Source organism: Tenrec ecaudatus, chromosome 12, assembly GCF_050624435.1.
Source record: "Tenrec ecaudatus isolate mTenEca1 chromosome 12, mTenEca1.hap1, whole genome shotgun sequence".
NCBI classification, from domain to species: Eukaryota; Metazoa; Chordata; class Mammalia; order Afrosoricida; family Tenrecidae; genus Tenrec; species Tenrec ecaudatus.
In genome coordinates, this window is record NC_134541.1 from 55,279,887 (window position 1) to 55,351,975 (window position 72,089).

Sequence of the window (72,089 nt, forward strand, 5' to 3'; positions counted from 1 at the left end):
CTGCAATATACAGATGACACAGTCTTGTTTGCTGAAATTGAGGAGGACTTGAAAAACTTTCTGAGAAAGATCAAGTATTGCAGCCTTCAGTGTGTATTACAGCTCAATATAAATACAAATGCTCACAATTGGACCAACGGGCAACATCATGATAAATGGAGACAAGTTTTAAGTTGTCAAGTAATTTATCTTGCTAGGATCCACAATGAATGTTTATGACAGCAGCAGTCAAGAGATCACATGATGCATTGCACTGGGTGAACATGCCACACAAGACTTCACTAAAATATTGAATATCAAAGAAGTTACTTGGAGAAATAAGATGAGCCTGATCTAAATCCTGGTATTTTCCATTGCCTCATAAGCATGACTTAAGAATCGATGCACTTGAATATTGGTGCTGGCAAAGAACATTGAAAGCACCATGGGCTGACAAAAGAACCAGAAAATCTCTCTTGGAAGAAGTACAGCCAGAATGTACAGAAAGCACAGCAAGAACAGTGAGAGGTCATCTCCTATAAATTGGATTTGCTGTCATGAGAATCCCGTCCCTGGAGAAGGACATCGTGGCCAGTAAAGCAGAGGGGCAGTGGAAAAGAGGAAGGGCCTCAACAGGATGAATTGTTACAGTAACTGCCACCATGGGCTCCCACAGAAGAACAATTGGGAGGATGACCCAGGACTGGGCTGTACTTCATATGCTGAGCATTGGTTGGAAGTGAGTCCATGGCTAAGAACAAATCCTCTTGCCTACCATCTGTAATCATTTTATTATTGTTTTAATGCTTCTTTTAGTAAGGATACAGTGCGGTAGAGTAAATTCCGACTTTTAGCAAGTTTATAGGACATAGTAGAACTGCAGGGTTCCTGAGAAGATGTGTTAGGCCAGGTTATCTAAAGAAACAAATCCAGTGATACTCATATATGTGTAAGAAAGAGCTTAATATCTGGAAGCAATTGTATATCAAGAAAAGTTCCCAGTCCAATTCAAGTCCATAAATCTGATATTAGTCTATAAGTCCTTCATTCATGCAGCCACATGCAATGATGTAGAAGGAAGGAAGATCACAGACTGGCAGAGCCAAAGTCATGTGGATTCAATGGTAGTGGCAGCAACCAGGGTCAGTCAGCAGGAAGGTGAAGACAGAGAAATAGGCCAGCCTCCAGGGAGCTGGTCACACCTCCAAATGAGGTAATTATGCTGGGCCTGATTGACAGACTCCACTCCTATACTTTTGTATGTCTTCAAGTTTCCATGAAATTATGTAACTGTCACAGAAATCTTTATAGAAGCAGATTGCCTCCTATTTTTCCCAAAGAGTGGCTGCTAGGTTTGAAATTTGACCTGTCCTGAATGCACTGTGCTACCAATGTTCCTTATATATTCAATGGCTATCTGTGTCCTATGATCAAGTTTAAGTAAAAGAGTAAGACTATGAACCTTCAAGTTTCTGGTAGATTCTCTCCTAACCCTATTACTTTTATTACCCTGGAAAACATTATTATCCTGAAATGTGTGCTTATTATTCCATTAAAATATTTTATTTCATATACCTCTGTCCAAAAATAGCATTTCAAATTTGTGATTACCATCACTAGTCTCTCTTCAAAACTTGGCTTCTACTACAAAAAAGAGAAGACAAATATTTTCATTTTAGTTTTTATTTGCCAAATAGCAGATCCTGAGATAAGAATTTGAGTAGAAGTAATACATTTGAGAAATGATCCAAGGAAGCATGGTAAGAGACCAAGCACATGACACAGCACAAGAAGGGAAGTAGATTAAGCAAGGACACAAAGCAAAGTCAGAATAAAGGACACATTGCATTGGGCAAGTCTGCGGCCCAAACCTCTTCTGCATGTTGAAAGCAAGGGTGTTACTTTGAGGACTCAGGCCACCTGACCCAAACAATGGCATTTTCATTCATCTCAAATGCATGTGAAAGTTGGATGTTCACATGTGCTGGTGAAGAACATCCAAAGTGCCATAGACTGCCAAAAGAACAAACCAATCTGTCTTGGCAGAAGTATGGCAGGAATGCTTCTTAGAAGCAAGGACGGTGAGACCAGTTTCCTACTTTGGACCCATTGTCAGGAGAGCGAGGTCCCTGGAGAAGGACAGTAAATCAGAAGGGCAGCAAAAAGGAGGCAGGTCCTCAACAAGGTAGATGGACAGAATGGCTGCAAAAATGGAATCGGAAATGAAACCAATTGTGAAGATGGTGCAGGACCGGGGCATGTTTCGCTCTCAGGTACATAGGGTGGCTGTGAGTCAGAGCTCACTCTGTGGTACCTAACAATAAAACAAGTAGTCCACTGCATGTATGTATAACAGTGGGTTTATATATTTTTCCACTAATGGGGATTTGATTTCATTTTTTTCTATTGTGAATAGTGCCAATAGAACTCTTTTGGTGAAAGCTATCGAAGCACATGCTTCTCTAATTTTATGAAGTCCCAGTCATCTAGTTTATTTCCTGCTGTTTTTAGCTATATTTGATAGTGTAGTATACCGTTTATTACTGTATTTGATTTTATTCCTATTTTTTCATTGATGATATCTTGAGTTTATGTGACTGAATTTTATTGATCCACTTTGAATTTGTTTTTGTATGTGGTATGAAGTATGGGTCCTGTTTCATTGTTCAGTAAATGGATATCCAGTTTTGCCAGTCCAACTTGTGAAAGAGACTACCTGTTCTGTGCTCGTCTGGGTACTTTGGAGAAAGAAATCCACAGAAACTCATGTACAAGAGAGAGTTTTATATAAAGGTTAAGTGCCCATCAAGAAAACATCCCAACCCAGTTCTCCCCTTGCCCACAAAGAAATCCACAGAAACTCATGTACAAGAGAGAGTTTTATATAAAGGTTAAGTGCACATCAAGAAAACATCCCAACCCAGTTCTCCCCTTGCCCACAAATCCAACATTAGCCCATTAACCCATATGTCTGACACCAATCCACAATGTCCTCCTCCATCTCATAAAACACACACTATGGCACCGACTTGCGGAGGAAAGCCGTATTAGTGAGCGTGTAAGCATCTCAGCGCTGGCAGGGGTCTCCACACGGCCGCTCCAGCACCCAGGGCTGCATCGGGGTAGGTCCATGTGGTTTTTCCTTGGGGATGTCTTGCAGGAAGTGAGCCTTGCCAGCTGACACAAGGAACTGGCTAAGGCAGCTGCACTCTGGTCCGATCATCACAAAGCAAGACACCCGAGAACTACAAATGCGAGGCTCACTTAACCCCTTATGTGTTTGTAGGCCAGGTTGGTACAATAAACTAATTACCTTATGCACCTTCATTTAATGCCTTTCAGCCCTTTGTCCAAGTTCAACTGCCCATAGGTGTATAGATTAGTTTTGTATATTTGATATTGTCTCATTGGTCTATATGCCTATGTTGTAACAGTGCCAGGCTACTTTGATCACTCTGGCTGTGTAAATGGTTTTGAGATCAGGAAGTATGAGGCCGGTAATTTGCTCCTTTTAAATTGTGCTTTGCCTATCCAGGGTCTCCTTTTATTCGCTATACAGATGGTGATTATTTATATTTGATCTCTGTAAAGGATGATGGCATCTGGATGGAGGTTGCATATTGATCTCTTTGAATAGTATTGCTATTTTCACATTATTAAATCTTTCTGTTTGTGGCCATGGGATATTCTTCCACTTATGGAAGCCTTTTTTGATTTCTTGTAGTAGTGTTTTTCAGTTTCTCTGTACAAGTTTTTGTTTCTCTGATTACATTTATTCCAAATTGTTTCATCTTTGGGGGAGCTCTTGTGAATGTTCTTCTCCTATTTTCTTTTTAGAGTTCTCCTTATTATTACACATGTATTAAAATGATTTTGTATGCTGCTTTCGCACCCTACCAATTTTCTGCTGCTTTCCATTAGTTCTGGTCATTTTCTTATTACGTCCTTGGGATTTTCCTTCTACAGGGTACTACCATCTGCAAACAGAGAGGATTTGTTCTTGTTTTTGGCTCTTTGGATACCTTTAATTTTCTTTTTTTCCCTTATAACTTTGGCTAAATCTTCCAGCTCAATAATGTGCATAATTCACTTTCAAATGGAAACTTATCACTAGGTTCTTAGGTACCACCAGGTCGGTTTGACTCGTGCAGCTTCTCCATAAAATGACAGAATGAAACACTGCCCATCCCAGCACTCTTCTCATGACCACTGCCATGGTTGCGTCTTAGTGGAGTCACTTTGACAAATTATTTTGTTGAGGTTTCCCATCCTTTTATTTTGTCCCAGATCCTGTCCTTTACCAGGAATGATATCTTTTCCCAGAGATAGGCTCTTCTGGATAACATGTCCAAAATACGTGAGAAGACATTTCACCATGTGTGCTTCTAAGGATCCTTCAGGCTCATACTTCACCCCAGCCATATTTGGTTAATCTTCTGGCATCCATCGTATTTGCATGTGAGTATAAAATACAGTAATAAAATGCATCCATAAGTTAATAGTGTTACGTAGATGGAGATGTTATTAAAAGGTTCAAATACGTGTCCCCTGTGAACGAGGCACTGCAAGAGTCCTGAGCACGTGCGTGCAGGGGCTCAAGATCAGCAGCCACGTGGCAGATGCTGCGCTCCGGCTGCGTCCTGCACTCCCTGTGTATGTTCACAGGCAAACACGAATGATTAACAACAGAGAATGGTGTGGGCACAGTGGGGATCAACAATGTAGCACAGGAAGCTCTGGGAGATGTTGTGTACTGTAGTCTTCCCGAAGTTGGGACAAAACTGACCAAGATGAGTTCGGTGCTTTGGAAGTGTCAAAGCTACTAGTGAATGAACGCTCCTCTTCTTTGTCAGAAGATACAGAAACTGCCGATCCTCTTCCAGAAAACACAGGACTTGTGAACAAATCCTTGCATGGAGATGGTCGGCTGATCGAGATGACACTGACTAATCCTTCAGAACTCGATGAACTGAGCGAAGAGACTACAAGAAATGCATAAAATCCATCGCGGAGTGAAAACGGGACCCCTCAATAAACCAGTATGAAACAACTTACTCCAGCAGAGCTGTCTTCAGTTTGTGATGGAAAGAGTTACGTAGCTTTGAAAACAGAACGCTGGGAAACAGAAACCAGTGGTGGCAACGATATATTAGAAGAAAAGTATCCCTTAGCTTTCTAACCATCGTGGAGAAACACAATACACACCTTTCCCTGCGACTTTTAGGTTAGGACCTTGTTATAATATTCAGAAGTCATGAAATGATCTGTGGTGAGAATAGTTATGAAACTTATGTCACTCAAAATGGTACATTGTTATCTTAAGCCTCCTATAATATTGTAGCGACTGCTGATAACCAGACCTGGGTTTGGTTTAGGACACCTTATTCCCTTCTCACTGGAATGAACAATACTACTTTCAGTTTGCAGTACAGTTGCCTTTGTTTGCGCTCTTTTATACAATAAAGCAATAGCCTGGCAGCAACTAAGAAACCATTCAATAAAACCTGCAGCTTCTTCTTCAAAATAAGGTTCAAATAATTAAAATTTTGTTCATTCTTACTTCAATAAATTCATATATTGTGTTCTCCTTTGCTGGAATAACCTCTTATATTTCATTGCTGGGAAAGACCCAAGTTGAAAAGTCATTTTTCTTTAATGGGGAATTTCCCTATTACCTGAAGAATTAAGTTCTTATTTCCCTGTTTCAAATTTTCACCATGTCATAAGGATCATTCTTGTTTTGTCAAAATGAGAAAATACATCCCTAGCTAATTCCAAGTATGGAGATGTAAAAAAAATGAGACTGACAGTTACTTATAGTTCAAAACTGTCAACCAAAACAACCACTTCATTGTTGAAATGATAAAACTAGATGACATTTCCATTAATGTCAAGGTCTCATTAAAAAAAGTAATGATTTATGGTAAGACAAGTAAAGGTATGAGGATCTTAACTCTATCTTAATATATGTGTGAATTTTATAACTTCTATCAACTTACTTGATTATTTGCATTTGCTATACTTCAATGGGTGCAATACAGATTTTAAAAACTTACTTCATTTTTTTATATAAAGGTGGAATCAAAAAGTTCATTTAGAGAATTTAACACCGTATCCTGAGCACAACAGGTTTTTTCGAAATATATTATTTTTAACTCTTATTTTTCTCTTAAAAAATAAACTTTCAGGGGAGGGAGGAGAACATGAGGAACTTATGCCAAGGGCTCAAGTAGAAAGCAAATGTTTTGAGAATGATGATGACAACAAATGCACAATGTGCTTGACACAATGTATATATGTATGGATTGTGATAAGCATTGTACGAGCCCCCAATAAAATAATTTTTAAAAAAGAAAGAAACTTTCTTTAAGTAAAATAAAATGCAATAGAAAAGCTATGTTTAATTTACAATATTTTTCTTTGAAAGCAATAATCAAGAAAACTCATAGAATTGTATGGAAGAATGTGCTGAACTTAGTATTCAGACAAATCTGGGTTAAAATTCTACTCAGTCAGTTGTTGTTTGGGTGGCTCTGGGTAAGTTTTCTTAGTACAGTTTCTTCAAAAATATAACGAGAAGGATAAAAGTACCTAACTCAAGTGCTCAATGAGAAGGCCAAATAATGCTATTCCCATAGAAAACTTAGTGTGGAGTTTGGCATATAGTAAAAGCTTAATAAGTGTTACTAAGTATAGTATACACTAACACATTTTAACATATTCAAGTTATAAATGTACTGTATGTAAAATTAGGTAATACCCAAGTTAAAAAAAGTCATTTTTTTTCCAATGGAGCATTTCCTCATCACATGCAGAACTAAGTTCTTATTTTTCTGTTTCAAATTTTTATATGAGTACAGGGAAACAGATCTATGTGCATATATTTATAGGTTTAGTACTAAGACAGCAGATGGACATTGGGCCTCCACTCAAGCACTTACTCAATGCAAGAACTCTTTGTTCTTTTAAATTGGCATTTCAGGATGCACACCTTCCTGACACGATTGCTGAAGAAAAATGTGTGCATAAGCAAATGTGGTGAAGAAAGCTGATGGTGGCCGGCTATCAAAAGATATAGCATCTGGGGTCTTAAAGGCTTGAAGATAAACAAACAGCCATCTAGCTGAGAAACATAAAGCCCACATGGAAGAAGCACACCAGTCTGTTTCACCACAAGGTGCAGAAGGGACCAGTTATCAGACATCAAAAAACTAAAAAATCATATCAGTAGGTGCCCACCTCCCTGATACAATCCATGAAGCCAAACATGTGCATAAGCAAATGTGGTGAAGAAAGCTGATGCTGCCCAGCTATCAAAAGATATAGCGTCTGGGGTCTTAAAGGCTCTAAGATAAACAAGTGGCCACCTAGTTCAAAAGCAACAAAGCCCACATGGAAGAAACACACCAGCCTGTGTGACCACGAGCTGTCGAAGGAATCAGGTATCAAGCATCAAGGAACAAAACATCGGTGAGTGCAGAGTGGAGACTCAAAGCCCATTGGTAGCCAATCGGACACCCCTTACTGAAGGGTTGTGGGGAGGAGATGAGCCAGTCAGGGTGCAGGGTAGTAACAATGAAACATATAACTTTCCTCTAGTTCTTAAATGCTTCCCCCCCCCCCCAATCATGATCCCAATTCTACCTTTCAAATCTGGCTAGACCAGAGGATGTACATAGGTACAGGTAGCAACTGGAAACACAGGGAATCCAGGACAGATGACTCCTTCAGGACCAGTAAGTAGTGAGAGTGTTAATGCCTGGAGGGTGGAGAGAATGTGGGGTAGAAAGGGAGAACTGATTACAAGAATCTATGTATAGCCTCCTCCCTGGGGGAGAGACAGCAGAAAAAAAGGCAGGGGGAGACATCGGACAGTGTAATATATGACAAAATAATAATTTATGAATGATGAAGGGTTCATGAGGTAGAGGGGAGTGGGGAGGGAGGGGAAAATGAGCAGCAGATATTAAGGGCTCAAGTAGAAGGCAAATGTTTTGAGAATGATGATGGCAAAAAGTGTACATATGTTCCTGACACAATGGTTATATGTATGGATTGTGATAAGAATTGTATGAGCCCCCAATAAAATTATTTTAAAAAATTTCACCATGTTATTAAGTTATCATTCTTTTGTTGTCAAAATGAGAAAATACATCCCCAGCTAGTTCCAAGTATGGAGAAATAAAGAAAATGACACTGACTAATCCTTCAGAATTTGATGAACTAATAAGCAAAGAGGCTATGAGAAATGCATAAATACCATCACGGAGTGGACACGGGACCCTGACTAAACCAGGGTGAAGCAACTTACTCCAGCAGAGCTGTCTTCAGTTTGTGATGGAAAGGGTTACGTAGCTTTGAAAACAGAATGCTGGGAAACAGAAACTAGTGCCTTGTATTTCCTGTTCTAATGCTCACTGTTACTTTCCCTTCATGTTATAATACACACTTGGAAGCACTAAAAGGACACTCCTTGAACATATAATAGCAAAGAAGTGATAGGTATTAACGATATATTGGATTTGCACAAATTGCATTAATTAAAACACCTTTGACTTTATTTATAAATCATAGGCAGACATAAACAAAGGAATAATAAAAAAATAAAGCAGAAAAAAGGAGCACTTCTCCAATTCTCAGAAAATATCATAATCTACCGTGCCGTTGCTACTAATTACCAGCAGCTATTGAGGATTTGTTAAGGCAATGTATGGAAACACAACTACATAATTAAATGTTATGTTGGATTTCATGAAATTTATATTAAATGATAAGCTGATAGAATTAAAATTATCTCTCTCTCTCTGAAAAAAATATAAATAGAAGCTCCCAACAGGAAACGTTTGTGAGGCCAAAGCAAGTGGAAAATGTCATTGTGGTTTGTTAAGCTTTATCGAACATTTGCTGTGTGCTAAGTCCTTTACATGCCTATTTCACTTACTTAATAACCTTGTAAGGAGCCTGTTTATTATTACTGTATTTATTTAGTGTGTTAGAAATATCAGTTTAGGCAACTTGATTAAATTCACTTATGAACTGCATCATACAGCAAATATTCAGTCCCAAGTTTGTTTTATGGCCAGCCTCCAGCTCTGCCATGATGACTCTCATGTATAGCATAGTAATTGATAGCACTTTTTTCTGTGTTCATTACTTTGAACACCATTTGTTGGAGTCAGAAAATATTTTTGTTTCTTAAAGTGGGATTGGGAGACTCCAGATCAGAAACACTTACAGAAACTTTTCTCACCACTTACATCAAGCTACCCGAGGTCTCCCAGGGAGTCACCGAGAAGAGAACTTTTGCTTAATTAATCTCAAAGCGGGAAAAGAATTCCATGGGAATCATTGCGCAGAGAACTTTTTACTTAATTAATCTCTAAGGTACTCATTCATATGAGATGGTTCTCATACTCATTATGACTTTGGATTTCTCCTCTAATTTTTGATCCTCACTTGTGTGTTGTGTCATGGGACAAAGTGGGCTGATGAGACCGGTAATTAAGTTAGTCCATTCAGTGAGTCATTATCTTTGTCTTTCCCCTCGCAGCTGCTTTTCTAAGATAAGACTAGACACACACGCTGTCACACAGCCTCTTTGCATGCATCCTTATGCACACCTTTTTTCACATTCATTTCCTAGAGTTTGCAGGAACAAGTGGATTCCTCCATTGTTTAGTGGGTGTTAGTCTTTAAAAATATCATTAATCAGGTACATGGCAATGCAATAGCCTTATGGGAATTGACACGAGAAAACAATGAAAATAAGGATTTAAAAAAATTACAACCCACTTAGTTTTACTGAAGAATTTAAAAATAATTCATGGCATAAGGGGTGGGGAATACCAATGGTAGAGATTCACAGAAGAATTCACATGTAGCAAGGACACAGTATTATTATTATTATTATTTTGGTATGTAAAATATTTTATGGTCAAAAACTCAATCAAATAAACATTAAAATTACAGAAATATAAAAATATGTTAATATACATTCAGTATTCCAATAACTGATATAATTGACTCTATAATTAATTGAGAAAAATCAGACTCTAGTAAGTAGTGCTATAAAAAATTTAGGTCACTACCTAGATAAAAATAATACTAAACCCTGAATGGGAAAATAATAGCTTTAAAATATATAGGAGAAAGGTTTTAAAAATCATTTTATTGAGGGCTCAGCCAACTCATCAGAATCCATCCATCCATTGTGTCAAGCACATTTGTACAATTGTTTCCCTCATCATTCTCAAAACATTTGCTTTCTACTTGAGCTCCTCATTTCCCCACCCCCCTCTGTTTCCCCTCCCTCATGAACCCTTGATAATTTATAAATTATTATTATTTTGTCATATCTTACACCGTCCGATGTCTCCCTTAGCGCACTTTCTGTTGTCTGTCCCCCAGGGAGGGGGTTATACGTAGATCCTTGTGATCAGTTCCCACTTTCCACCCCACTTTATTTTTAAAGTGTGGGAAACACAATGCCCAACTGTTTGGCAATGCCAAATTTCAAAACCTGCAGTTCTTGACGTGAGGGCTCCAAATGAATAGATATTCTGAGCATGGACCCTTCTTGTGCCCAAGAGGCATCAGCTGGATCTGCCATGCACATCTCAGCCTGGCGAAGAGCAGACTAAGACAGGAACTAAAGTGTGCCGCAGGGTCAGCCGCAGGGTCAGCCGCAGGGTCAACCGCAGGGTCAGCCGCAGGGTCAGCCGCAGGGTCAGCCGCAGGGTCAGGGTGAGCAGTCTGAGAGCCAGCGTGGAGTTCATGAATGCAGGGGGTTCGCTCTATCGACATGACAGTTCTCACCATTTTAATTTTTTATTTTATTTACTGATTTTTTTCCCACAGGTGCATACATGAAGATTCATCATGGATCATGTGATCCTCGCCTTTTAAAACCAATTCTTAAAGAAGTATTTAATAGTACTAGTTATTCTGAGGACACTCAAGAATTTTAAACGACCGCAAAACAAGAAAATATGTATACATTTGTACATACTTGGCTTGTTCTTCGGTGTCAAAGAGTTGATTCAAATGTGTAGCAAACCTGTGTACAACAGAATAAAACACTGCCTACCCCTGCACCATCTTCACTGTCATTCATTCCTTTGTTTGAGCTTATTATTGTAGCCACTGCGTCAATCCATCTCATCGAATGGTTTCTTGTCTTTTGTTCACCTGTGCCTTTCACGTCACAAACGCCCATCTCAAGGGACTGACCCCTCCTGATTACATGTCCAAATTTGCGAGATTAAGTCTTGCTGTCTCACTTCGAAGGTGTGTTCTGGCTCTACTTACTCCAAACAGATTTGTTTGTTCTTCTGGTAACTCATGTTACACTTAATCTTCTTTGCCAGTACTATAATTCAAAAGCTTAAAGTTTTCTTTATTCTTCCTGATTCATTGTCTATCTTTCACACATGGATGAGGTGATTAAAAATATGACCCTTTGACCATGTGTACTTTAGTCTTCAGAAGGCCGTCTTTACAGACAGATATATCTCTTGCAGTAGATATCTCAATGCAGTACGTGGTTTTATTTTCTGACTACTGCTTCCATGTGTATTGATTTATGGAGTCAAGTAAAATGAAATCTTCGGTAACATCAATCTTTTATTCAAATATAATGATTTTTCTTATTTGTGAGAATTTTGGTTTTCTTGATGATATTCTGTAATCAAGCTGTACTGAAAGCTATATTAAGGGTTTCAATATTTTTTTTGTTTGCTTTTTGTAAGTGAAGTGTCAACTTTACTGCAGGTTACTAACGAGTCTTCCTTCATTCCTAATGCTGCATTTGTCTTCATAGTGTCCAGTGTCTTGAATTAATTGCTAAATATATTCAAATGCAATAAGCATAACAGCATAGCATCATCATATACTATCCTTCGTGGGAAAGGATAATTTTGATAAACACCAAGAGAATAAATGCTGGCATCTAATGCTTCCCGCAGCACAGCACACACAAGTCATCACAGTATCACAAACTCACAGACAGAAGACAACGACACAAATCAGAGGAAGACCTCCAACACGTTGGATTGACGCAGTGCCTTCTTCAGCGGGATAGCACAGCTGTGAGGATGACGCAGGACGGGGACCGTGGCGTCCTGTTACACAGATGGTTGCTATGAGTCTGAACCAACTCCGTGGCTCCTAACAACAGCATAAAGAAACCCAGCAGTGAGCTCATCTCAGTTAATATAAAGAGATACACGTCCCCTTACACGTATGAAGCTAGATTTGAGTGGAACCTTAAAAGTGATGTAAAACAATTACCTCATTTAATATGTGAGGAAACAAGACACCTATTGGCCAAATTACATATGCAAAATAACCCAAAGAATCAAGTAAGGCACCCTAACTTTACCCCAACTTACTTCATTCAGGTATCTAGGTGGTGAAACTGCTGCACCTGACTGCTAATCTACAGATTGGATATTCAAACCCACCCAAAGGAACCACAGAGAATAGACCTAGCAACTCCCTTCCCTTACATTTCCTGGCAAGAAACCCCCCCGGAACAAGTCAACAATAGAGCAGATGGAGTCAACAAGAGTCAGAAAGCACTGGATAGTAACTAACAATAGCACAAGTACTTCACTTAAGAGAATGGTCTAGAATATACTTCAAGATTAAACATTTCTATCGATATTCTCTATTTTCAAATAATGCTTTGTAATAGGTTTATATGAATAGTTTTCCATCTTTACAAATACCCTGCCATTGGTCTTGTATGTTCTATATGTCTTCTATCATTAATGTCATCTTTATATATCCTATAGTGTTTCAGCCCAGGACCTGGGAGGAGGTGAAAGTCTAACTATTTGTAACATCGGATTGGAAATATCCCTGCAAAGGAATAATATTCCTGTAAATATCCGCATGTAGCTTGGTCCTTTGTCCTCTGCCAATTTTACTCTGGATAGAGCTAAATCTAACCAACTGGATGTCATTGGTGGAAGCGCTAAACAGAAAAAGCTAATTTAAATGTACCATAATTTTATTCTATATTTATATAATGAAATATTTGGTTGGGTTATCTAGAGGAACAAACTAGTGACACTTATTTACGTACAAGATGAACAACAGAAATGTGGGTGAAGAGAGACAGTGATTGGTGTAAGAAATGAAAATAATAATAATTTGTAATTTATCAAGGGGTCATGAGGATGGGGGGGGGCAGAAAGTGGAAAAAGAGGAACTTATACCAAGTGCTCAAATAGAAAGTAAACGTTTAGAAAATGATGATGACAACATATGTCCAAATATACTTGATAAAATTGATGTATAGATTGTTATGAGTTGTAAGAGCCCATAATAAAAATATTTTTAAAAGAAGTAATTCATATTAAGAAGGTATCCCAGCCCAATCCGATTCAATTCTTTATGTCTAATGCTAGTTGGGGCCCTATTCAGACTCATGAAGATTCAGATATTTTTTGTAATGATGAAAAAAAAATAGTGTTGAAAGTAGGGCGATGGCATGCTGGTGAGTGCAATCATATGAACCCAAGGATGGCAGAAATGTGGCAGGGTGCCGACAGCTCTAGGCATCCATGGGGCCACCAATAGAGGCAGCCACGGAGTCCTAGCAAGGATGAATGTGAAAGGCAGGAGAAGGGCAGTTTCTAGTGTCTTTCAATCTTAAATAAAAAGCCACACCCAAAAGGAGGTAAAGAAGTGTTATGAGCCTAACACTTGACTGATGGGTTGGGCTCTGCCCCATCTCTACAACGGTACCACCAAGTTGACATAAATGTATGATCACAACTTATTTGAACTAGAAGGGAAGTTAGTTAATTAATATGAGTAACTCCTTTTAAATGAAAAAAAGGCCTACACGTCTAAATAAGTGCATGTGAATAATGCAATAAATTGGAAGACTGTTTTTTAACAAAGAATCTGTGGATTAAGTAGATTGAGAATTTACTAATCTGCTTAACTAAGTGTTATGAAGAACAAAAGGTGAATAAAGCAGATCTTTATGTAAGCAAATATAAAAATATGATTCAAATTGCTGTTATAAAAAGATACAATTAAAATATAATTTAAGGTGATTTCAAAGGTACCAAGATGATAGAACATTCAAAATTGACTAGGTGTATTTGAATGGAAAACGTTTACCTAGCAAATAAACTCTTTCAAAGACCTAAGATGCATCAACTATAACTTCTCATATTTTTTCTACAAATGAACTTTTCATCTTGGATTCCTATTTCTTCCAAACGGTGGAAAACAATAATCTAGTCACATTCAAGTAAACCTAGTCAATTTTGAGCTTCCAGTCTTCATCTTCCATCTTTCAGGAACTGATTTCAAACCCTGAGACCCATATAGCACTAGTGGTTCTCCCTCACTCACTGTGTATTCAAGTTCCACACAGCTACCGTACTTAGCACCTTTCTTTTGTGTGTGCGTGTGTGTGTGTGGGGGACGTTATATCTTATCTCTAGTATTGTGTCCTACATACAGTGTTGCAGCATGTAACTTGCTGATGTTATCATTCTCGTGCCAAAGAAAATGGAATCAGCCACTGTACCAAAAAGAACTAGTTGACAGCCCACTGTTAAAGGAGGGATCATATGAGTGAAAACAGAAGGTATGGAAGGAAGAAGTCCAGCTGGACTACTCTGAATACATTAGCCAAAAACAAAGCTCCAGGAATTGATGGAACACCTGTTGAAATGTTTTCACTAGCTGATGAAGCACTGAGAGCACTTATGCCAGGAAATCTGGACAACTACCTGGTCAACTGATGGAAGAAATCCATATTTGCCCTCATTCCAAAGAAAAGTGATCCAATAGAATGTTCAAGTTATAGAATAATATTCTTGATATCACATGCAAGTAAAATTTACTGATGGAGGATAAATAAAGAAACAAGAAATTCACATTTTGATTAATAGAAATTTCTATGAATTTATAACAATGTTTTTTTATGTACCCTGGTATATACTTTCACTTAAAGTTTTTATGTTTGCATGTTTCTTCTCCTCTGAATGCTCTAGGTGTGTTATATTTCTTTTTACCATTAATTTCTTGAAATTATCTAGTATTTTTATAGTTAAGTTCTTCACCTCTTATAGTTAGGAATGGTCATGTGCTAATTTTGGCCAAGGGACTGTAAGCATAAATTCTGTTTATTGTGTCAGAGCAGAAGAAATGGAGACTTCCTTAGTCTCATCTAATTGATTAAAATGATTAGAACCTCCTCCACTATGCTTACCATCACTGGATATGATTGTAAAAAGTGGTTGTAAAAAGTGGTGGAAAAAACTTAGAGTTTTAAGTCACTGAAATTTTAAGTCATAACATAACATAGTCCATTCTGATTCATATATAACATATCATAAAATTTTCAAAATTTTTCTTTGTATTCAGCAGCATTTGTAAATATGTTTTTAATTAAGAAAACATTAAATAAAATAATTATGTTAAACATTAAGTAAAAATTTATATTGATTGCCTCTAGCTAATTGAAAATGCTTCTGCATTTCTGCTTACAGTCCTGATGAAACTGGGTAGTGAGAAGTGGTTTTAAGTCCTGCCTGAAAGGTGGAGAAATTTTTCTAAGATTTCAAATAGAGAAAGTTGGTAGAGACAATTGTCATATTGTGTGTAAAATGTGCTCATCAAATTTAAAATAATTTTATCAGTAGTTATTCATGCTTAGATTTCATGAACATCTTGTCCATAATAACATTTAACATTTTTTAAGATTAGTAGTGTGCTTTAAAAGAGATATTATTTAATATTGTTATTTCTCTTCAATTTAATGAACTATTCAGCAAATACAAATATTGGTAACTTAAAATTAATTTTTAAACAAATAACGTTGTAAAATGATAAAAGATTATTCAAATGATGGGTGTTATATCTAGAATTAAGTAATCAAGTTGAGATGTAAAATATAGGATTTGGAAAGGTAGACCAATTTTTATGATTGCAGTTAATATTAGATCTTTGATTTAAAAAAAGTAATATAATCTATTAGATTACATTAATGGTATTTACCTGAAATTTATTGGTTTTACAGTTGATTGCTTTATTTACTTGTTTGTTCTTGGTTTTAGTTCATTTTTATCTGATTATTGTATCAAAACTGGAAACCAGACTTTACATCTGGCTTTATGTTGTCAGTTAAGGTAACATATAAGAAAAAATATGTAAATTTGCATGAATATTGCACCTAATTCAACTCAAAGTGTCAAGTCTAGATCCAGGAATTCTATTCTTACATAGACATTACAAAAAAATATATACACTCCAAAATAAATGCATGACTGTTTGTAGAAGCATTCGTCATAATGCAAAATTTTGAAAGAGCACAAATTGCCATAAACTAATAAAGGTAAAAACAAAATGTAATATTTCCATATGCTGTGTTCCATTGAGTTGATTCCAAATGAAGGCAAATCCACAGGAAAAAGTACAGCTGCCACATAGGATAGTCTAGGCTGCATTTTTAAAAATCATTTTATTGGGGACTCGGAAAACTCTTATCACCATCCATCCAACCATCCATCCATGCATGCATCCATCCATGCATGCATCCATGCATCCATCCATCCATCCATCCATCCATCCATCCATCCATCCATCCACCCATCCATCCATCCATCCATCCATCCATGCATCCATCCATGCATGCATGCATGCATCCATCCATCCATCCATCCATCCATGCATCCATCCATCCATCCATCCATCCATCCATCCATCCATCCATCCATGCATGCATCCATCCATCCATTGTGTCAAGAACATTTGTATATCTGTTGCCATCACCATTCTCAAAACATTTGCTTTCTACTTGAACCCTTAGTATCAGCTCCTCATTTTTTTCCCATTCATCCCCGCACCACACTCCCTCATGAGCCCTTGATAATTAATAAATTATTATAATCTTGTCATACCTTACACTGTCTGACGCCTCCCTTCACCCACTTTTCTGTTGTCTGTCCTCCCCAGGGAGAAGATTATATGTAGATCCTTGATCGGTTCCCCCTTTCTACCCCATCTTCCCTCCATCCTCCCGGTATTGCCATTCTCACCACTGGTCCTGAAGGGATCATTTGTCCTGGATTCCCTGTGTTTCTGGTTCCAACTGTAACCAGTGTTCATCCTCTGACCTAGCCAGATTTGTACAGTAGAATTGGGATCATGATAGTCGGGGCAGGGGGAGCATTTAGGAACTCGAGGAAAGTTGTATGTTTCATCATTGCTACACTTCATTGTTACACTGCACACTGACTGGCCCCTCTCCGCACCGAGACCCTTCTGTAAGGGAATGTCCAGTTGTCTACAGATGGGTCTTGGGTCTCCACTCTGCACTCCACCTTATTCACAATGATGCGATTTTTTGTTCTTTGATGTCTGATACCTGATTCTTTCGCCACCTCGTGATCACACAGGCTGGTGTGCTTCTTCCATGTGGGCTTTGTTGCTTCTGAGCTAGATGGCAACTTGTTTACCTTCAAATCTTTAAGACCCCAGAGGCTATATCTTTTGATAGCCAGACACTATCAGCTTTCTTCACTACATTTGCTTATGTGCTTATTTGTCTTCAGCGATCATGTCGGGAAAGTGAGCATCATGGAATGTCTAGGCTGACAGTTTTGTTAAATTACATCACTAGGTCAATTTTTCCTTTCAGAATGGTTGGTGGGTTCAAACTGCTGACCTTACATGTAGCAGCCAAATGCTTAACCATTGTACCATCTGGGCTTCTTGTATTCATATAGTAGATTAGTTAACCACAAAATTTATTGAATCACTATCTGGATAAACCTTGGAAAGAGTACACCAGGTAAAATTAGCCAGTCACAAAAGGACACAGGATATTGCTTTTACATAAAACCCAAACCAAATAGATTGCCATCCAATGATTGCTGAGTCATAGGGATTCTATAGGACAGGGTGGAACTGCCTTTATGAGTGTCTGAAACTCTTTACACAATAGAAAGCATATTTTTCTCCTATAGATCTTCTGGTGGTTTCAAACTGCTGACCTTTCAGATCACAGCCCAAAGTGTAACCACTATGCACCAGGGCTCCATAAATTGTACAGAAATTTCAAGTCAAACAAGAGAAAAAAAAGATGAGTGGATGCCTATGGCTAGTGTTAAGAATATGAAGTTACTGCAAATAGGCATGTGGGATCTTAATGAAGTGAGGACAATGCTTTAAAGTTACATTGTGGTAATTGTTGTACGACTTGATTCATTTTGAATAGCTGAATTGTACTCTTTAAAAGAGTACATATTGGACATCCCCTTACAGAAGGGTGACAAGGAAAAGACAAGCCAGGAAGGGTGCAGTATAGCACCGATGAAACATGCAACGTTCCTCTAGCTCTTTAATGCTTCCTCTCCCCCGCTATCATGGCCCCAATTCTACTTTACAAACCTTTCTAGACTAGAGCATGTACACTGGTACAGATAAGAGCTCGAAACTCAGGGGATCCAGGACAGATAAACCCCTCAGGACCAGTAATGAGAGTAGTGATACCAGGAGGGTAAGGAGAAGGTAGGGGAAGAAAGGGTTGGGGTGAGGGGACTGATCACAATGATCTCTATGTAAGTCCCTCCCAGGGGAACGTACAACAGAAAAGTGGGTCAAGGGAGGCATCAGTCAGGATAAGACATGAAAAAAAAATTATCAAGGATTTATGAGGAAGGGAGCATGAGGGAGTGGAAAAATGAGTTTATACTAAGGACTCAAGTAGAAAGAAAATGTTTTCAAAATGATGATGGCACCATATGTACAAATGTGCTTAACACAATGGGTGTTTGTATGGATTGTGATAAGAGTTGTATGAGGTCCCAATAAAATAATTTTTAAAAAAAATGATTAGGGCAAAGACTGTACAGATGTGCTTTATACAATTGATGTATGTATATGTATGAACTGTGAAAAGAATTGTATCAGCCCCAATAAAATGTTAAAAATACATAAATAAATTAAAAAAATTAAAAAATAATTTTTTTAAAGAGAAAATATTTTGGTAGGTTAACAATATGTTAGTAATTCTGTTACTAAAAACCTATAATCTAGATTTCCCCAAGACATTGTCAGTCATTAAAAAATAATACTTAAATATCAACTCTTCATATTTTCAGATAATTAACATTTCAAGAAATGAATTCCATATACAGAATTTTATTTAAACTCCTAAAAGAAGTGTGTAGGAGTTTATTCTTTAATACACTAGAAAAAGGAATTTGATGAAGTCCAGCAATTGCTCACTTTCATATATCAGAAGTTATATGCCCATGAGTTGACCCAAATATTTTGAATCAAAGTATGTACTGCTTCTCAGATAGTTACTCAGACACATTTAAAAAATAATATTTGTATTGGCATATCTTGCTTCTTCCAATATATCCTTTCCCTTCCCCTACAGTCTGTTTACCCAGACATCCTTTGACTAGGAAATAAAAATCTGAGGGGAATAAAATTTTTGTAAGCATTGTCTTTTTGAATTTCAGGTAAAATTGATTGTGTTGAGTCAATTGAATGTTCATCCAACTATCTTGTAGCTCTTGCATAATAAGTCTGAGCCACAGTTTCATCATCTTGTGTACAAGAACCAATTGGTTATCCTCCATTTTAAAAACCAATTATTAGTTTCTCCAAATAATTTGTAAGAAAATGATGTCACCTGTAAGCCTTAGGGAAAAAAGGTAGTCTTCAGAGGATATGGTCCCTTGGTGATGCTAGCTTGGTTTAAGTTTGTGGTACTCAGACTTGGGCAAGGCTTTCAAGCCTTCTGAAAAGAGCAGAGGGTCAATGAGGTCTGGTTTGGAAGCTTATTTACACAGAGCAGAGTGACTCAATCATAGAGACAGAGGAAAACCAGAAGTCTTAAAACTCCAGGATCAGTAGAGTCTGGTCTATAGAGTTCTTTCAAAAGGTGATCTATAAATTCATCCATATGTAATAGAAGAGAACAGAAGGGGTTACAACTATACTCTTGACTTGGACAAGAACATTGTACACGTGAAAACAGTAAGCATCGTTTGTTATTGCATACTTATTTTGCCCTTCCTGCATCTTTCTCCTTTTGTATTTTCCATCCCCTCACCTCCCTTTCCTTTCCTTATAGTTCTTTTTCCTTCCACATTATTTATTCTTAATAGTTATGATATTTTCACTGTCCCTTTATGAAAATGAAAGCAGGTTATTTTTAACAACAACCTGTTCAATAACAGAGTCCACATTTTACACTCCTAATTTAGTCTGTTACTATATCTAAGTATTTTGAGAGTTATGAACAAGAATACTACTAAATCTTTTCCCTTGAAAAATGTATGTGTGCATGTGTGTGCACATGCATGTGCATGTATACACTGCCATAAAATGCATAATATAATTCAAAATATGGGGAGAATAAATTCAGAATCACTACAAAGAAGTTTCTACTAACAGAATTTGTTGGACCTAAAGTTGAATCCTGAATCTATGACACTGGAAACGTTTCTTCTCTATTGGCCTCTTCAGCTAATATTTGATAAAGAAACAGAAATTATCATTTTATTTCCTTCCAAGCTTAATCATCTAAGATTGATTCTATATTAGTCTCATGATATAATCCTTCTCCATGCCTTACTTTATTTGGTGATGATCAAGGCACATCGAAAGTTAATTCTTCTGTCATAAGATTACTCATCAGAACTTAGATGTTGACTCCTGATACGGTATGCCCTGACACAATTATTCTTATAAATCTTGCTCTTTGCTGAAAAGAAGGGGTTTTAAGTCACCATCCTAACCCACTTACATAGTTGTCCATGGAAAAACATTCTCTCAGATTTCAAATGACTAGTTACCTCTAGGAGTTATTTTCTGAAATTAACTTCAATACTATCGTGAATCCTGATATTCTTCTCTAAATCCAGCTAAGTGTTTAACATATGCTATGAAAACCCAGTCACATAATTGAATAAGGTTTCTTTCTTTTCCAATATTAGGGGCATTTGGGACCTTGAGTAAGGTTGTAAGTCATTCATAAAGAATCATATCCTAAAATGAATCAGTTGTAGTAAAGTATTTTAGCTTACTCTAGATCAGTATTTCTATTTTTATTTGGTTCCATAAAGTATAGTCTGATAACCTTTACTCTGTGGCTCAATTTATTCATTCACAATTTGGAGGTAATGCTAGTACACATGATAGGTGGTTTTTAGCAAGAGTTACATAGATTAATACATATAGTTTAGAGTGAGTTCCAAAGAAACCAAAACCAAACTCACTGTGATTGAGTTGATCCCAAGTCATAAAGATCCAATAGGACAGAACATAACTGTCCCTGTGAGTTCCCAAGACTGTAAATCCTTATGGAAGGAGAAGACTCATCTTTCTCCTGTGGATTGACTGTTGGTTTTGAACAGCTGACCTTGTAGTTAGTATTAGTAGTCCAACTGGTATCCAACTAGATGACTAGGGGTACTCATAAGATATTTGTATTATGGGGCTTTGAAATATTTGTGGAAAAACTACATTATCTTTTAATACCAATTTTCCATGAACTTTCTGAAACCCCGACATATTATGTATGCATATCTAATAAAGGAGCCCGCTCTGTTACCTTGATAAACTGAAGTAACCTGTAGTTGAACTGGCAGAGCCAGGTCTGAGATGATCTCTGCTTTTCTTTCTAGCACCATGGTGTCCAACTAGCATAGCCACACACCTTGGAGAAATGAAGCAAACTAAGCATGACACCATTTAGTAGCCTTAATTCACTGGGGATTTCAGAATGACTGGTATTTCTGAACCTGTTTCCAAATTGAAGAGCTGTTTGTCATTAGATTCACAGAAGATGACCAGCAACACCTGAAATGCTCCCTTGAGTTCCTACCAAACATCTAGGAATGGAATAGCAGAGCTGGTGGAAGCCAGAGAAATAAAGGCAGCCTGTTGCAAGACAACTGGCATTTTAGATGAGGCTGGTGACAATTGTTCCCATCAGTAGTTTGGACGATCCTGGGGTAAAAATGACCAGCATTGCAGAGAAGAACCATATACAGAAGTTAGTAGCTTGTAAAACTACTTTGTTAACATGTCAAACATTTTATGTGTCTTCTTTTGGGTCATGGTTTTGAATCTGATTTTATGGAGTGAATTGTTAATTATTTAAAAATTTCAGACTTTAGTGAAAAATACATTTTATTATTTACATGTTATGGTAGCTAAGAATAAATGCTGTTCTTTCCAAATGCCTGTAAATTCATTTCAACACATAGTGATCCTAAGTACAGCAGAAAAACATACTGCCCCGTTCTGTACTACCTTCTCAATTCTTATGCTTCAGCCTATTGTGGGTTTTTTGTTTGTTTTTTAGGAGAAAATATATTTTTTAATAATTTTTTGTGTGGCTCATACAACTCTTATCACAATCCATACATAAGTCCATTGTGTCAAGCACATTTGTACAGTAATTTCCTTCATCATTCTCAAAATATTTGCTTTCCACTTAAGTCCTTGGTATCAGCTCATTTCCCCTCCCTTTCTGTCACCCCTCCCTCAAGAACACTTGATAATTTATAAATTATTTTGTCATGTCTTATACTTTCCAATGTCTCTCTCCCTACAACAACTTTTCTGTTGTCTGTCCCCCAGGGAGGAGGTTATTTGTAGATCCTTATAATCAGTGGTGTACCCTATCTCCCCCACCTTCCCTCCATCCTCCAATATCTCCACTCTCACCACTGGTCCTGAAGGGATCATCCACCCTGGATTCCCTGTGTTTCTGGTTGCTATCTGTACCAGTGTATATCCTTTGCTCTAGCCAGATTTGTAAGGTAGAATTGGGATCATGATAGTGGGGGGTGGGGTGGGGCAGGAAGCATTTGAAGTAGAGGAAAGTTGTATGTTTCATCGTTGCTACACTGCACGCTAACTGGCTCGTCTCCTCCCCACAACCCTTCAGTAAGGAGGTGTCCAGTTACCTACAGATGGGCTTTGAGTCTCCATTCTGCACTCCCCCTCATTTACAATGATATGATTTTTTTTGTTCTTTGATGCCTGATCCCTGATCCCTTCCTTTGACACCTCGTGGTCACACAGGCTGGTATGCTTCTTCCATGTGGGCTTTGCTGCTTCTGAGCTAGATGGCCACTTGTTTACCTTCAAGCATTTAAGACCCCAGATGCTATATCTTTTGATAGCCAGCCACCATCTGCTTTCTTCACCCCATTTGCTTATGCACCTGCTTTGTCTTCAGCAATCATGTCAGGAAGGTATGCATCATGGAATGCCAATTTAATAGAACAAAGTGTTCTTGCATTGAGTATATACGTGAGTGGAGGTCCAATGTCCATCTGCTGCCTTAATACTAAACTTGTAAATATATGCACAGAGATCTATTTTCCCATCATCCTACATAAATATATGTACACGCTTCTATAGACCACTATAAATGCCCTTTGCCTCCTATTTCTTTCCTCTGTTTCCTTTTACTTTTCTCCTGTCCCACTATCTTGCTCTGGGTTTCAGTAATTTCTCTCATTTGCATTGCTCTTGATGAATCCCTACCAGGCCTCTCACACCCTCCTTTGTTGAAGGCATTGTTTTAATCCATCTTATTGAGCATCCTCCTTTTATTGTTAGCCCTCTACTTTCACCAAGCATGATGTCTTTTTCTAGGAAGTGGACTCTCCTCATAACATGTCAAAAGTATGTGAGCTGAAGTCTCGCTATCCTCACTTTAAAGAAAGCATTTTGGCTGGATTTCCTCTAAGACAGATTGGTTTGGTCTTGAAGCCCATGGCATTTCACTATTCTTTGCTAACACTGTAATGCAAATGCATCAATTCTTCTACACTTTCCTTCCTCATTTTCCGACTCTCACGCATTAGCTGGTTGAAAATACCTTGGCTTTGGTCATGCACATCTTAGTTCTGAAAAAAGACATCATTGTTCTTTAATGCTTTAAAGAGTTCATGTGCAGCAGATTCGCCCAATGGAATATGTTGTTTGATTTCTCGACTGCTCCTTGCGTGATCATTGAATGCGAATTCAAGTAAAATTAATTTCTTGACTACTTAAATCTGTTCTATATCTATTATGATATTGCCTGCATCCCCCCACCTCCACAAAAAGGTGATAGATTACACTGCTGGACTTCTACTTCAGATTCATTTATATTTCATAATTTAATAATGCTTTGAATTTGATATATATATTTCATTTTGACTTCTAGGCATTATGTCTTTATTTTACACAAATAAATATTATAAAATATAGGATCATCTATTTCACACATATAAATGTGTATAACATGTATATCATAAAATTTTAAAAAAACTACTAACTTTAACAATGTGCCTGAGATAGAGACTAACCTGAGGGTTGATAAGGAGTTTATGGGGAGGAAGAAACCCTTGAAATAATTTGGCTTACTTCCATGTTTTTAGGGTTTAACTCTGAGTCCTATAATTGCTTTTAGGAAATCACTACTTGGTCAATCCATAGATTCTTTAAAGCAAACATGTACAATGGCAAGTATAATATTAACCTTGGAAAAACTGAAAATACACATTTTGTAATTTGCTGAATTTCACCTGTGACCCAAATAGTAATAGCACTGCAGACTATCTAGTTTTCAAAGTAGATCACTTTATCTCTTCACTCTGCCCACCTCACCTCACATTCACTTATCGACTTTTACTTTCTTCCCAGCGCCATTCAGTCAACTCCAGCTCAGGAGTAGCGTATTACTCTATAGGGTTGTAATGGCTGCTTTTAGAAAGTAAATTGCCAAGCCTTTTCTGAAGCCCCTCTGCTGAAATTGAAATCTCCAGCCTTCCAATTAGCAGCTGAGTACATTAACTGTTTGCACCACACAGGGACTCCAAATATTTACAAAGACATCAATTATACTTCATAAATAGATGAAAGGCTATCATTTTTTCTCCCTTGACTGACTGGTTACTTTAGACTTCATTTGTTTTCCAGCTGCACACTATTCATCATGCAAAATTCTACATAAATTTCAATTCAAGTCATTTATAAAATTTATGAAGCTCATCATTTGGCAATCATTGAAGCCAAATCTCCTCACCTAGGGCCTTTCATATTACAGATTTTAAATATTCTCCTACTTTTTAAAGTTGTATCTCAGAACTTCAGTAGCAAGTATTAATCATTTCTTAATGATAACATACACATACCTTCATTGCAAAATTATTAAAATGAATCATGTTTATTTCCCTAGCAGTTCTTTGAAAGATGAATATAAGAATTGTTTACTTTGATGAATATATAATTATTTACTTTGCTGTCTCAGCATTTCATAGTGTCTGATCAATGTAAGCTTGTTGAACAAAGAGAATAGCTTAACATTGTAGCCATTAAGATGTCTTTTTGCCTGATAAACAATGAAATTTTAACCAAATAAGCTTTATTGGAAGTATAAATCTCAACTTTAATTTATTAAATCTCTCATCTTTTTCTTTCAAGCTATAGAATCAATAGATCATCTTCTTATCAAAATTTCAAGAAAACAATTCCATTGCATCACCAAAAAGTCATGATCTAAATGATCTCTTGTTGTCTGGCCTCAAACATTTTTGATATCTTACGTTTCCTGATAAATTAAGAAAAGCAAAGGGATGTAAGTATGATAGATTTTTGAAAATTCTCAATATATTCTTCTCTGATAAATTCTATATATAAATCCCAATTTTATACTTGAAAATTGTTTTCCCTTTATATGTGAGAAAAACACATAATGTGGTAAGTCCATGTGAGTTAATGTAGTAGATTCCTAAGTATGCTATATTCTACTCCATGTAAGTTATGAGACTTATTGTTTCTTAATTCCCTTGGAGAGAATAAAATTCTAGAATCTTATGAAATAATAGGTTATCAGAAACTTGCATTTCCTTCCTAAAGGCTCTGAATAGAATATCATGTCCTTGCTTATAAAAAAAAGTTGAATTAAAAGTGTCATTGAAAATACTCTAGATCTCTTTCTTACTTAGAGTCAGTAAGTAATGTACATTATTTACAGTTACAGTTACTTCAGTAAGGAAGAATTTGCTATCATATTAAATTCTTTAGCATTTTGTTTGAAAAACAAATTATTTGTGCTTCTCTGTTGGAAAGGACTTAATGTTGTAAACCAGAAGACTTCATTTTTTTAAAAAAAGTATCATCCTGCAAGTAATAAAGTCTATATGGGATAACAGAGTCAAAATCCACCAGGATACTTTGATAGGCTTAAGAGATGGGCAAATGCCAAAAAGATTAAGTTGAATAGTTATAGAGGATTTGTATAAGGACATACATTTTATAGAAACAAACCAAGATATATTGAAAAATAATGGTCCAAGCACTGAAGAGTAAATATGGTGTGAAATTTTCCCTGTAATTTTACATTAGAAAGTTCCAGTTCAGACCACAGTGTTATCAAAGTTGCTTTGAGGGCTTAGGCGATGTAATAATACACTAACAGAAGTAGAATAAGGGATTTAGTGGCAGTATTCCTTTGCGATGGTCCAGTCTGGAATCGTTGATAACAGTAAATAGACAGGACAGGAATAATATAAACATTGCCATTGAGGAACGCAAAGCTGAGTCGTGGAAAAAGCCCTGGGAAGACAGTATTTGTTTAGAACAAAGCAGGTACAGCTGTTGTTTTCACGTCAGAAACCTGCCTACTCTGTGTCCAAGGAGGAAATCTAATACCGACGGAGAAGAGGTGCTCAAATTAGGCTTTATCTTACAGGCCCGTTATCATCAAAAGCAATGAGAATAGCACCAGAAAAGAAAGAGCAGCCGGTATTTTTAAAAATAGAACTCTTCTGTTCTAAAAGGCATGGTTTCTCCATCATTCCTCCATGATTTACAGTAACTGTGTGTAGACAATATTTTGTAGGGATGAAGGTATCCAAAGAAAAGAATGACTGGTTGACGTAAATACCTTTAAGTTTCTTTCAATAGAGAATGTTGAATTGCCTTTTATCTGCATGGCCATGGTTCTTCCTTTTCTTTTCTAAGTATGTATATATATTATGGGATATCGGACTTGGAATCCTTGAGTTCAAATTATGAACCGTTCACACACTGTATTTAACCTCTGTGATTCATTTCTCTTCGTCAGTGATGATATTAAACTAGTGTTACCTGTCTTATAGGATTTTTATTAAAGTTTAACTTCAAAATTACTCTGAAATTCTACACAAATTAAAATTTTATGTCTCGTTTTCCTAATTTCTTTCTGTGCTTCTATTTCCTTAGTCCTTAGTGTTTTTTTCTCTTAGTGTTATTTGATATTTCAAAATTAATTATAATAAAATAAAATCAATTTCACAGACAAGTTGCCTGCATTCAAACTTCATTACATATTGAGTCTCCTTCTTAACTAGGTGTTTTTTGTGTTATAATAAAAAGTATCTTTTCATTAGTAGTGACAATAGTTTCCTTTTTTTTCCCTTGTGATTCTACAGACAATGCCACTGGAGTGAAAATTGGAATCATTAACTTACTGTGATTTCCCCCTTTTCAGATTAAACCCAGCCCCATGGCCATAAAGAATCACACGTTGGTGACAGAATTCATCCTGTTGGGCATCCCACATACACAGGGACAGGAAACGGTGCTCTTTGTTGTTTTTCTGATCTTCTACCTCTGCACTCTGCTAGGAAATCTGCTCATCCTCTTAGCTGTGATGTCGGATTCCCATCTCCATACACCTATGTATTTCTTTCTCTGCAACCTGTCAGTGCTGGATATTGGTTTTTCTTCGGTGAGCACGCCCAAGATGCTGGCTAATCTCCTAGTGAGGAGCCGCGTCATCTCGCTGGGAGGCTGTATGGCCCAGGTCTTTTTCTATCACTTTCTAGGCAGCACTGAATGCCTGCTCTATACGGTGATGGCCTACGACCGGTTTGCTGCCATCTGTCACCCTCTTCGCTACACCATCATTATGAACCGCCGGGTGTGCTCCTTGTTGGCTGCCGGTACCTGGATTACGAGTTCCTTTCACGCCACCATTCTGACGACGCTGACCTTCCAACTGCCATACTGTGGGTCTCATGAAGTGGACTATTTTTTCTGTGACATCTTCCCGGTAGTCAAATTGGCCTGTGGAAACACCCTTGTCATTGAGACTGTGAGCTTCACCAACATTGGCCTCGTGCCCATGACCTGCTTCCTTCTTATTCTTGCCTCCTACGTTCGAATTGTCATTGCGATCCTCAGGATGCACTCCGCCGAAGGGAGGCGCAAGGCGGCATCGACCTGTGTCTCCCACCTTTCAGTGGTCACACTGTTCTTTGGTCCCTGTGCCCTCATCTATACTCAGCCATCCCTGAGTGAGGTGCTGGTCACTCCCGTGCAGATCTTTGGCAATGTCGTCACCCCCATGCTGAACCCCACAATCTATACTCTGAGAAATAAAGATGTCAAGGGGGCTCTGAAGAAACTGGCTGGGGGCCAGATTGTCTCAGAAGGAAGCCATTAGTCCACGAGCCCCAAATTAAATGATGAAAACAAACATATTCATGCCACTGGCAAGGGCATTCCTGTCAGAGAGAGAGGGGGGAAGCCACGCCAAGTGATACGGAATGGTGACATTGCTTTCATTCGCACAGACCAGGGATTGGCAAAATTGTCTCTCCAATTTAGAATACTTTATACTTCTGCATCCTATAGACTCTATCATAAATATTCAACTATGTTTGTCATGAAAGCAGCATACACACCATGTGAAAATAAAATCATGTTTCCATGCTCCAATAAAGCCTTACTTACAAAAAAAGACAACACATAAGGTTTCCCCGTAAGCCACAGTTTTCTTGCCTCTCTCAGAGTGAGCTGATTGTGAAAACACTCCTTCTATAAAAGCGCGGTGGATAATTGTTTAAGAGTACATGTCCTTGAACACACACTGAGTTGCACGCAGGCACAGCTGAATTATCTATCAGGCTTGGCAAGGAAGAGAAGATGGTGGAAGAGGAGAGTGAGGGCGCCCGAGGGGGTGCACCGTAAGTCCTCAAATATCCGGAGGGATGACTGCTGCTTGCTAGGACCCCGTTAGATGGGTCCGTGCAAATGTCAAGACACATTCCAAGACCTCTGTGTCTTGTATCAGGGAGTCATTTCTAGTCAACTTTCTTGGTACATTTCCCTTCACCTCAGAAGTCAGTGCACAACCTCATCTACCCTGAAAGTTGCTCAGCTTCCCCTACCATTCTGAATCACTGTGGTAAGTGTATGCATATGGCTAACTCAGTGAGATCAGGTCCTGTGACAGGATTCAAGGGACACGCACATAATGGCAGAAGTCATGGAGTTTAATACCCCGTTATCTTCACAAATGAACAAACTCTGGTTGGCAATGATGACTTTGCAATAAGGAGCATAATTGTACAGTCTGCATCTTTTAGTCGTGCTCCACCTATGCTGGGGTAACGTCTAATATTTATACAAACCCAAAGATCTTCTCTAATGGTATTGCTATTTCTGAGGTTAACTGAGCTATCAGTATGGTATTAGTAGTTAGAATTGGTCTTGGTCTTATGAGGTAAGTCGATTCATGAGATTTAGATAGAAAATAAGTAAATCAATAGGTAGATAGATAGATAGATTGATCTCCCTTGTTCTAGCTGTGTGGGACTGATTTCTTCTCTGCTAGTTCTCCATAAAGGTAGATAACAAAAACTGGCCATGCTAAACACTTAGAAGTTTTTTCTGTAGTAAGTATGATGGAATCTCTCCTTTGCCATTTGCTCATTAACTCCAAAGACCAAAAGTCAAATGTTATAGAACACTCAACTATTATTTTGACCTTTTCCAGAAGGGTGGTTATTAACCAAGGCTATTTTTGATTTGTATAAGTATTGCCTTTAAATCAACGCTGTTTTTGTTGTTTTGCTTACTGGATCATCTGCATATCTTCTGCTTTTTATTTTTGCAATTTTCCAATAGATATTTGCATAGGGATTAAGTGCTTGGGACCTAAAAGAAAGAAGGACAGAACAGCTCAGAGACAAACAGACGTCAGTCTGAATAATGAAAGAAGCAAAATGAAGAATGTGCCCAATGAGCAACTCTCAGGTTCATCCTTCATTTGCTTCAAGCTTGTGCAGCATTTTTGCTGCTAAAATTCTTTTATAAATGAGATACTCTTTGTATGTGCCATCATGAAAGCTTTCATAATAGCTTTCTCCTATTGGTTCTATTGTTTATGATATAAAACTCCTCTAGGACAGTTACAATTTCCCCATTAACACTATCCATACGATCCTCTCAGCAAGAGACAATATTTACCAATCTATGGCTTCTATGATACATGCTACGGGCTGGATGGAGACAAAGATGCCGTCCAACTAGTCCTAGATTCCAGGAACTGAAAGAGAACAATGCATCCTACTAAAATGAAACCTTAAGAAATAATTTTATAAATGATCTTAAAGTTTCCCCCATGCGTCTCCTTCCCCCCTTCTACCTCTCATCTTAATTAATCGCTTACCATTGCACAGGTCATTACTGCCAGTTAACACTCAGAATCTGATTCAGACAAAGCGTATTTTCTTTGATTTCCTTTAGCAGATCTGTAAGCAGCTGAAACTTAGAAAATGTTATTATTAAATGGATAATAGGAAAAGTAAGTGAGAAATGCCTAGAGACTAAGCATGAAAACACCTTGCCTAATGAAGTCAGACATCATCTTCGCAGGAGCGGCTAACTTCCCTAGACAAGCACCATCTTCCAGGGAAAGAAAAATAGCATCCATGTAATATATAAACAATGCAGCAAAGATCTTTGCCCTAAAAAGAAATCTCCAGAATATGAGAGACTGGCAGTAAAATAGGGTCTGTTACTTTTCTCCTTTTCAGTTTGAGTCATGGCCACAAGAGAAAGAAGATATTAAGAGAAAACTAACTCCTATGTAAAGAGATGCAAGTTTGGATAAAAATATTAAATAGATGATAGATAAAGAAGGCATATATTTATTGAACAGAATTTGTTGTGCTCTCATATGTGTTGAGCACATTCTAAATGTCATTATATCTTTAAGGTCATGATGCTCAAACTTGAAGATGTAATGGCAATTAGATATGGTCAATGAATGACATAGGTACATCTGTAGCGACATGTGTTAATGCTTCAGAAATGGCCCCCGGAGTTAAGCAGGCACTCACCTTGTGCCTTTCTGTCGATGGGGTTTTGGTAGCCCACTCCACTGTCCATATAAAATAACAGATAATTCCTTACAGGACTTGAAAGCTCTGTCATTCTCTCCTGGAACAGGTGGGTGGTTTCAAATTGCTGACTTTGAAAATAGCCACACAATACATAACCTGTGCCACCAGAGCACCCCCATAAAGCAGAAGGGCAGCATAAAGGAGGAAAGCCCACATGAGATGGAGTGACACAATAGGTACAACAATGGGCTCAAATTTAGCTACAATGGTGAGGATGGCACAGGACTGGGTGGTCTTTTGTTCTGTTTTCCTTAGGGTTGCTGTGGGTGGGAACGGATTCAATGGCAGCTAGCAACAGCAATAACATAGCTGATAAAAATAAATCCAAGATAATTTAAAGACAGCAAACACATTTACCTTCATACTTTTCATTGAAAAAGTATTGCTTTCTTAAAAAAATCCTTACATGAACAAATGTCAAGCAAGTACTATAAAAATAATTAACATTGTATTTTTACAAATAAACAGATCATTTCTTTCAGATAATTATTTTTACTATGCTTGTTTATTTTTGGAAATAACAACGGAAGCTCACATGCTTTTTGATTGCCCTTCTTGGTGTTATTTTGCTTGTGATGGATGAGCACTAAGCTATGGATGGTGTCACTGTCAGCACTGAGTGCATGTTTGGGAAGATGTTTGATGGATGAGCTGGTGAGGCCATAATATTTTTAAAATCATTTTATGAAGGGCTCATACAACTCTTATCACAATCTATAAATACATCAATAATGTATAAAGCGCATTTGTACATTCACTGCCCTCATCATTCTCAAAATATTTGCTCTCCACCCAAGTCCCTGGCAGCAGCACCTAATTTTACCCCTTCGTCCCACTTCCCCGTCCTTCATGAACCCTTTATAATTTATAAATTATTATTTTGTCATATACAACATCTCCCTTTACCCACTTTTCTATTGTCTGTGCCCCACGGAGATTATATATTGATCCTTGTAATCGGTTCCCCCTTTCCACTCCACCCTCCTTCGATCCTCCCAGTATCACCACTCTCACCACTGGTCCTGAAGAGATCATCACCCTGGATTCCCTGGGTTTCCAGTTCCTATCTGTACCAGTGTACATCCTCTGGTCTGGCCAGATTTGTAAGGTAGAATTGGGATCATGGTAGAGGGGGTAGGGTGGGGGGAGGAAGCATTTAGGAACTAGAGGAAAGTTGTATGTCTTATCATTGCTACCCTGCACCCTGACTGGCTCATATCTTCCCTGTGACCCTTTCATAAGGGGATGTCCAATTGCCTACACTTGGCCTTTGGGTCTCCACTCTGCATTCCCCCTCACTCACAATGATATGATTTTTTTTTTGTTCTGATGATGCCTGATACCAGTTGCCATTGGTGCTTTCTAGAACAGCAACAGAAAACTGTTGTTAGTTTTGGGAAAACAGTAGTTGTAGCAGCACCATGCAGCAGCTCCTAGTTATACCGTCTCTCATTCTTCCTCCCACCAGATGATGAGCTCCCACGTCGTCTCTTGCTGGTGGTAGCAGCACTTGCATGCCCATGCAAGGACTGCAACAAAATCATAGCAACCCTTATCAGACAAAAATATCCAGACATACAACTATTGATTCTTGACATCTCTTTTACCTATGTCTATACAGTATTGAAGCTAGTGTTTCCATGTCGTGAATCCTTCCTCCAAGGAATCCTGAATTCTTTCATTTACACACATTAAATTGGGAGTGTGACATTCTCCAGGAAATGAAGTTGTGTTCCTTGAAATTTTCTTGAATTTGGGGAAGAAAATGAAGTCTGACGTGGCTATGTGTTGAATGAGGTAAATTCTCCCACACAATTCTCATAGAATAGCCCTTGCTACCATGTAGGACAGTAGTGAATGTTGTGAAGGCAAAGAAAGTATTTGGGACAATTTTCTTGCCCTACTTCTCACTGATACAGCTTTCTATTTTCTTAAAATTTCTTCATAATAAGTCCTCATGATAATCCTGTGTCAATTAAGATAATCTATCATGATTACCTATTGATATTCCTAAAAAAAGCTTCCATAACTTCTGTGCAGATCTTGCCTTGAGTTAAAGTCACACAGTAGACCTTTTCAGAAACCACTGATTTGATTGGACTTTTATTGAAGGCACCCTCAGGAGTCTGAGACAAGTGTATAGTAAAAAAAATTGTATGTAGCCTTCTGGAAGCCACAGAGACATGTTTAAATGCATTTTCAATAAACATGTATGGGTATGAACTGAACCCTAGTTTCATTATTTCCAAACTTACTCTAATAATATCGTGCTCAGATGGCTCATCTCTAAAACCCTACGCCCAGAGACAGAGTACCGGGCTAGTGGCTCTCTTTTGACCAGTATGAGTATTTCTATCTGGTTAAAATGAGAGCAGTTATATCCCACTAAAGTGTAATATTTTAAACCATGTGATTGTTACATCATGCAGAAAAGGTAGCTTGGACATCTGCTTGCCAGCAATTTTTTTTAAAAAGGGCTCCGGGTGGCATAGTGGTTACGCATGGTAACATTTAATACCCCACTGTGGTGCCACTCCTTACTTTGCAACATAAAAGCATCAGTTGTAAGGGGACAAAGGAGGATCTCTCTCTTTAGAAGACTCTTCCCTGTTGATCTTCTATGTCCTCTTCAGTCTTATATCCACATTTCATTTTTTAAATCCTGCATCAAAAAGAGCAGTGTATGTGCCTATCTATGCCAGTACACAGGGAAATGGGCTGAAATGATTGCATGGGACCTGCGGTGCTTTGTGCTTTGTGCATAAGGCAGCTGCGAGTTGGAATCCACTCCATGAGCCTCACAACAACAGCACAGTGTGTGTTCACCAGATGTTGTTTGTTCAATGCCTGCAGTAAGCAGAAAGCAAACACGACTCACACATAGACATTGTGAAATGTATCTAAGCACTGCACATCCATGCATTTAACACTCATGTGTCATATAAATGTATACAAATAGGTGTGTTTTTATATACTCATACTACTAATACCTCATGGCATCAAGTACATGCTGATCCACAGTGACCCTTTAGGACAAATTGAAAGTGCTCCATAAAGATATCCAAGACAGGAGATGTTTTCAGAATCAGATGACTGGTGTTTTCTTCTGTGAGACATCTGCTGACCTTTCTGTTGGCAGCATATTGTTTCATCAGTTGTGTCACCAAGACTCCTTAAATACTTCTTGCAAAGCAAAAATTTCCAAAGGCTTATGGGTTAGTCTGTTACTAAGATTTTACCCTTCTCACTCTAGTATGTAATAAAGACTTAAAAATAAACAGAGTGAAGCTTTGTATCTATCACTAAAACATAAGCAAAGTATTGCAATTATTTACTCATTAGTTAGATATAGATAAGAAAAAATATATAAAGCTTAATCCATGACTTGAATCAATATTTACAGTTGTGATAAGAGATGTGAGAGCCCACAATAAAAGTTTTTAATAAAAAAGAATTATGCCTATAAATGAAATCTAGTCATTATAGAGTTACAATGATTCATACATACACACACACACACACACACACACACACACACACACACACACCTGGGGGTACCCCCGCCAAATCGGATTTTCCTGCATTTATTTAATTAATTAAAATTTTCAAAACAACCTTATCACCTTTAAAGTACACTCCATTACACTTAATATCTTTGTCAAATCTGTGAATCCATTCTTGCAAACATTTTCCAAACTCATCTGTTTGGATGGCTGAAAGCACTTCCCTCATTTCATTCTTCACCTCTTCTACATCATCAAATCGCTGTCCTTTCATGTCCTCTTCATTCATAGAAACAAAAATAAGTTGCATGGAGCAAGGTGGGGTGAGTAAGGCGCATTGGGCAAGAGAGGCATGTTGGTTTTTGCCAAAAACTGGAGCACTGAGATGTGTGCATGAGCAGGTGCATTGTCATGGTGGCAAAACCAGCCCTTGTCTGCCATAAATCAGGCCTTTTTATGTTGTACACTATAAACACAATCTTTTAAAATCTCTAAATAGAAAGCTTGATTAACAGTCTGGATGGAACAAACGCCAAATGCACTACAAATTAACATTATCATCCCTTTCATATGTTGATGGACATCCAGAATGAAGTTTGTCATCAATAGACATTTCCCCTTGTTGAAATGAGAAAACCACTCATACACTTGAATTTTTCCCATAGCGCTGTCCTTGTAAGCTGTGTTCAACCTCTCAACTCTTTCCGTGGCATTTTTCCCAATGAGGAAGCAAGCTTTAACAGCTGAACACTGTTTTTTTAAATCAGCCATCACAAGAAATGAGATCCAAGCAACACTGCTTTTATGAAAATATTCACTATGACCAGAGAAAACCTTCTCAGGTGATGGCACTGAGTGCACTGACTAAGAACAAGTTGCGCAATGCTTGCCTAGTGGGAAAAATGCATACTATGAAAGTTCTGCCCAGCAGAGCTTTGCCCATTTTTTGTACCCACTTGTGTGTTGCATATTATATATATTTCATGTTCCCAGTTTTAAAAGCAAATTCTCTTTTATTTTCAGAAGATGAAAGACATTATCTCTTAATGTTAGCATTCTTAAGAATTCATGTCAATATTTGCTAGATGCTTTCATTCAGCTCCCAGATAAAAGCACACCAACTATTACTGTTCTACGGGATCTTGATCCTGTTAGTAGTGACTATTAGGGCAATTAAACTTTTGAATCTTGTATCTTAGATTGGTTTTCATAAATTTCTCTATTTTATTCATGATAAATAACTTTAGAAAATATATTTTGGCTATATCATCATCATATCCTGAAATTTTAAGTTTTAAAAATTTAAATAACTCATCATGAAGTCTACTTGTTCTCTAATGATACCTGATATAGCTTAATAGCTGTTCGTAATGAAACAAGAATAATAAATGACAATCGTGAGACTCTTAAACATTTGGAGCCAATGGGGAATAGGAAATCTCTTCTTGTTTTTTCTCACTAGAATTAAAGCCTGTGAGAGCTGAATCTAGGGAGAAATCATTATTAGTGTTAATTTCAAATCAGACCCATAGGATCTATACTCAGAGTATAAATTATTTCTTTCAAATCAACTAAACAATGAAAAGGTCCAGTGCTGTGGACATCAGAATCTTAAAAGATCAAGCTCCAGTGACACGAAATAATTGTCAAAGGACATATTTAGGGGATGACTCACCCACTCAGCATCCAAGGATCATAAGGTTAGTATTCAAAAGTACCTGCCAGGATAATCAGAATCTTTTTCTCCTCCAAAACAAAAATGTACACTCTTGTATTCTCAGGGAAGAAGAGGGTTGTATTTGAATCTTATCCTTTGTTTTCTAAGGATCCTCTTAGATTTGAAATCCAAGAGTAACTGGTCTTCCTCCTTATGTACTTAACCCCGAACACAACTAATCATATGCTTCTCCTTGTGCTTAGTCTTAGTCATTTGACACTGTCTCCCAAAGATAATTAAGCGAATGGCATTACTGAACAAACTCATTAGCTGACAGTTTAGAAAGTTACACATTTGAATTTAGGATATTGGCTTGTGGGGAAGGCTTTGTTTCTCTCTGACTCTGGAGAAAGGTCCTGGTCTTTTTGCTTGGGCATCTTTCTTCCCTCATATCTGAACTACATATATCTCAAAAAAGGTTGACTCTACACTAACCATAACTAATTAACGTTAAAAGGGCAACACATTCCCAAATGGGTCATCACCACAGGCATACAGGTCACAACTTACAATGTTTTTTTTTTTCAGGACATTTTTTCAGTCCATAATATACTCATTCTAAAACACACACGCCCTTATCATATTCCTCCTCCTTATGTTATTATTAAACCATGGCATTTACTTGTCTACTCAATTCAATTCAGACATAGATACTTTGTTGTCTTTTATTTGGTTGATGTTAACTTCCACAAATCTTTCAAAAGCTTCATTAAACCCTATCTTATTGAGAATTGCTACATATGAGCAACTATAATAAGTACTATATTAATATTCAGTCTAGAGGAAAAGGAAAACCAATAAAAATGGTGATTATTAGAGAATTAAATAGCCAAGTTTTAAGTGTAAATGTAAAAAAATTCATGAATGTAAATAATTATGGTCTTATTAACTTGGGTCTTCTATGCTTTAAATAGATCATTGGAAGCAGAGAGTTGAGAATATAGGATAGGGCAAAATCAAGGGCCTATCAAATGCCCATTTTTGAAACAGCCAGCATGTGCTGTTAATTTAAATAATTTGTTGTTCAATGTCTCAAGTCTTAAATACCCTGGATATGGATTGGTTATAAATAAATAAATTGAAATTTATTTATAGATCATGGAAAATACTGATGTATTTTAAGAGTTTAACATTCAGTAAAATAATTGTGATCTCTGTATTATTACTTATACTAATGAAAAAGTACCCTCAAGATATGTTAAGAAAACAAAGTCTAGCCATTATTATTAGAAAGAAAATGCTGTGCAAATGAAAGATTTCAGAGAGAAAGTCACTATGTTGATATAAAAATATTAATATCTGTTAAATTCTTACCAACAATCAATAACAATACTAAGCACTTTCCAGGTATAATTTTATTCAATTACAGCACAATCAAGAGATAGATATTAATATCGCTGGAATTTTATTTTTCAGATGCTTGATATGTGGATGTAATTTATTCTAGGTCACATATCAAGTATGTACTTGAGCTGAGATTTGAACTCAAGTCTGTCCACCAATATCAGTGCCTATTAAAGTTATAAAATCATGAAATGGTGGAATTAAAAGCAGTACTAAAGAATACATATGTAATATTTCCTCCAAGGCTGTTGCTGTTGGGAAATTATGACATGTGACGTGCTTATTCAGGTTATGCTTGAATTCTTCTAGTTTTGTGCATGGACTGCACTCAGAGGCAGCTGATTTAATTTCTGATATGTCTGATGGCTAAAATGTTCTTGTTTGTTCTGAAATAAAATATTTTTCTCCATGGTTTCCAGCAAAAAGTTTTACCTCAGCCTTTTGAAGACATATAAAGAGTTCCAAATGCCATTGCTATCAAGTTGATGACAATAGAGTAACTTAGGCATGTTCCATATCATTTCCAGGGATGTGAACTTCCCCGAAGCAGACTGCTCTATCTTCATCCCTTGGAATATTGAGTGGGTACCAACACCCGCCTTTTGGTCACTAACCAAGCTTGGAACTACTGCACCACTATGGCTCCTTTAAAAGAACCCAAAAGATCAATTGCTACAAATGGCAATCATTAATAATTTTGAAGATAGATGCCACTTATTATATGTAGTTTTCCTAGTAGTATAGCCAAATCTTTGAGCTATTCTTCATAGTGCTAGGCCTCTTGATATTTTCTATGAAATTATCTAAATTCCAAATATTGTATACCAGCTGAATATACTAACACCATATTTGCTTGTGCTAAATAGGAGTCTGATTTGTATTTTGTAGAGTATATTTATTTTTTCAAATGTAAATACATATCTCAGTAAAAATCTATCTTCCATTGTTGATTTGCTATGTCTTGTATTTACAGTGAAATGCATAATTATGTTACATATTGCATCTCTGCAAATTTTAATTTTGTAGCAAATGTAAATAAACTATAAAATTATTAAAATGTATTTTTGTTATAAACACCTTTTATACACTTAGGTAATGTGAATGGTTTTAAAATGTATATTACTTTTACCTTGAAGTCAGTCTAAAGCACACAAATCATAGACCTCAGTCCTCAGGTCCTGGTACACATGACCTAAATATAGGTCGTTTTTTTTCTGCCCTGGGATTGTTAATGAGCAACAGTAAGAAATATTCTCTAACTCCTGGTGAAACTGTTCAGATACAGGAGTTACCAGCCAGAAGTTATGTCCCTATCTTATAGTCTGTGATAAGAAGGGGAAACGAGCCACATCGTCTCAAAGATGAAATGGTCTTGCTAACTATCTAGTGCTTCAGCTATTCTGAGTTAGGAGTCTAATAAAGAGTAATGAAGACTTTTATTAGGAGTTTCCACAGATTAATTGGAGAAAAGCATTCACTATTTTTTCTCATTCAGAGAAAGAGGAAATGTCATTATTGTGCATGCTAATATACATGACATCATAGTATACGTGCTGCACATGGGAGGCATAGAACATGTCTTGGGGAGGAAGATAATAAAATATCAGTAATACACCTTCTGACTGACCAAAACAATCAACAAGATGTGTTTCTCTTCATAATCTATAAAATAAATTAAGTATAAGATTCTTGAAGTCTATTATTCCTACTGTGGTCAACTATAATCATTGGACATTCCCAAGCCACAGGAGAGGCTGAAAAGAGCTTTAGTTTATTAATGTTTACCAATGAAGGACAAAACAAGGATGTCCATAGAATCATTTCCCTCCCGACCAAAAACCTATTATGCATGTGGATAAGCTCAAACATACACACTCACACACAGATGCACATAAACAGTAATTTTTCTATTTCTTTTTTAGATCCTACTGAGAAGATAATGGACCATAGAAACGATTCCTCAGTCACTGAGTTCATCCTTGCTGGACTAACGGACCGTCCTGGACTCCAGCTCCCCCTCTTCCTCCTCTTCCTAGGAATCTATGTGGTGACTGTGGTGGGAAACCTGGGCATGATCACACTGATCGGTCTCAGTTCTCACCTGCACACCCCCATGTACTTTTTCATCAGCAGTCTGTCCTTGATTGACCTCTGCCATTCCACTGTCATTACCCCCAAAATGCTAGTGAACTTTGTGACAGAGAAGAACATCATCTCACACGCTGAATGTATGACTCAGCTTTATTTCTTTCTGGTTTTTGCTATTGCAGAGTGCCACATGCTGGCTGCAATGGCATATGATCGCTATGTGGCCATCTGTAGCCCCTTGCTTTATAATGCCATCATGTCTTATCACGTCTGCTTACGGCTCACAGCAGGAGTTTATGCTTTGGGGATAATTGGATCTACAATTCACACAGGCTTTATGTTGAAACTCTTCTTTTGCCAGAACAATGTGGTTAACCATTATTTCTGTGATCTGTTCCCACTCCTGGAGCTGTCCTGCTCCAGCATCTATATCAACGAGCTCCTGGTCTTGGTTCTGAGTGCATTTAACATACTGACACCTGCCTTAACCATCCTTGCATCTTATATCTTCATCTTTATCAGTATTTTCCACATTCGCTCCACTGAGGGGAGGTCCAAGGCCTTTAGCACTTGCAGCTCCCACATCTCAGCTGTTACTCTCTTTTATGGTTCTGCAGCATTCATGTACCTACAGCCATCAACCGTGAGCTCCATGGACCAAGGGAAAGTGTCCTCTGTGTTTTATACTATTGTTGTGCCCATGCTGAACCCCATGATCTACAGTCTGAGAAATAAGGATGTCAAGCTTGCCCTGAAGAAAATTCTAGAGAGCAGACCCTACTCATGAATGGAATCATTGATTTCATGTACTTTCAGAAACAGATCAGTGGTTTTCTGAGATATATAATTTTTTAGTTAATTGTTGAAATTTGTAGGTTGACGAATAGGCACTGAGTTCCACTATGTGTCCAAATTCACTTCATACCATCTTTTCTTACAAGCCCGTTCTACACTGACTATAGATAGAGAAGTACAGAGTATAAAATCAAATATTATTTATCATTACAGATACTATAGTGTCATTATTAATAGAACGAAAGTGAAGAGCAACATTTATAAATTTATGAGAGTCACATGCATGATGAAAATTTTATAAAATACCTACCCAGGACTAAATAGCTTAAATGCATCACTTTTATAATATTCACAGTACTTCTGCAAAGCAACTACTAGTACATATTATCCTTTCAAAAATGAAAAAAATTGCATGACAAACTGTCTAGAGTGTCTCACAATAAGCATTTAATCCTGGAAACAAATTCCAAGAATCAATATATCACTCCAAATATTTCTCAGACACAAGGTGGGAATTGTAGGACTCCTAAATTTAAAGACTCCTAAAGAATTATCTACACACTGAACATCCAAAGTTTTCAATATGACTGCATTTCTGTCCGTTGAATATATTCCACGGAAAGGTCACCTTTCTCTTTTGACAGAATCAAATTCTTTCAGATCCTTGCCGACCAAAGCAACATCATTGGGAACATCATTGGGAAAGTCTTCGTCATTTTATAAGATATCAAGTATCTGTCCAAAAGTAGCCCAAATAAGATTGTTTTAATCTTTATGTGGGAAATTATATGTTCTTTGTGAGTCAATTTCTCCTAGAAGTCCTAAATCCTGCTAAGTTATATCACTTTCATGTTTCCTTGTTGATTTTATTTTGCCCCCAAATTTTGAAGCAGTCACCTGTTCATGTAAATTTTACCTTGAAAATGTTTATTTCCTCACTTCCTATTATAGTTTTTCTGGTGCAGGATATTTAATAGCCTGAGATTTTACATGATAATATAAATATTCTACTGCCTTGGGTCTCTCTGTAATTCAAACCATTCTCCTCATTATGGATACATCAAGTTTGCATGATTTTGTTTCCCTGTACTCATTTAATACAACAAGTTGAACAGTTTACTAATTGTAGGACCCCGATTCCCTCCTTGGCCAAACACACACAAGTACGTGATGGCTAGATTTCCCTTCCCTGGGCTGGTCAGGAGAATTCACAGCAAACGTATTCTGCCTTAAGACAAAGCTTTTTATATTGCAGGAAAATAGAAAAAAACTCAGTGGAGATCAATGTACATGGAGACTCCTAATGAATGTAAAACACCCACCATAAACTATAGCGTTCCACAAACTTGAGGTTCAGAAAATAAACTCTACTACAAAATCCTTCCACTTCCAACTCTTTTTAACTCCTTTTATTCTGAACCCTGAAATAACAATCAGTCCGTCTACTTGCTTGTAAGGGGCCATGACACACATAATCACATTTAGATGTCGTAGGATTCTTCAGTCAGTACAATTCTGAAGCTAAAAGAAGCTTTCTAATGGCTTGTATGGGAGAATGCACTCCCATTTGAAAGAGATATAATGGAAGACAGTCAAGTATCATATAATGCCTTGATTCACAAAGAATGATTCATTGGGAAAGGCAAAAGTTAAAAAAATATATGTTTAATCTCAAACCCCTAACATTGCTGTGGTGATGTTTGTTCCATCCTCCCTGATATGATTGAACAACTGAACAATTGAATTGTTTGATATCTAAACTACTTGCCAACAAAACTGTTGGGAAAAAGGAAAATGTTAAACTTTAAAATGCAATTCGGTCTTTATAGGGAATTAAAGTAATGAACTTATTCTAAAACCCACGGGATTTTTTAATCAGACCATCAGATATTTTGTTTGTAATCAATAATGAAAGAAAAGCAATAAATTACAATTATATGAAAATACTAAACACTTGAGAGCCAATGGGGATAAGTGGCAACTCTTAAGTGTTCCTTTTCCCGAGAGTTAATACCCATGAGATATACATCTAGTGAGAGATCATTATGACTGTTTATGTCTAACTCAAACCTTAACAATTATACCCAGAATATAAATTCTTCGTGTCCCATGAAGCAAGGGCCCCATGTCCTTGGACGCCAGGAACGTATAAGGCCATGACTCAGAATAGCTGTGGAAGGAGACACTCGGCATGGAAGAGTGTTTCCAGGTCAGTGTTCAGAACCAGCCAACAGGGTCAGCAGAGTACTTTTCTCCTCCAGGAAACCGGAAGAGGAAAAAGTCCAGTGCTGAATTGCACAGGAAGAAGGAAGATTGAATTCTCCTCTTTGTTTCTTATACTCTTAGAATTCTCATCTCTAGCTGTACTGAATGATTAACTTAACTATTTGCCTCTAATTGTCCTGGCTTTATCTATTTGCTGTTATAACAGAAATACCAGAGTTGAATGGCTTTACAATACAGAAAATTTTTTTAAAAACTTTTTAGGTGGCTAGAAGTTCAAATTCTAGGTGCTGGCTCTAAAGGAAGGCTTTATCTCATTGAAGCTTTTGCTCTTTGGAAATCTTCATTTTTCTATATTTGCTCCCTCATCTCTGCGCTGGTCTGCTCATTTGTTAATATTTTTTTATATCTCAAATAGTGGCTCTACACAAATCATACGTAATTAACATACCTAACACAACCTGGGCCTGGTGGCATAATGAATGACATATTGCACTGACAAATGCAAGGTGAGCAGTTCAAGACCTGCAGCTGCTCTGCAGAGAAAGAAGGCGCCTTCTGCTTCTGTAGAGATACAGTCTTAGAACCACCAGGGACAACTCTGCCCTATCTCTTTTGCTCCCTATGCATTAGAATGAAGTCCATGACATAGAGTTTTCTGAGTAAGACAACCCATTCTCAAATGGGTTTATAATGATAAGCACTGAGGTTAGAGCCTACAAACCATTTTTGGAGGGGCATTATTCGGGCCATAAAATCTTAACTGTAATATCCTTACGCATAAAGATTGACATGTCATCTCCCTGTTAGCTATGTTTAAAATTATGGCAAATATTTCTCTTTTTTTATTCATTAAATTAAAGGCATAGAGATGTCTTACCTTTAGCTATGTTGATAAAAATTTAACTTTCTTTTAACAATTTCATTGACCACATATTGATAGAGAATTGTTATATATGTGTTAGTATATTAGGTGCTATGTTGAATTTACCATCTAGAGTAAAAAAGTAAATAACTCATGAAAAATATATAAAATTAAGTGATCAGGTGTTAAGGGTAATTGTAAATAAATCCATGGATGTATAGAAAATAGTCTTATTAACGTGGGAGTTGGCCATGCCTTAAATATTAGTGGATTTTGTAGGGAAAAGAGAGGGTTGGAAAGAGTTGAGGAAATACGTTGGTTTAAATTCAAGAGCCACCCAATTGTAGATTGGTCTGAGAATTCGATAATTTTGGGGGAAATTCTAATGAAAGTAATTTGTTGTCCTATGGTTCAAATCTTTAGATGACAGGAAAATTGGTCTGAACATGGAGAAGATGAATAGCTATTAACTACTCAACACTAAAACAATTGTAAGTTTCTTTGTAACTACACGTGTTAATGAAAAAGGACCACCAGGAAACATATGGTAAGAAAAATAAATTATGATTCTCATTATTGGATTGAAAATATTGGGTAAATGAGAGATATTTTTAAAAAACTAAAAATATTGACATTAAAGCAATTACAGTTGTTGAATTTTTACTATGCCCCTTCCAGGTAAGTTTTATTTAATTTTCACAATGCTATACAATGCTATACATTATCAATTCTTGTTTTTTTTTCTTTTTCCTTGGAGGCTTTGAGAGTGATATAGCTTGCTCAAGTTTACATAGGAAGTATGCAGTTGAGCTGAGATTTGAACTCAGAACTGTCTAACAATATCAGTGCTCATTAAACTTATAAAATCATGAAATGGTGGAGTTGCAAGAGGTACTGATGATGATCAATGTATAGTGTTTATCCAGTGCTTCTCCCCTTGAGAAATAACAATATGTGGGAAGGGCTGGGTTAGGCTATGCTTGAACACGTCAAGTTGTGTGTATGCGACTGCATTCTGATGCAGCTTGTTTCATTTCTGATATGTCTGGTTGCCAGCATGCTCTTATTAGTTGTGAATTAAAATATCTATAATGAACCATTCTTATTATCTTGGCTGGCTGTCTAGAGATGAGGATTCTAACAATTCGTTTTGTTTCAGTCTCTTGAAGACATATGCACAGTCCAAAAGGCCAAGACAAGTTGGTTGGTGCCAACTTCTAGTGATTACATAATGTTAAAGCGAAACCTCAAATGGCTTCCAAGGCTGCAAGACTTGGAGATAGACTGCCACATCTTCCTCCCTTGGGGTGGTTGTTCGTTTGCAACCAGCAACTTTTTGTTGACAGCTGAGGTCTTACCCACTGTCCCCAGGTGTCTTATGAATAGACTCCAATAGCTCTCACATATGGTAACATTTTAAATATTTGGAGATCACTATCATAATATGTATGCATGTATATTTATATATATAATTTAATATATACATATATATATTTGTTTTCCATATTTTTCAGCTATCTTTCTAAAGACAAGGCTTCTATATGTTTTCTCTGGAGCTGTCTAGTGTTTTATTGTCTATGCATTATATAGTAGCTGAATATAGTGATACAGTAGTTGGTTTAAGTAAGATGAGGAATTCATGTTTTGTGGGATACATTTTTTCCTTTGAAAATTTAGAGTAAAGATACAGAAGTCTTTGTGAAAATGTGGAGCACTAGAGGTGTGGTGGGATACTCATGGAGCTGCAAACTTCCAGACTCGCAGTTTGAAAGCACCAGCTGTTCTTGAGGATAGATAACACTTTCTATTTTCATAATGATTTAGTCTCAGAAACCCACAGAGACAGTTCTCCCGTGACGTAAAGGGTCGCCACAATGCCAGTTTGACTGAAAGGTTGTGAGTTTTTTGGTTTTGAGTGATGAATTTATCCTGAAATTCATAATTGTATTTACATGTGCTCTACTAATATATATCTTCCCAATCTTGAACTACTGTAGCAAAAACATATCGAGTATATGATTACAATGAAACTTACCTGAATAGAAGACATGTAACTTTTCCTTTGACACTCTTTCATATGTTTAGAAAATGTACATAGTCTTTGGAACTAAACAATTTCAACTATGAAATCAAATTAAAATTGACCAATCTTAAGATTCAAGTTGTGAAGGATTCCATTTTGCTTGGATCTACAATCAATGTTCATGTAAGCATCAGTCAAAAATCAAATAATACATCTCATTGGGAAACTTGCTACATGTAATTTCTTTAAAGTTTTGAAGAGCAAGGACACAAGCCATGGTATTTTAAATTGTCTCATATTTATGTGAAAATTGGACAATGGATAAGAAAGACCAACCAATAATCAATGCATTGAATCATGGTATGGGCAAAGAATATAAAAATATCATGGACTTCCAAAAGAACAAACAAATTTGTCTTGGAAGAAGTACAGAATATTCCTTAGGTGCTAAGACTAAGATACATATTTTGGAAAAGTGATTAGGAGAGACCAGTCCCTGGAAAAGGACACCAAACTTGGCACAGTAGAAGGTCAGTGTATGAAAAGGACAGAGGGATAGATAAATTGTGATAGTGGCTTCAATAATGGGCTCACATGTAACAGCAACGGTAATTATGGCACAGAATTGGCAGTGTCACGCTGACTGGCTCCATGGACCTTAACCATAACAACAACCATAGTTTACTGCTCTCCAGTGCATAGTCATGGAGTACATGATCAAGATTTGGGTAATTATATTACTTTTTTGTAATTGTCAAATTGGAAATAGTAGGATAAAACCTCTTATTCCTGCTGAAACTGCTGAGATAGGTGTATGTGATCAGTCAGGCAATTACACCATTGACTTGTTGTCTACATTAAAGAAGCAAAGATAAACAACCACAAAGGCGCAAGATGAAAAGGTTTTGGTAGCTGTCTAGTCCTTCAGTGATTTTCAGTTAGGGTTCTAGTGAGATACATAATTCAGACGAGTGTTAGTAGTTTTCACAGATTTATGAACTCTATGTTTATTAATTGCACCAATTGTATGTCAGTTTGTCATACTGTGGTGGCTTGTGTGTTGTTGTGATGTGGGAAATTATGTCACTGGTACAGGTTTCAACAGAGCTTCCAGACTCAAAGTGGATATGAAGAAGGAATAGGCTGTCAACTTCTGAAGAATCACACTCTGAAAATTTTACATACAAAACCAAAACATTTTCAGTTATGAATCACTCATAAAAAGAAGCAGAATATTGTCAAAGATAGTGCCAGATGATGAGCCCCTCAGCTTGGAAGGCACTCAAAAAATGACTAAGGAAGAGCTGTCATTTCTAAGCAGTGTCCACAATAATGACATGGATGGAGTGAAGCACAGGCTTCCAGATATTCATTTGCTGATAGGACACGACTCAAAATGAGAAGAAACAACCAAAAATATCAATTAATAATTGGAAATTCGAATATAAAGTATGTATCTAGGAACTGGAAATTGTAAATAATACAATGCATAAAATGGACATTCTAGGCATTGGTGAGCATAAGTAGACTGACATTGACAATTTTGAGTAGGAAGCCATGTGGATTACACAGCTGGGGATGACACAGTGAAGAGGAATGGCTGTTCATTCTTCTTCAAAGAGGAAATCTCTAGATCTCTCCCAAAGTATAATGCTCTTGGTGAGAGGATTTATGTATTTCAATCCAAGGGAATACAATGAACAAGTATACACATTTATGCACCAAACACCAAAACTGGCAATTAAGAAGTTGAAGAATTCTACCAACTTTTCCAGTCTGAGATTGGTCAAATATGCAGTCAAGGTGCATTAAAAAGTATTGTCAATTGGAATGTAAAAGTTGGAAACAAAGGACAAGAGACAGTTGGAGAATATGGTCTTGGTGACAGAAACAAAGGTGGAGATGACGTAATAAGGGTTTTCAAAGTCAACCACTTGTTCATAGAAAATATCTATTTTTAAGCACAAAATTAGTGACTATATATATATATGACCTTATACATATGGAACACACATAAATCAAACTGACTACATGAGTGGGAACACACTGGTGAATTTCAGTATCAGGAGCTAATACCAGGCCAGCGGCTGACTGCAGAGCAGACTATCGACTGATTATAAGTTTGTTCAAGTTGAAGCTGAAGAAAATGAAAGTAAATCCACATGAACCCAAATGTAACCTTGAGTCTGCCTTACCTGAATATTGGAAACATCTCAAGAATAGATTTTCTGCACTGAACACTAATGAGAGAAGCCTTGATGAGGCGTGCGAGGATATGAAGAACATCATGTATGAAGAAAGCAAAAGGTAATTAAAACGACAGGAAAGAAAGAATATCAAAGTGGATGTCAGAGGAGACTCTGAAAGCTGCTCTTAACAATAGAGTAGCTGAAACGCATGAAAGAAATGATGGACATAAAGGGCTGAGAAGATTTCAGAGTGTACCTCAATAACAAGAAGTAAAATATTATAGTAAAATATGCAAAGACCTAGAAGTAGAAAATCCAAAAGGAATAATGTGCTCAAAATATCTTAACTGGAAAGAAGTCAAGAAAAAGTTCAAGTGTTCAGTTGTAGTACTGATAGATTCTGTGGGCAAATATTGAATGGTGCAAGAAACATCAAAAGAAGATGGAAAGAACACAGTCACTGTACCAAAATTAATTAGCCCGCACCAATCATTTCAAGAGGTATCATAGGAGCAAGAACAAATGGTACTGAAGGAAAAAGTCCGAGCTGCACCAGGAGGATTAGCCAAAAACAAGATTCCAGGAACTTATGGAATACCAACTGAAATGTTTCAACAAGCTGATGAAGCACTGGAAGCACTCACTTGTCTATTCCAAGAAAATTTAGAAGATAGCTGCTTGGCCAACTGACTAGAAAAGATGCATGTTTGCACCCACTCAACAGAATGCTCAAATTAGAGAAAGAACACCATCATTGATATCACATGCAAGTATATTTTTGCTTAAAAGTCATCCAATAAACAATGGTTGCAGCAGTATTGACAAGGAGCTGTCAAAAGTTAGGACCAGATTCAGAGGGTAACACGAAACAAGGGATATCATTGCTAATGTAAGAATGCTCCTGACCAAAATCAGAGAATACTGGAAAGTTTGACTGACCTTGCTAAGGCATTCGACTGTGTAGACTCTCACAAACTGTGGCTAGACTTGAGAAGAACGGGAATTCCAGGCCTCTACATGTGTTTCTAGGGAAACTGCACATGGAGCAAGAGGCAGCTGTGTGAACAGAACAAGTAAACCCTGCATCGCTTAAAATCAAGAAAGGTGTGTGTCAGGGTTCCATCCTTTCACCATACTTTTTCAAACTGTATGTTGAACAAATGATCAGAGAACTTGATTATATGACGAAGAATGTAACATCGGGATGGGAGGAAGGATTATTAACAAGCTGAGATATGTAGGGACCCCTGGTGGTGTAGTGGTAATGCATTGGGATGCGATCCTCATGGTCATCAGTTTGAAACCAGAGGCAGCTTTGTGGTAGAAAGACTGTGCTTCCTACTCCTGTAAACAGTTACCGTCTCAGAAACCGATAACGGGTCACCATTAGTGAGCAATGGCTGAATGGCAGTGAGTTTGGTTTTGTGTTTGGCGATATGGAGATGACACAGTCTTGCTTGCCAATATGATGGGCTTGAAGTGCCAACTGATAGAGATCAAGCATTGCAGTCTTTAGGATGGCTACAACTCAATATAAAGAAACCCAACATCTTTACAATTGGACCAACATGTAACATCACGATAAATGGAGAAAATACTAAAGTTAGCAAAAATTTCATCTTGCTTGGGGCCACACTCAGTGCTTGTGGAAGCAGCAGTCAAGTGATTAAAGCACACATTGCATTGGGTAAAAGTGCTACACTAAACTTCCTTAAAGTGTTGTATTACTTTGATGTCTAAGGTACGTCTGACCCAAGACTTGGCACTTTCAGTCTCCTCATGTGCATGTGAAAGTTGGGCATTGTCAGAAGCAAACCTAAGAAGAATAGATGCATTTGAATTATGGTGCTGGTGAAGAATATGGAAAGTACCACTGGCTGCCCAAAGGGAAAAACAAATAAACAAACAAGCAAACAAACAAACATACAACCAGCCAACTTGTCCTGGAAGAATTACAGCCAGAATGCAATGAGGCAAAACTTATTCTCACACATTTTTACATGTTCTCAGGAATAACCAGTCCCAGGGGAAGGATATGATGCTTGGTAAACTAATGGGCAGAGAAAAGAGGAAGACCTTTGACAAGATGGACTGACACAGTGGCTGCATTGATGGGCTCAAACACAAGAACAGTTGTGAGGAGGGCACAGGACTGGGCAGTATTCCATTGTGTTGTACATAGGACCGCTATGCGTTGGAACTAATTGGATGGCACTTAACACCCTTTCTATTAATCGTCGACAATCATTCACTACTCTTTGTCATTCAGAATCAAGTGAAGATTTAATTATCGTGTACTTGAATATGTGAATGTCTATATTTTTATTTTGGGAGCACAGGAAGCATATTTTGCACACACAAAACTCCACAAGAAAACCACGAGTGTAACTCCTTTTTTTTTTGACTCAAACATTCTACAAACTGCATTGTATTAATGGTAAGACTATTGAAAGTGGTACTTCCTCCTAGTGTCCAGAAAGATCGGTGAGCAACAGAACATGGCGATGGAAGACAGCGGAAGTAAGATAGAAAATAGCGAGGAGCTCAAACCAAGGGCTCAAGTAGAAAGAAAACGTTTTGAAAAGGATGTGGGCCACATATGGACAAATGTGCTTGCCACGGTGGATGTATGCATGGTTATAAGAGTTGTAAGAGCCCCCAATAAAATGCTTAAAAAAAGATTATTGAATTTTCCGGAGTATGAGAGGCTAAAGATTTTAGAATATTAGTCTTTCTCAATGAAGGAGAAAATACAGATATCAGAGTTACATTTTTTGAATCGCACACACATATATATGTGCATACACTCAAATGCAAAAACACAGTAAATTTTTTCTATTTCTTTTTCAGACCCTACTGAGAAGACAATGGACCAGAGAAATGATTCCTCAGTCACTGAGTTCATCCTTGCTGGACTAACGGACCGTCCTGGACTCCAGCTCCCCCTCTTCCTCCTCTTCCTAGGAATCTATGTGGTGACTGTGTTGGGAAACCTGGGCATGATCACACTGATCGGTCTCAGTTCTCACCTGCACACCCCCATGTACTATTTCCTCAGTAGTCTGTCCTTGATTGACCTCTGCCATTCCACTGTCATTACCCCCAAAATGCTAGTGAACTTTGTGACAGATAAGAACATCATCTCCTACCCTGAATGCATGACTCAGCTTTATTTCTTTATTGTTTTTGTTATTGCAGAGTGCCACATGTTGGCTGTAATGGCATATGATCGCTATGTGGCCATCTGTAGCCCCTTGCTTTATAACGCCATCATGTCTTATCACGTCTGCTTACGGCTCACAGCAGGAGTTTATGTTTTGGGGATCATTGGAGCTACAATTCACACAGGCTTTATGTTGAAACTCTTTTTTTGCAAGAACAATGTGGTCAACCATTATTTCTGTGATCTGTTCCCACTCCTGGAGCTGTCCTGCTCCAGCATCTATATCAATGAACTATTGGATCTGTGTTTGAGTGTATTTAACATATTTATACCTGTTATAACCATCCTTGCGACTTACATCTTCATCTTTATCAGCATTCTCCACATTCGCTCCACTGAGGGGAGGTCCAAAGCCTTTCGTACTTGCAGCTCCCACATCTCAGCTGTTACTCTCTTTTATGGTTCTGTATCATTCATGTACCTACAGCCATCAACTGTGAGCTCCATGGACCAAGGGAAAGTGTCTTCTGTGTTTTATACAATTGTTGTGCCCATGCTAAACCCCCTGATCTATAGTCTGAGAAATAAAGATGTCAAGCTTGCCCTGAAGAAAATTCTAGAAAGTAGACCCTACTCCTGAATAGAATCATTGCTTCAATGTCCTTTCAGAAACAGATCAGTGGTTTTCTGAAATACATAATTTGTTTAGTTAACTATTGATATCTGTATGTTGATTAATAGACATTTATGTCCTCTATATAATAAAGGTCTAAAAATCCTATTTAGGCCACCACTTTCTTCAAAAAGCATCCACTGCGTATAGAGAGAGATACAGAGTAAAAAATCCAATGCTTTAAAAATTACACCAACTATAATTTTCTACTTAACAGCAATGCCAGCCAAAAATAACAATGATGATGATATGATGAAATCACATGCATTTTTAAAATTGTATAAAATGCCAAACCTGGTAGCAAACAGCTTAAGTTTAATACGCTATGTAATATTTACAATATTCTCTCGGGGACTGTAATACTAATACTCCCTTTTCAAATGGAAGATTCTGAATCTTAGCGAGTTTGCATAATCTGGCTAGAATTTTTAAAATAACAAATTACATCTGGAAACAAACTTGAGATGTTTGATTCCAAGACTCAAGGTTTGACTCAAAGTGAATAAAATAGAAAGTGCTACTGAGACACAATGTAACTATCAGGAGCCTAAGACTTTCCTCTGCCCCACAAGCAACTCTAGTTGCCTAGGTGATTGTACTGCTGTCCTCTGAACATGCTCCAATTGCAGTTTTTATTTTTTTACACAATCAAACTCTTTTAGATCCATGCTGATGAAAGCAAAATGGGATATAACTAGCAGCTTCTTCTTTATGGAAACTTCAGTTATTGTGCACGATATAAACCATTTGTCAAAAGCAGCCCAAATAAGATTGTTCTTTTTCTTATCCAGGAATTATGTGGTTCTTTATGGGCCAACTACTTGTAAAATTCATATATACCAATAATATACATCCTATTCATGCTTCCCTCTTCTTTTTATTCTGTCCCATAATTTTCAGTCACCCTACCATATAAATTTGGTGTTAGAAGTTTGTTTCAGGGCAATGAATGTACAAATGTGCTTTACACAATTGATGTATGTATGGATTGTGACAAGAGTTGTATGAACCCCTAATAAAAAATGTTTTAAAAGATTCAGTGGTATCTAACAACAACAATAACAAACTCCTCTATCTTTGAAAATCCTATATTCATTTTTCCATATTCTTTGAAGAACTTTCTTTATATCTGTATTATACAATCACACATGTAGAAGTAAAATTCTGGGATTATGAATTAAAATCATATTGTTTGCTAATTCACCTGCAAAAAAATAAAATTGGAAAACTACTTTTCCCCAATATTGTGCATATTTTATGCAAAGATGCAATGTGGTTTTTTTTTCCTGTGGGGGAAAAAAAGACAGAATTATTTTGTACAAACACTCAATGGTTGTCTGCAGCATCAAATAAAATCATGTGGGCATTCCTCCCTACCAAGCAAAGGAAAGTATAAAACAGGAAGATTGACTCAGACCGAATTTGAGGAGACTTCCAAACAATGAGTTCCCTGCTCTTCTCCCAGTAAGCTGCCATTGGTGCTTTCAAGAACAACAATAGAAAATGCTGTTAGTTTTCAGAAATCAGTAGTTTGTAGCAGCACCATGCAGCAGCTCCTGGTTGTACTGTCTCTCATTCTTCCTCCCACCAGATGATGAACTCCCACATCGTCTCTTGCTGGTGGTAGCAGCACTTGCATGCCCCTGCAAGGATTGCAACAAAATCATAGCAACCCTTATCGGACAAAAATATCCAGACAAACAACTATTGATTCTTGACATCTCTTTTACCTATGTCTATACAGTATTGAAGCTAGTGTTTCCATGTCGTGAATCCTTCCTCCAAGGAATCCTGTATTCTTTCATTTACACACATTAAATTGGGAGTGTGACATTCTCCAGGAAATGAAATTGTGTTCCTTGAAATTTTCTTGAATTTGGGGAAGAAAATGAAGTCTGACGTGGCTGTGTGTTGAATGAGGTAAATTCTCCCACACAATTCTCATAGAATAGGCCTTGCTACCATGTAGGACAGTAGTGCATGTTGTGAAGGCAAAGAAAGTATTTGGGACAATTTTCCTGACCTACTTCTCACCGATACAGCTTTCTATTTTCTTAAAATTTCTTCATAATAAGTCCCCATGATAATCCTGTATCATTTAAGGTAATCTATCATGATTATCTTATTGACATTCCTAAAAATGGCTTCCATAACCTCTGTGCAGATCTCCTCGCCTTGAGTTTAACTCAAACAGTAGACCTTTGCAGAAGCCACTGATCTGATTAGACTTTTATTGAAGGCACCCTCAGGAGTCTGAGACAAGTGTATTGCATAAAAATTTGTATGTAGGCATCTAGGAGCCACAGACATGTTTAAACACGTTTTTAATAAACATGTATGTGTATTTACTGAACCCTAGTTTCATTATTTCCAGACTTACTCTAATAACATCGTGCTCAGACTGCTCATCTCAAATCCTACTCCCAGAGACAGAGCACCGGGCTAGTGGCTCTCTATTGACCAGTATGAGTATTTCTCTCTGGTTAAAGTGAGAGCAGTTAAATCCCACTGAAGTGTAATATTTTAAACCATGTGATTGTTACATCATGCAGAAAACGTTGTTTTGACATCTGCTTACCAACAATTTTTTTTTAAAAAGGGCTCTGGGTGGCATAGTGGTTACGCATGGTAACATTTAATACCCCACTGTGGCTCCACTCCTTACTTTGCAATATAAAACCATCAGTTGTAATGGGACAAAGGAGGATCTCTCTCTTTAGAAGACTCTTCCCTCTTGATCTTCTATGTCCTCTTCAGTCTTATACCCACATTTCATTTTTTAATCCTGCATCAAAAAGACCAGTGTATGTGCCTATCTATGCCAGTACACAGGGAAATGGGCTGAAATGATTGCATGGGACCTGCGGTGTTTTGTGCTTTGTGCATAAGGCCACTATGAGTTGGAATCCACTCCATGAGCCTCGCAACAACAGCACAGTGTGTGTGTGTGTTCACCAGATGTGTTTGTTCAATGCCTGCAGTAAGAAGAAAGCAAACACGACTCACACATAGACATTGGGAAATGTATCTAAGCACTGCACGTCCATGCATTTAACACTCATATGTTTCACATAAACCTATATAAATAGGTGTGTTTTTATATACTCATACTTCTAATACCTCATGGCATCAAGCACATGCTGATCCACAGTGACCCTTTAGGACAAATTAAACTGCTCCATACAGATACACAAGGTAGGAGATGTTTTCAGAATCAGACGACTGGTGTTTTTGTCTGTGAGACATCTGCTGACCTTTCTGTTGGCAGCATATTGTTTCATCTGTTCTGTCACCAAGACTCCTTAAATACTTCTTGCTAAGCAAAAATTTCCAAAGGCTTATGGGTTAGTCTGTTACTGAGATTTTACCTTTCTCACTCCAGTATGTAATAATGACTTAAAAATAAACTGAGTGAAGTTTTGTATCTATCACTAAAACATAAGCAAAGTATTGTAAATATTTATTCATTAGTTACATATAGATAAGAAAATAATATATAAAGTTTAATCCATGACTTGAATCAATATTTATAGTTGTGATAAGAGATGTAAGAACCCACAATAAAAATATTTAATAAAAAAGAGTTATACCAATAAATGAAATCCAGTCTTTGTAGAGTTAAAATGATTTATACGTGCATACACACACAAGAGGGTACTCCCCCAAATCATATATTTCCCCCAAAGTTATGTATTTAATTCATTAATAAATTTTTCAAAACAACCTTATCACCTTTAAAGTACACTCCATTACACTTAATATCTTTGTCAAATCTGTGAATATATTCTTGCAAACATTTCCAAACTCATCTGTTTGGATGGCTGAAAGCACTTCCCTCATTTTATTCTTCACCTCTTCTACATCATCAAATCGCTGTCCTTTCATGTCCTCTTCATTCGTAGAAACAAAAAGAAGTTGCATGGAGCAAGGTGGGGTGAGTAAGGTGCATTGGGCAAGAGAGGCATGTTGGTTTTTGCCAAAAACTGGAGCACTGAGATGTGTGCATGAGCAGGTGCATTGTCATGGTGGCAAAACCAGTCCCTCTATGCCATAAATCAGGCTTTTTTTGGTTGCACACTGTAAACACAATCTTTTAAAATCTCTAAATAGAAAGCTTGATTAACAGTCTGACTGGGTGGAACAAACGCCAAATGCACTACAAATTAACATTATCATCCCTTTCATGTGTTGACGGACATCCAGAATGAAGTTTGTCATCAATAGACATTTCCCCTTGTTGAAATGAGAAAACCACTCATACACTTGAATTTTTCCCATAGCGCTGTTCTTGTAAGCTGTGTTCAACCTCTCAACTCTTTCCGTGGCATTTTTCCCAATGAGGAAGCAAGCGTTAACAGCTGAACACTGTTCTTTTAAATCAGCCATCACAAGAAATGAGATCCAAGCAAAACTGCTTTTATGAAAATATTCACTGTGAGCAGAGAGAACCTTCTCAGGGAATGCCACTATGTGCACTGACTCAGAGCAAGTACCGCGATGCTTGCCTAGTGGGAAAAATGCATACTATGAAAGTTCTGCCCAGCAGAGCTTTCCCCATTTTTTGTACCCCCTTGGGTGTTGTATATTATTTATATTTCATGTTCCCAGTTTTAAAAGCAAATTCTCTTTTATTTTCAGAAGATTAAAGACATTATCTCTTAATGTTAGCATTCTTAAGAATTCATGTCAATATTTGCTAGATGCTTTCATTCAGCTCCCAGATAAAAGCACACCAACTATTACTGTTCTACGAGATCTTGATCCTGTTAGTAGTGACTATTAGGGCAATTAAACTTTTGAATCTTGTATCTTAGATTGGTTTTGTTTAATTTCTCTATTTTATTCATGATAAATAACTTTAGAAAATATATTTTGGCTATATCATCATCATATCCTGAAATTTTAAGTTTTAAAAATTTAAATAACTCATCATGAAGTCAACTTGTTCTCTAATGATACCTGATAATAGCTTAATAGTTGTTCGGAATGAAACAAGAATAATAAATGACAATCATGTGAGACTCTTAAACATTTGGAGCCAATGGGGAATAGGAAATCTCTTCTTGTTTTTTCTCACTAGAATTAAAGCCTGTGAGAGCTGAATCTAGGGAGAAATCATTATTAGTGTTAATTTCAAATCAGACCCATAGGATCTATACTCAGAGTATAAATTATTTCTTTCAAATCAACTAAACAATGAAAAGGTCCAGTGCTGTGGACATCAGAATCTTAAAAGATCAAGCTCCAGTGACACGAAATAATTGTCAAAGGACATATTTAGGGGATGACTCACCCACTCAGCATCCAAGGATCATAAGGTTAGTATTCAAAAGTACCTGCCAGGATAATCAGAATCTTTTTCTCCTCCAAAACAAAAATGTACACTCTTGTATTCTCAGTGAAGAAGAGGGTTGTATTTGAATCTTATCCTTTGTTTTCTAAGGATCCTCTTAGATTTGAAATCCAAGAGTAACGGTCTTCCTCCTTATGTACTTAACCCCGAACACAACTAATCATATGCTTCTCCTTGTGCTTAGTCTTAGTCATCTGACACTGTCTCCTAAAGATAATTAAGCGAATGGCATTACTGAACAAACTCATTATCTGACAGTTTAGAAAGTTACACATTTGAATTTAGGATATTGGCTTGTGGGGAAGGCTTTGTCTCTCTCTGACTCTGGAGAAAGGTCCTGGGCTTTTTGCTTGGGCATCTTTCTTCCCTCATATCTGACCTACATATATCTCAAAAAAGGTTGACTCTACACTAACCATAACTAATTAACGTTAAAAGGGCAACACATCCCCAAATGGGTCATCACCACAGGCATACAGGTCACAACTTACAATGTTTTTTTTTTCAGGACATTTTTTCAGTCCATAATATCCTCATTCTAAAACACACACGCCCTTATCATATTCCTCCTCCTTATGTTATTATTAAACCATGGCATTTACTTGTCTACTCAATTCAATTCAGACATAGATACTTTGTTGTCTTTTATTTGGTTGATGTTAACTTCCACAAATCTTTCAAAAGCTTCATTAAACCCTATCTTATTGAGAATTGCTACATATGAGCAACTATAATAAGTACTATATTAATATTCAGTCTAGAGGAAAAGGAAAACCAATAAAAATGGTGATTATTAGAGAATTAAATAGCCAAGTTTTAAGTGTAAATGTAAACAAATTCATGAATGTAAATAATTATGGTCTTATTAACTTGGGTCTTCTATGCTTTAAATATATCATTGGAAGCAGAGAGTTGAGAATATAGGATAGGGCAAAATCAAGGGCCTATCAAATGCCCAATTTTGAAACAGCCAGCATGTTCTGTTAATTTAAATAATTTGTTGTTCAATGTCTCAAGTCTTAAATACCCTGGATATGGATTGGTTATAAATAAATTGAAATTTATTTATAGATCATGGAAAATACTGATGTATTTTAAGAGTTGAACATTCAGTAAAATAATTGTGATCTCCGTATTATTACTTGTACTTAATGAAAAAGTACCCTCAAGATATGTTAAGAAAACAAAGTCTAGCCATTATTATTAGAAAGAAAATGCTGTGCAAATGTAAGGTTTCAGAGAGAAAGTCAATATGATGATATAAAAATATTAATATCTGTTAAATTCTTACCAACAATCAATAACAATACTAAGCACTTTCCAGGTATAATTTTATTCAATTACAGCACAATCAAGAGATAGATATTAATATCGCTGGAATTTTATTTTTCAGATGCTTGATATGTGGATGTAATTTATTCTAGGTCACATATCAAGTATGTACTTGAGCTGAGATTTGAACTCAGGTCTGTCCAACAATATCAGTGCCTATTAAAGTTATAAAATCATGAAATGGTGTGGAATTGAAAGCAGTACTAAAGAATACATATGTAATATTTCCTTGGCTGTTGCTGTTGGAAAATTATGACATGTGACGTGCTTATTCAGGTTATGCTTGAATTCTTCTAGTTTTGTGCATCGACTGCACTCAGAGGCAGCTGATTTAATTTCTGATATGTCTGATGGCTAAAATGTTCTTGTTTGTTCTGAAATAAAATATTTTTCTCCATGGTTTCCAGCAAAAAGTTTTTCCTCAGCCTTTTGAAGACATATAAAGAGTTCCAAATGCCATTGCTATCAAGTTGATGACAATAGAGTAACTTAGGCATGTTCCATATCATTTCCAGGGATGTGAACTTCCCCGAAGCAGACTGCTCTATCTTCATCCCTTGGAATATTGAGTGGGTACCAACACCCGCCTTTTGGTCACTAACCAAGCTTGGAACCACTGCACCACTATGGCTCCTTTAAAAGAACCCAAAAGATCAATTGCTACAAATGGCAATCATTAATAATTTTGAAGATAGATGCCACTTATTATATGTAGTTTTCCTAGTAGTATAGCAAAATCTTTGAGCTATTCTTCATAGTGCTAGGCCTCTTGATATTTTCTATGAAATTATCTAAATTCCAAATATTGTATACCAGCTGAATATACTAACACCATATTTGCTTGTGCTAAATAGGAGTCTGATTTGTATTTTGTAGAGTATACTTATTTTTTTCAAATGTAAATACATATCTCAGTAAAAATCTATCTTCCATTGTTGATTTGCTATGCCTTGTATTTACAGTGAAATGCATAATTATGTTACATATTGCATCTCTGCAAATTTTAATTTTGTAGCAAATGTAAATAAACTATAAAATTATTAAAATGTATTTTTGTTATAAAGACCTTTTCTACACTTAGGTAATGCGAATGGTTTTAAAATGTATATTACTTTTACCTTGAAGTCAGTCTAAAGCACACAAATCATAGACCTCAGTCCTCAGGTCCTAGTACACATGACCTAAATATAGGTCATTTTTTTTCTGCCCTGGGATTGTTAATGAGCAACAGTAAGAAATATTCTCTAACTCCTGGTGAAACTGTTCAGATACAGGAGTTACCAGCCAGAAGTTATGCCCCTATCTTATAGTCTGTGATAAGAAGGGGAAACGAGCCACATCGTCTCAAAGATGAAATGGTCTTGCTAACTATCTAGTGCTTCAGCTATTCTGAGTTAGGAGTCTAATAAAGAGTAATGAAGACTTTTATTAGGAGTTTCCACAGATTAATTGGAGAAAAGCATTCACTATTTTTTCTCATTCAGAGAAAGAGGAAATGTCATTATTGTGCATGCTAATATACATGACATCATAGTATACGTGCTGCACATGGGAGGCATAGAACATGTCTTGGGGAGGAAGATAATAAAATATCAGTAATACACCTTCTGACTGACCAAAACAATCAACAAGATGTGTTTTTCTTCATAATCTATAAAATAAATTAAGTATAAGATTCTTGAAGTCTATAATTCCTACTGTGGTCAACTATAATCATTGGACATTCCCAAGCCAAAGGAGAGGCTGAAAAGAGCTTTAGTTTATTAATGTTTACCAATGAAGGACAAAACAAGGATGTCCATAGAATCATTTCCCTCCCGACCAAAAACCAATTATGCATGTGGATAAGCTCAAACATACACACTCACACACAGATGCACATAAACAGTAATTCTTCTATTTCTTTTTTAGATCCTACTGAGAAGATAATGGACCATAGAAACGATTCCTCAGTCACTGAGTTCATCCTTTTTGGACTAACGGACCGTCCTGGACTCCAGCTCCCCCTCTTCCTCCTCTTCCTAGGAATCTATGTGGTGACTGTGGTGGGAAACCTGGGCATGATCACACTGATCGGTCTCAGTTCTCACCTGCACACCCCCATGTACTTTTTCCTCAGCAGTCTGTCCTTGATTGACCTCTGCCATTCCACTGTCATTACCCCCAAAATGCTAGTGAACTTTGTGACAGAGAAGAACATCATCTCACACGCTGAATGTATGACTCAGCTTTATTTCTTTCTGGTTTTTGCTATTGCAGAGTGCCACATGCTGGCTGCAATGGCATATGATCGCTATGTGGCCATCTGTAGCCCCTTGCTTTATAACACCATCATGTCTTATCACGTCTGCTTACGGCTCACAGCAGGAGTTTATGCTTTGGGGATAATTGGATCTACAATTCACACAGGCTTTATGTTGAAACTCTTCTTTTGCCAGAACAATGTGGTTAACCATTATTTCTGTGATCTGTTCCCACTCCTGGAGCTGTCCTGCTCCAGCATCTATATCAACGAGCTCCTGGTCTTGGTTCTGAGTGCATTTAACATACTGACACCTGCCTTAACCATCCTTGCATCTTATATCTTCATCTTTATCAGTATTCTCCACATTCGCTCCACTGAGGGGAGGTCCAAGGCCTTTAGCACTTGCAGCTCCCACATCTCAGCTGTTACTCTCTTTTATGGTTCTGCAGCATTCATGTACCTACAGCCATCAACTGTGAGCTCCATGGACCAAGGGAAAGTGTCCTCTGTGTTTTATACTATTGTTGTGCCCATGCTGAACCCCATGATCTACAGTCTGAGAAATAAGGATGTCAAGCTTGCCCTGAAGAAAATTCTAGAGAGCAGACCCTACTCATGAATGGAATCATTGATTTCATGTACTTTCAGAAAAAGATCAGTGGTTTTCTGAGATATATAATTTTTTAGTTAATTGTTGAAATTTGTAGGTTGACGAATAGGCAATGAGTTCCCCTATGTGTCCAGATTCACTTCAGACCATCTTTTCTTTCAAGCCTGTTCTACACTGGCTATAGATAGGGAAGTACAGAGTATAAAATCAAATGTTATTTATCATTACAGATACTATAGCATCATTATTAATAGATCGAAATTGAAGAGCAACATTTATAAATTTATGAGAGTCACATGCATGATGAAAATTTTATAAAAGACCTACCCAGGACTAAATAGCTTAAATGCATCACTTTTATAATATTCACAGTACTTCTGCAAAGCAACTACTAGTACATATTATCCTTTCAAAAATGAAAAAAATTGCATGACAAACTGTCTAGAGTGTCTCACAATAAGCATTTGATCCTGGAAACAAATTCCAAGAATCAATATATCACTCCAAGTATTTCTCAGACAAAAGGTGGGAATTGTAGGACTCCTAAATTTAAAGACTCATAAAGAATTATCTACACACTGAATATCCCAAGTTTTCAATATGACTGCATTTCTGTCCATTGAATATATTCCACGGAAAGGTCACCTTTCTCTTTTGACAGAATCAAATTCTTTCAGATCCTTGCCGACCAAAGCAACATCATTGGGAACATCATTGGGAAAGTCTTCGTCATTTTATAAGATATCAACTATCTGTCCAAAATTAGCCCAAATAAGATTGTTTTAATCTTTATGTGGGAAATTATATGTTCTTTGTGAGTCAATTTCTCCTAGAAGTCCTAAATCCTGCTAAGTTATATCACTTTCATGTTTCCTTGTTGATTTTATTTTGCCCCCAAATTTTGAAGCAGTCACCTGTTCATGTAAACTTTACCTTGAAAATGTTTATATCCTCACTTCCTATTATAGTTTTTCTGGTGCAGGATATTTAATAGCCTGAGATTTTACATGATAATATAAATATTCTACTGCCTTGGGTCTCTCTGTAATTCAAACCATTCTCCTCATTATGAATACATCAAGTTTGCATGATTTTGTTTCCCTGTACTCATTTAATACAACAAGTTGAACAGTTTACTAATTGGAGGACCCCGATTCCCTCCTTGGCCAAACACACACAAGTACGTGATGGCTAGATTTCCCTTCCCTGGGCTGGTCAGAATTCACAGCAAACGTATTCTGCCATAAGACAAAGCTTTTTATATTGCACGAAAATAGAAAAAAACTCAGTGGAGATCAATGTACATGGAGACTCCTAATGAATGTAAAACACCCACCATAAACTATAGCTTTCCACAAACTTGAGGTTCAGAAAATAAACTCTACTACAAAATCCTTCCACTTCCAATTCTTTTTAACTCCTTTTATTCTGAACCCTGAAATAACAATCAGTCTGTCTACTTGCTTGTAAGGGGCCATGACACACATAATCGCATTTAGATGTCGTAGGATTCTTCAGTCAGTAGAATTCTGAAGCTAAAAGAAGCTTTCTAATGGCTTGTATGGGAGAATGCACTCCCATTTGAAAGAGATATAATGGAAGACAGTCAAGTATCATATAATGCCTTGATTCACAAAGAATGATTCATTGTGAAAGGCAAAAGTTAAAAAATATATGTTTAATCTCAAACCCCTAACATTGCTGTGGTGATGATTGTTCCATCCTCCCTGATATGATTGAACAACTGAACTATTGAATTGTTTGATATGTAAACTACTTGCCAACAAAACTGTTGGGAAAAAGGAAAATGTTAAACTTAAAAATGCAATTCGGTCTTTATAGGGAATTAAAGTAATGAACTTATTCTAAAACCCATGGGATTTTTTAATCAGACCATCAGATATTTTTGTTTGTAATCAATAATGAAAGAAGAGCAATAAATTACAATTATATGAAAATACTAAACACTTGAGAGCCAATGGGGATAAGTGGCAACTCTTAAGTGTTCCTTTTCCCGAGAGTTAATACCCATGAGATATACATCTAGTGAGAGATCATTATGACTGTTTATGTCTAACTCAAACCTTAACAATTATACCCAGAATATAAATTCTTCGTGTCGCATGAAGCAAGGGCCCCACGTCCTTGGACGCCAGGAATGTATAAGGCCATGACTCAGAATAGCTGTGGAAGGAGACACTCGGCATGGAAGAGTGTTTCCAGGTCAGTGTTCAGAACCAGCCAACAGGGTCAGCAGGGTACTTTTCTCCTCCAGGAAACCGGAAGAGGAAAAAGTCCAGTGCTGAATTGCACAGGAAGAAGGAAGATTGAATTTTCCTCTTTGTTTCTTATACTCTTAGAATTCTCATCTCTAGCTGTACTGAATGATTAACTTAACTATTTGCCTCTAATTGTCCTGGCTTTATCTATTTGCTGTTATAACAGAAATACCAGAGTTGAATGGCTTTACAATACAGAAAATTTTTTAAAAAACTTTTTAGGTGGCTAGAAGTTCAAATTCTAGGTGCTGGCTCTAAAGGAAGGCTTTATCTCATTGAAGCTTTTGCTCTTTGGAAATCTTCATTTTTCTATATTTGCTCCCTCATCTCTGCGCTGGTCTGCTCATTTGTTAATATTTTTTTATATCTCAAATAGTGGCTCTACACAAATCATACTTAATTAACATACCTAACACAACCTGGGCCTGGTGGCATAATGAATGACATATTGCACTGACAAATGCAAGGTGAGCAGTTCAAGACCTGCAGCTGCTCTGCAGAGAAAGAAGGCGCCTTCTGCTTCTGTAGAGATACAGTCTTAGAACCATCAGGGACAACTCTGCCCTATCTCTTTTGCTCCCTATGCATTAGAATGAAGTCCATGACATAGAGTTTTCTCAGTAAGACAACCCATTCTCAATTGGGTTTATAACGATAAGCACTGAGGTTAGAGCCTACAAACCATTTTTGGAGGGGCATTATTCAGGCCATAAAATCTTAACTCTAATATCCTTACACATAAAGATTGACATGTCATCTCCCTGTTAGCTATGTTTAAAATTATGGCAAATATTTCTCTTTTTTATTCATTAAATTAAAGGCATAGAGATGTCTGACCTTTAGCTATGTTGATAAAAATTTAACGTTCTTTTAACAATTTCATTGACCACATATTGATAGAGAATTGTTATATATGTGTTAGTATATTAGGTGCTATGTTGAATTTACCATCTAGAGTAAAAAAGTAAATAACTCATGATAAATATATAAAATTAAGTGATCAGGTGTTAAGGGTAATTGTAAATAAATCCATGGATGTATAGAAAATAGTCTTATTAATGTGGGAGTTGGCCATGCATAAATATTAGTGGATTTTGTAGGGAAAAGAGAGGGTTGGAAAGAGTTGAGGAAATACGTTGGTTTAAATTCAAGAGCCACCCAATTGTAGATTGGTCTGAGAATTCGATACTTTTTGGGGAAATTCTAATGAAAGTAATTTGTTGTCCTATGGTTCAAATCTTTAGATGACAGGAAAATTGGTCTGAACATGGAGAAGATGAATAGCTATTAACTACTCAACACTAAAACAATTGTAAGTTTCTTTGTAACTACACATGTTAATGAAAAAGGACCACCAGGAAACATATGGTAAGAAAAATAAATTATGATTCTCATTATTGGATTGAAAATATTGGGTAAATGAGAGATATTTTTTAAAAACTAAAAATGTTGAGATTAAAGCAATTACAGTTGTTGAATTTTTACTATGCCCCTTCCAGGTAAGTTTTATTTAATTTTCACAATGCTATACAATGATATACATTATCAATTCTTGGTTTTTTTTTTCTTTTTCCTTAGAGGCTTTGAGAGTGATATAGCTTCCTCAAGTTTACATAGGAAGTATGCAGTTGAGCTGAGATTTGAACTCAGAACTGTCTAACAATATCAGTGCTCATTAAACTTATAAAATCATGAAATGGTGGAGTTGCAAGAGGTACTGATGATGATCGATGTATAGTGTTTATCCAGTGCTTCTCCCCTTGAGAAATAACAATATGTGGGAAGGGGTGGGTTAGGCTATGCTTGAACACGTCAAGTTGTGTGTATGCGACTGCATTCTGATGCAGCTTGTTTCATTTCTGATATGTCTGGTTGCCAGCATGCTCTTATTAGTTGTGAATTAAAATATCTATAATGAACCATTCTTATTATCTTGGCTGTCTGTCTAGAGATGAGGATTCTAACAATTCGTTTTGTTTCAGTCTCTTGAAGACATATGCACAGTCCAAAAGGCCAAGACAAGTTGGTTGGTGCCAACTTCTAGTGATTACATAATGTTAAAGCGAAACCTCAAATGGCTTCCAAGGCTGCAAGACTTGGAGATAGACTGCCACATCTTCCTCCCTTGGTGTGGTTGTTCGTTTGCAACCAGCAACTTTTTGTTGACAGCTGAGGTCTTAACCACTGTCCCCAGGTGTCTTATGAATAGACTCCAATAGCTCTCACATATGGTAACATTTTAAATATTTGGAGATCACTATCATAATATGTATGCATGTATATTTATATATATAATTTAATATATACATATATATATTTGTTTTCCATATTTTCAGCTATTTTTCTAAAGACAAGGCTTCTATATGTTTTCTCTGGAGCTGTCTAGTGTTTTATTGTCTATGCATTATATAGTAGCTGAATATAGTGATACAGTAGTTGGTTTAAGTAAGATGAGGAATTCATGTTTTGTGGGATACATATTTTCCTTTGAAAATTTAGAGTAAAGATACAGGTCTTTGTGAAAATGTGGAGCACTAGAGGTGTGGTGGGATACTCATGGAGCTGCAAACTTCCAGACTCGCAGTTTGAAAGCACCAGCTGTTCTTGAGGATAGATAACACTTTCTATTTTCAAAATGATTTAGTCTCAGAAACCCACAGAGACAGTTCTCCCGTGACATAAAGGGTCGCCACAATGCCAGTTTGATTGAAAGGTTGTGAGTTTTTTGCTTTTGAGTGATGAATTTATCCTGAAATTCATAACTGTATTTCATGTGCTCTACTAATATATATCTTCCCAATCTTGAACTACTGTAGCAAAAACATATCGAGTATATGATTACAATGAAACTTACCTGAATAGAATACATGTAACTTTTCCTTTGACACTCTTTCATATGTTTAGACAATGTACACAGTCTTTGGAACTAAACAATTTCAGCTATGAAATCAAATTAAAATTGACCAATCTTAAGATTCAAGTTGTGAAGGATTCCATTTTGCTTGGATCTACAATCAATGTTCATGTAAGCATCAGTCAAAAATCAAATAATACATCACATTAGGAAACTTGCTACATGTAATTTCTTTAAAGTTTTGAAGAGCAAGGACACAAGCCATGGTATTTTAAATTGTCTCATATTTATGTGAAAATTGGACAATGAATAAGAAAGACCAACCAATAATCAATGCATTGAATCATGGTATGGGCAAAGAATATAAAAATATCATGGACATCCAAAAGAACAAACAAATTTGTCTTGGAAGAAGTACAGAATATTCCTTAGGTGCTAAGACTAAGATACATATTTTGGAAAAGTGATTAGGAGAGACCAGTCCCTGGAAAAGGACACCAAACTTGGCACAGTAGAAGGTCAGTGTATGAAAAGGGCAGAGGGATAGATAAATTGTGATAGTGGCTTCAATAATGGACTCACATGTAACAGCAATGGTAATTATGGCACAGAATTGGCAGTGTCACGCTGACTGGCTCCATGGACCTTAACCATAACAACAACCATAGTTTACTGCTCTCCAGTGCATAGTCATGGAGTACATGATCAAGATTTGGGTAATTATATTACTTTTTTGTAATTGTCAAATTGGAAATAGTAGGATAAAATCTCTTATTCCTGGTGAAACTGCTGAGATAGGTGTATGTGATCAGTCAGGCAATTACACCATTGACTTGTTGTCTACATTAAAGAAGCAAAGATAAACAACCACAAAGGCGCAAGATGAAAAGGTTTTGGTAGCTGTCTAGTCCTTCAGTGATTTTCAGTTAGGGCTCTAGTGAGATACATAATTCAGACGAGTGTTAGTAGTTTTCACAGATTTATGAACTCTATGTTTATTAATTGCACCAATTGTATGTCAGTTTGTCATACTGTGGTGGCTTGTGTGTTGTTGTGATGTGGGAAATTATGTCACTGGTACAGGTTTCAACAGAGCTTCCAGACTCAAAGTGGATATGAAGAAGGAATAGGCTGTCAACTTCTGAAGAATCACACTCTGAAAATTTTACAGACAAAACCGAAAAATTTTCAGATACGAATCACTCATAAAAAGAAGTAGAATATTGTCAAAGATAGTGCCAGATGATGAGCCCCTCAGCTTGGAAGGCACTCAAAAAATGACTAAGGAAGAGCTGTCATTTCTAAGCAGTGTCCACAATAATGACATGGATGGAGTGAAGCACAGGCTTCCAGATATTCATTTGCTGATAGGACATGACTCAAAATGAGAAGAAACAACTAAAAATATCAATTAATAATTGGAACTTGGAATATAAAGTATGTATCTAGGAACTGGAAATTGTAAATAATACAATGTATAAAATGGACATTCTAGGCATTGGTGAGCATAAGTAGACTGACACTGACCATTTTGAGTAGGAAGCCATGTGGTTTACACAGCTGGGGATGACACAGTGAAGAGGAATGGCTGTTCATTCTTCTTCAAAGAGGAAATCTCTAGATCTCTCCCAAAGTATAATGCTCTTGGTGAGAGGATTTTATCTATTTCAATCCAAGGAAATACAATGAACAAGTATCCACATTTATGCACCAACTACCAAAACTGGCAATTAAGAAGTTGAAGAATTCTACCAACTTTTCCAGTCTGAGATTGGTCGAATATGCAGTCAGGGTGCATTAAAAAGTATTGTCAATTGGAATGTAAAAGTTGGAAACAAAGGACAAGAGACAGTTGGAGAATATGGTCTTGGTGACAGAAACAAAGGTGGAGATCACGTAATAAGGGTTTTCAAAATCAACCACTTGTTCATAGAAAATATCTATTTTTCAAGCACAAAATTAGTGACTATATATATATATGGCCTTATGCATATGGAACACACATAAATCAAACTGACTACATGAGTGGGAACACACTGGTGAATTTCAGTATCAGGAGCTAATACCAGGCCAGGGCTGACTGCGGAGCAGACTATCGACTGATTATAAGTTTGTTCAAGTTGAAGCTGAAGAAAATGAAAGTAAATCCACATGAACCCAAATGTAACCTTGAGTCTGCCTTACCTGAATTTTGGAAACATCTCAAGAATAGATTTGCTGCACTGAACACTAATGAGAGAAGACCTGATGAGGCGTGGGAGGATATGAAGAACATCATGTATGAAGAAAGCAAAAGGTAATTAAAACGACAGGAAAGAAAAAATATCAAAGCGGATGTCAGAGGAGACTCTGAAAGCTGCTCTTAACAATAGAGTAGCTGAAACGCATGAAAGAAATGATGGACATAAAGGGCCGAGAAGATTTCAGAGTGTACCTCAATAACAAGAAGTAAAATATTATAGTAAAATATGCAAAGACCTAGAAGTAGAAAATCCAAAAGGAATAATGTGCTCAAAATATCTTAACTGGAAAGAAGTCAAGAAAAAGTTCAAGTGTTCAGTTGTAGTACTGATAGATTCTGTGGGCAAATATTGAGTGGTGCAAGAAACATCAAAAGAAGATGCAAAGAACACAGTCACTGTACCAAAATTAATTAGCCCGCACCAATCATTTCAAGAGGTATCATAGGAGCAAGAACAAATGGCACTGAAGGAAAAAGTCCGAGCTGCACCAAGAGGATTAGCCAAAAACAAGACTCCAGGAACTTATGGAATACCAACTGAAATGTTTCAACAAGCTGATGAAGCACTGGAAGCACTCACTTGTCTATTCCAAGAAAATTTAGAAGATAGCTGCTTGGCCAACTGACTAGAAAAGATGCATGTTTGCACCCACTCAACAGAATGCTCAAATTAGAGAAAGAACACCATCATTGATATCACATGCAAGTATATTTTTGCTTAAAAATCATCCAATAAACAATGGTTGCAGCAGTATTGACAAGGAGCTGTCAAAAGTTAGGACCAGATTCAGAGGGTAACACAAAACAAGGGATATCATTGCTAATGTAAGAATGCTCCTGACCAAAATCAGAGAATACTGGAAAGTTTGACTGACTTTGCTCAGGCATTGGACTGTGTAGACTCTCACAAACTGTGGCTAGACTTGAGAAGAACGGGAATTCCAGGCCACTACATTGTGTTTCTAGGGAAACTGCACATGGAGCAAGAGGCAGCTGTGTGAACAGAACAAGTAAATACTGCATGGCTTAAAATCAAGAAAAGTATGTGTCAGGGTTCCATCCTTTCACCATACTTATTCAAACTGTATGTTGAACAAATGATCAGAGAACTTGATTATATGATGAAGAATGTAATATCGGGATGGGAGGAAGGATTATTAACAAGCTGAGATATGTAGGGCACCCTGGTGGTGTAGTGGTAATGCATTGGGATGCGATCCTCATGGTCATCAGTTTGAAACCAGAGGCAGCTCCATGGTAGAAAGACTGTGCTTTCTACTTCTGTAAATAGTTACCATCTCAGAAACCCATAACGGGTCACCACTAGTGAGCAATGGCTGCATGGCAGTGAGTTTGGTTTTGGGTTTGGTGGTATGGAGATGACACAATCTTGTTTGCCAAAGTGAGGGGGCTTGAAGTGCAAGCTGTTGGAGATCAAGCATTGCAGTCTTTAGGATGGCTACAACTCAATATAAAGAAACCCAACATCTTTACAATTGGACCAACATAATAAATGGAGAAAATACTAAAGTTAGCAAGAATTTCATCTTGCTTGGGGCCACACTCCGTGCTCCTGGAAGCAGCAGTCAAGTGATTAAAGGACACATTGCCTTGGGTAAAAGTGCTACACTAAACTTCCTTAAAGTGTTGTATTACTTTGATGTTTAGGTACGTCTGACCCAGTTCTTGGCACTTCCAGTCTCCTCATGTGCATGTGAAAGTTGGGCATTGTCAGAAGCAGACCTAAGAAGAATGGATGCATTTGAATTATGGTGCTGGTGAAGAATATGGAAAGTACCACTGGCTGCCCGAGGGGAAAAACAAACAAACAAACAACCAGCCAACCTGTCCTGGAAGAATTACAGCCAGAATGCAACGAGGCAAAACTTATTCTCACACATTTTTACATGTTCTCAGGAATAACCAGTCCCAGGGGAAGGATATGATGCTTGGTAAACTAATGGGCAGGGAAAAGAGGAAGACCTTTGACAAGATGGACTGACACAGTGGCTGCATTGATGGGCTCAAACACAAGAACAGTTGTGAGGAGGGCACAGGACTGGGCAGTATTCCATTGTGTTGTACATAGGACCACTATGCGTTGGAACTAATTGGATGGCACTTAACACCCTTTCTATTAATCGTAGAAAATCATTCACTACTTTTCTTCATTCAGAGTCAAGTGAAGATTTGATTATCGTATATTTTAATATGTGTGAGAACAATGTTTATATTTTGATTAAGGGAGCAAAAGTAGCATATTTTGCACACTGAAAAAAAACTGACAGTCCTTGTTTTTTTACTCAAACAGTCTACACACTGCATTGTATCAATAAGACTCTTTAAGTCGGTGCTTCCTTCTTGTGTCAAGAAAGATCGGTGAGCAGCAGAATATAGGGAAAGGAGATGGCAGAAGGTAAGATAGAAAATAGTGGGAAGCTGATACCAAGGGCTCAAGTAGAAAAAAACGTTTTGAAATGGATGATGACAACATATGCATGAATGTGCTTGCCACGGTGGATATATGGATGGTTACAAGAGCTGTAAGAGCCCCCAATAAATTGATTGAAAAAGTAAAAAAAAAAATCGGTGATTTTTCCAGAGCTGTGAGAAGGTAAAAATTTTAGAATATTAATCTTTCCCACTGAAGGAGAAAATAAGGATATCAGAGTTACTTTTTTTTCCCAATCACACACACACATTTATGTGCATATACTCAAACACAGTAAACTTTTTTTCTATCTTTTTTAGACCCTCATAAGAGGATAATGGACCATAGAAACGATTCCTCAGTCACTGAGTTCATCCTTGCTGGACTAACGGACCGTCCTGGACTCCAGCTCCCCCTCTTCCTCCTCTTCCTAGGAATCTATGTGGTGACTGTGGTGGGAAACCTGGGCATGATCACACTGATCGGTCTCAGTTCTCACCTGCACACCCCCATGTACTTTTTCATCAGCAGTCTGTCCTTGATTGACCTCTGCCATTCCACTGTCATTACCCCCAAAATGCTAGTGAACTTTGTGAAAGAGGAGAACATCGTCTCATATCCTGAATGCATGACTCAGCTTTATTTCTTTATGGTTTTTGTTATTGCAGAGTGCCACATGTTGGCTGCAATGGCATATGATCGCTATGTGGCCATCTGTAGCCCCTTGCTTTATAATGCCATCATGTCTTATCACGTCTGCTTACGACTCACAGCAGGAGTTTATGTTTTGGGGATCATTGGATCTACAATTCACATAGGCTTTATGTTGAAACTCTTTTTTTGCAAGAACAATGTGGTCAACCATTATTTCTGCGATCTGTTCCCACTCCTGAAGCTATCCTGCTCCAGCATTTATATCAATGAACTGTTGGTTCTATGTTTGAGTGCATTT

The 72,089-nt window shown here is 37.1% G+C and overlaps 5 protein-coding genes across 5 annotated transcripts in view; all 5 read left to right on the forward strand.

Moving 5' to 3' along the window:
• Window positions 1–27,520: 27,520 nt before the first annotated feature.
• On the forward strand, window positions 27,521–28,462 carry LOC142422677 (olfactory receptor 10D3-like). The gene has a single exon (XM_075527985.1). It carries the CDS (start codon window positions 27,521–27,523, stop codon window positions 28,460–28,462), a length of 942 nt encoding a protein of 313 aa, XP_075384100.1.
• Window positions 28,463–39,699: 11,237 nt separating this feature from the next.
• Window positions 39,700–40,647, forward strand: LOC142422490 (olfactory receptor 8G3-like). The gene has a single exon (XM_075527860.1). It carries the CDS (start codon window positions 39,712–39,714, stop codon window positions 40,645–40,647), a length of 936 nt encoding a protein of 311 aa, XP_075383975.1. The 5' UTR covers window positions 39,700–39,711.
• Window positions 40,648–50,789: 10,142 nt separating this feature from the next.
• Window positions 50,790–51,758, forward strand: LOC142422491 (olfactory receptor 8G3-like). Its single transcript, XM_075527861.1, has one exon. It carries the CDS (start codon window positions 50,823–50,825, stop codon window positions 51,756–51,758), a length of 936 nt encoding a protein of 311 aa, XP_075383976.1. The 5' UTR covers window positions 50,790–50,822.
• An 8,634-nt stretch (window positions 51,759–60,392) lies between these two features.
• Window positions 60,393–61,340, forward strand: LOC142422492 (olfactory receptor 8G3-like). Its single transcript, XM_075527862.1, has one exon. It carries the CDS (start codon window positions 60,405–60,407, stop codon window positions 61,338–61,340), a length of 936 nt encoding a protein of 311 aa, XP_075383977.1. The 5' UTR covers window positions 60,393–60,404.
• Window positions 61,341–71,444: 10,104 nt separating this feature from the next.
• Window positions 71,445–72,089, forward strand: part of LOC142422493 (olfactory receptor 8G3-like) — a 966-nt gene continuing 321 nt past the window's right edge. The window contains exon 1 of the mRNA XM_075527863.1: window positions 71,445–72,089. This exon is cut by the window's right edge and continues 321 nt beyond it. Coding sequence (XP_075383978.1) covers window positions 71,475–72,089 — 615 coding nt within the window. The 5' untranslated portion in view covers window positions 71,445–71,474.

Excerpts from the sequence above, each read along its gene's own strand:
- LOC142422677 (XM_075527985.1), top strand. The coding sequence starts at position 27,521 with ATGGCCATAAAGAATCACACGTTGGTGACAGAATTCATCCTGTTGGGC.
- LOC142422490 (XM_075527860.1), top strand. The coding sequence starts at position 39,712 with ATGGACCATAGAAACGATTCCTCAGTCACTGAGTTCATCCTTGCTGGA.
- LOC142422491 (XM_075527861.1), top strand. The coding sequence starts at position 50,823 with ATGGACCAGAGAAATGATTCCTCAGTCACTGAGTTCATCCTTGCTGGA.
- LOC142422492 (XM_075527862.1), top strand. The coding sequence starts at position 60,405 with ATGGACCATAGAAACGATTCCTCAGTCACTGAGTTCATCCTTTTTGGA.